The sequence below is a fragment of the Eutrigla gurnardus genome (genome assembly GCF_963514095.1).
Source record: "Eutrigla gurnardus genome assembly, chromosome: 20".
NCBI lineage: Eukaryota > Metazoa > Chordata > Actinopteri > Perciformes > Triglidae > Eutrigla > Eutrigla gurnardus.
Genome location: NC_139931.1, coordinates 908,770 through 971,340, shown reverse-complemented (window position 1 = coordinate 971,340; position 62,571 = coordinate 908,770). Strand labels below are relative to the sequence as shown.

General features: G+C 43.4%; 5 protein-coding genes across 9 annotated transcripts in view; 2 read left to right on the top strand and 3 right to left on the bottom strand.

The window, feature by feature from the left end:
- Window positions 1-2,538: 2,538 nt before the first annotated feature.
- eif3d (eukaryotic translation initiation factor 3, subunit D) lies at window positions 2,539-8,846 on the top strand. The gene is made up of 16 exons (XM_084038215.1): window positions 2,539-2,669; window positions 4,672-4,797; window positions 4,879-4,924; window positions 5,140-5,276; window positions 5,378-5,463; window positions 5,542-5,614; window positions 5,866-5,981; window positions 6,063-6,195; window positions 6,279-6,426; window positions 6,625-6,755; window positions 6,839-6,924; window positions 7,033-7,162; window positions 7,693-7,835; window positions 8,041-8,233; window positions 8,329-8,422; window positions 8,733-8,846. The coding sequence occupies exons 2-16, from the start codon at window positions 4,675-4,677 to the stop codon at window positions 8,744-8,746; spliced, it is 1,653 nt and encodes a 550-aa protein (XP_083894341.1). The 5' UTR covers window positions 2,539-2,669; window positions 4,672-4,674; the 3' UTR covers window positions 8,747-8,846.
- A 7,910-nt stretch (window positions 8,847-16,756) lies between these two features.
- On the bottom strand, window positions 16,757-32,705 carry LOC311031327 (uncharacterized protein). Of its 3 annotated transcripts, none has more exons than XM_084037577.1 (4): window positions 32,489-32,705; window positions 21,013-21,609; window positions 20,816-20,935; window positions 16,757-20,654 (listed from the first exon to the last, which is right to left on the bottom strand). In XM_084037577.1, the coding sequence occupies exons 1-4, from the start codon at window positions 32,500-32,502 to the stop codon at window positions 19,622-19,624; spliced, it is 1,764 nt and encodes a 587-aa protein (XP_083893703.1). In that variant the 5' UTR covers window positions 32,503-32,705; the 3' UTR covers window positions 16,757-19,621. The 3 variants fall into 3 exon arrangements, with proteins under 3 accessions (XP_083893703.1, XP_083893702.1, XP_083893704.1); XM_084037576.1 differs by lacking the exon at window positions 32,489-32,705 and adding an exon at window positions 25,777-26,024 and having other exon boundaries at window positions 16,758-20,654; XM_084037578.1 differs by lacking the exons at window positions 16,757-20,654; window positions 20,816-20,935; window positions 21,013-21,609 and adding exons at window positions 27,299-30,298; window positions 30,460-30,579; window positions 30,657-31,172.
- A 1,347-nt stretch (window positions 32,706-34,052) lies between these two features.
- On the bottom strand, window positions 34,053-40,375 carry apol (apolipoprotein L). Its single transcript, XM_084036882.1, has 4 exons — window positions 40,161-40,375; window positions 37,346-37,942; window positions 37,149-37,268; window positions 34,053-36,987 (listed from the first exon to the last, which is right to left on the bottom strand). The coding sequence occupies exons 1-4, from the start codon at window positions 40,172-40,174 to the stop codon at window positions 35,988-35,990; spliced, it is 1,731 nt and encodes a 576-aa protein (XP_083893008.1). The 5' UTR covers window positions 40,175-40,375; the 3' UTR covers window positions 34,053-35,987.
- A 10,407-nt stretch (window positions 40,376-50,782) lies between these two features.
- On the top strand, window positions 50,783-52,662 carry aanat2 (arylalkylamine N-acetyltransferase 2). Its single transcript, XM_084037610.1, has 3 exons — window positions 50,783-50,985; window positions 51,203-51,357; window positions 51,945-52,662. The coding sequence occupies exons 1-3, from the start codon at window positions 50,820-50,822 to the stop codon at window positions 52,248-52,250; spliced, it is 627 nt and encodes a 208-aa protein (XP_083893736.1). The 5' UTR covers window positions 50,783-50,819; the 3' UTR covers window positions 52,251-52,662.
- Window positions 52,663-52,811: 149 nt separating this feature from the next.
- The window catches only part of rhbdf1a (rhomboid 5 homolog 1a), a 21,569-nt gene continuing 11,809 nt past the window's right edge, over window positions 52,812-62,571 (bottom strand). Inside the window, exons 2-19 of one of the 3 annotated variants that reach the window (XM_084037607.1) lie at window positions 59,799-59,943; window positions 59,576-59,715; window positions 58,786-58,893; window positions 57,591-57,804; window positions 57,258-57,464; window positions 57,049-57,171; window positions 56,784-56,947; window positions 56,354-56,605; window positions 56,162-56,273; window positions 56,008-56,082; window positions 55,750-55,911; window positions 55,560-55,660; window positions 55,412-55,475; window positions 55,017-55,111; window positions 54,851-54,926; window positions 54,629-54,729; window positions 53,896-54,049; window positions 52,812-53,811 (exon numbers count right to left, since the gene is read on the bottom strand). In XM_084037607.1, coding sequence (XP_083893733.1) covers window positions 53,392-53,811; window positions 53,896-54,049; window positions 54,629-54,729; window positions 54,851-54,926; window positions 55,017-55,111; window positions 55,412-55,475; window positions 55,560-55,660; window positions 55,750-55,911; window positions 56,008-56,082; window positions 56,162-56,273; window positions 56,354-56,605; window positions 56,784-56,947; window positions 57,049-57,171; window positions 57,258-57,464; window positions 57,591-57,804; window positions 58,786-58,893; window positions 59,576-59,715; window positions 59,799-59,915 — 2,685 coding nt within the window. In that variant the 5' untranslated portion in view covers window positions 59,916-59,943 and the 3' untranslated portion in view covers window positions 52,812-53,391. The remainder of the gene's footprint in view (window positions 53,812-53,895; window positions 54,050-54,628; window positions 54,730-54,850; window positions 54,927-55,016; window positions 55,112-55,411; window positions 55,476-55,559; window positions 55,661-55,749; window positions 55,912-56,007; window positions 56,083-56,161; window positions 56,274-56,353; window positions 56,606-56,783; window positions 56,948-57,048; window positions 57,172-57,257; window positions 57,465-57,590; window positions 57,805-58,785; window positions 58,894-59,575; window positions 59,716-59,798; window positions 59,944-62,571) is intronic. The other 2 variants (XM_084037608.1, XM_084037609.1) reach the window with 2 other exon arrangements.

The following is a 62,571-nucleotide window of genomic DNA, read 5'->3' as shown; positions in this document are numbered from 1 at the left end:
TGTGGGAAAACCGGAGTTCCCGGAGAAAACCCTGATTGAACCCAGGGAGTGTGTACCAATTATAGGGATATCACACTTAAACTGGAGTCCTGCCCCACATGGTTATGGGGCAGAGCTTGAACTTTTTTTTTCTTCACATTTGAGTGAATGTGGGAAAACCGGAGTTCCCGGAGAAAACCCTGATTGAACCCAGGGAGTGTGTACCAATTACAGGGATATCACACTTAAACTCGAGTCCTGCCCCACATGGTTATGGGGCAGAGCTTGAACTTTTTTTTCTTCACATTTGAGTGAATGTGGGAAAACCGGAGTTCCCGGAGAAAACCCTGATTGAACCCAGGGAGTGTGTACCAATTACAGGGATATCACACTTAAACTCAAGTCCTGCCCCACATGGTTATGGGGCAGAGCTTGAACTTTTTTTTCTTCACATTTGAGTGAATGTGGGAAAACCGGAGTTCCCGGAGAAAACCCCTTATCGGCGCCCTTTTGTGCTTTTAAGGCATCGGGGAAACCTTTCTACCCCTCCTGAGCCTAGAGATACATTTTCCCACAGACGAGAAGAACCTGCAGATGCAGGACGGCTTCTTTTTAGGGAGCATCGTCAGGTGAACTTCGATGGCAGTTGCGATGAAGTTCTCAAGTGCTGGTTCCTCCATTTTCATGGAGAGCAGCACCAGGTGTGCACTTCCGCATCTCCTACAAAGTTCCTTGAAAAGGACCTTCTCGTAGTCTCTGAAGGACTCTTCTGTGATGTCAAAGTCGACGGCCTCAACTTTGGCCAACGTTCTTTCGAGCAGTCGCTTGATGATGACCTGGGCGATCCTAAGGGAGGGGTCCACATTTGCTTTCCTGAATATCCGGTAAACCAGATTCTCCACGAAAATCTGCAGGGACGCTTTCCTCCTCGCCTCCCTCTCTGCTGCGTCCTGCACGGTTTCCGAGGTTGCTGAAACGTCTGTCAAGACGCTTCGAAGCTGCTCGTTCTCGAACTCAGAGTTGGAGATGTCATCCAAGAATGGATCAACAAGCTCTTTTAACTCGTCCCTTATGATGTCTTCCACTGACTCTGTGTGTTTTTCCTCAGTCAGTTTTTCTGGTTCGTTCAATACCGTGTGGTCCGATACCGTGTGGTCAGATTCCCTGTGGTCCGATTCCCAGTGGTCCGATACCGTGTGGTCAGATTCCCTGTGGTCTGATTGCTTGTGGTCCGATTCCCAGTGGTCCAATTCCGTGTGGTCTGATTCTGTGTGGTCCGATTCCGTGTGGTCCAATTCCCAGTGGTAAGATTCCCAGTGGTCCGATTCCCAGTGGTCCAATTCCCAGTGGTCCGATTCCGTGTGGTCCGATTCCCTGTGGTCTGATACCGTGTGGTCCGATTCCATGTGGTACGATACCGTGTGGTCAGATTCCCTGTGGTCCGATTCCATGTGGTCCCATTCCATGTGGTCCCATTCCATGTGGTCAGAGTCTCTGTGGTCCGATTCCATGTCGTCCGATTCCATGTCGTCCGATTCTAGGATGGGTGGATACATGTCGTCCCAGTCCACTAAGTACCATTCCGCGTACTGCTCCCCATTCCTCAGTCCGAAACTGGGTGTCCCAAATGGATCCCCAGACCCTATCAGTTCGACTCCCCAGATAGGCGGCAACATAAAAACGATTGGGGAGATTCTGTCCCCAGCATCATATAGGGTGCCTATGAACCGTGGATGAAACTGTTCACCTTCCTCCGCTTCCATGTACTCCCCAAAATTGTAGTGTGCGGAATTCTCGCTCTCCAATTCCTCGCCCTCCACATTGCCATTGTGCTCCGTTTCGTAGTGATCGTAGTGCTCGTAGCGCTCGTACTTTCGCTCATATACCTGGTACTCCTCGAAATTGTAGTGTGCGGAATCCTCGCTATAACATTCCTCGCCCTCCGAATCCTCGTCCAATGAACTGACACTGAGCGAGGGGACGTTGTTTTGGACCACGGCATTACATTCGACTTCCTCTTGTTTGTCGTTGTCCGGTTCGACGGGGCCAGTCGGACTTTCTTCCTGCCTTGGTGTCGGTATGCAGATTTTTTTCATCTCGCCAGCGACTTTGTTCCTGTCTCGTTAGGGTGTCCACAGCACATTGACAAGTCTGACTTCTCAAAGAACCCAGGTTAAAAGAACCCTATATAGAGTTATTGAGTGACGTCACATAAACATCAAAGGCACGTTTATGTTTATGTGCCTTTGATGTTTATGTGACGTCACTCACTTTGATGCGAGTTGCATCAAAGCCCGTCGAACCCTCGCAGCCGGCGCAGCTCCCAACCGTTGCCATGGCGACACTGAGAAGCGGCTGATTTAAAAAAAAATTTTTTTTTACATTTTTTGTTTGTTTGTGGGGCTTCGCGTGTCTGACGTCAGAGATCTCTCCCACCTTCAAGAGACCGTTTTAATATGCAGACATGACATTTCTTGTATTTTTTGTTGTTGATCATTTAAGAGGTTTGGGATAACTGGCTTTAACCGTAATTACAGTCGTCATCGTAATACGGCAGGAACCAGTTTTCCCATCTTTACGGCAACTCGTCACTTCCTTTTCCCCCCACAGGCGCCCCGTCGGTGACTTGCGTCGTTTGAGGACCGGTTGGATTAACAATCGCGGAATAGGGCGTCACGTCATCGTCCACGGTAAGATTGCAAAGTAATATGTACATGTGTATGGAAAAGCCGTTTTCCAGTCCGCGTTTTAAAGATAAAATGCGAGTTCTGTTTTACGCGTCACGCTGCCTGCCAACCAAGTTAGCTTAGCATAGCTAGCGCGGCCACCTGGCAGGATGGGCTAGCGTTAGCCACGGGGAGGGGGGTCAGCTCGCCGAGTCAGAGCTGAGAAGAAACATAAAACATCCACCATCCACAAGAAAAACCTAGTTCTCATTCTGCGTCATCGTGTTATCACGATTCTCCGCTAAAAATCCGCTAATGTGTCCCCAAAACTCGAGATGTTAGCTCGTCCAACTAGCATGTGACCGTACAATTGAAAGGAAACGCTCAGCTAATTTAGCTAGCAGATGTTTTCTTGTTTTTTCTTTATTGAACATACCACAAACATACACAAGCTCATAGAGGCAAATACACACGATACAATATAACATCGCAATCCTTCAGAAGAAACAAACGAAAGAAAACAAAACAGAAAAGGGACATTCATGAGATAAACATGGTCAAAATAAATATTTTCCAATAAATACAATTAAAATACAAAGGGGAAAAGGAGGCAAGACCATAAAAAGGTCGAAACGACATATATCGACATCAATCATTCTCGCTATTTTGCCAGAATGTATCTAATTTACATGTAAAAGATAACGTAAACTGTATAAACCAAATAGAGGACTTACTGTTTCTGCAGTTGCTACAGTGAATATGATATTTACCCATGAGAATGATTGTTAATAACAACGGAAGTAGATTAATTAAGATTGTCCATATAAAAAAAAATATGAGAAATTTCAAAGGATGGAATGTCATTAGCCTTAAGGGATATCCTATATTTTTAATATCCAGTGGTGCCAGATGTTAACCGGTGCCCACTGATGGATAAAAGGTCCTCTTAAAATATATAGAAATATAACAATGCTTTTTTTAGTAGAGCTATAAAAAAAAAGTTGTTTGTTGATTGTTTTCATATTAATGTCAACTTTTATGGATGTATTGTTAATTTAGTCCGGGTTTAAAAATCCACCATATCCTCTCATTACAATGACAGCTCACTTTTAATAAGCATTGTCTTTTGTTTCCCTCTTTTACTCACTGTGGATGATGATATTAATAATATAGCATTGTGAGTCAGTGATTTTTAAAGATGTGCAGATTATCAACATCAACTAGTCAAGTTTTATTTGTTTAACACTTTCCAAACAGATCTCATGCAATAAAGTCAAGGAAATTACAATCAATACACATTTTTTCTGTATTTGTATATATTTTAATTCAATGTCACATTAACATTTTACTCTTCTACCATAATCGACTACGGTATTATAATATAATATATAATTAATCAACAACAATATTGAATGAATGAAACCTTCTTTCCCCCAGGGGAAGTTGCTTTGCACAGGAAGCATACAAGATCAAATAAACATCACGTAAGACAAGAGTATAAATAAAAATATCTTCAAATCAATAAATATCTTATCTGACAGTATATTGATGTAGTTTAAGTAGAAATAGTTTGAACAATTTATCAAGTAAACCTGTTGGATATTTGTGGAGATTGTCAGCGGTTCTCTGTTTGAAATGAGTGTAGAATGAATATCTGTTGGTTTTAATGTTAAAGTCTCCATGTTGCTGTCTGCCTGGGACCATGTACACACATTTTAACTATTTGCTGATATGAATCTGTTAAAGTTGGCAGCAGCTTCATGGGTGATAAAAGTGATGGTTAGTTGCAGCCCGAAGTCCCAGTTTAAGTTGTATTTTTTTCTAAGTTGTAGCAGCTTGTTGATGGAAGTCCAGGGGTCGATGATGACTAGCCCACTGCGCAAGCTGATCAGTGCCTATTTGTTTTAGTGCACTACTGGAGAAATCAGTGCTGCTCATTGCCTGAGACCCTGTGCACGGTTAGACTTTTACACCCGGCTCCCGACACAACTTCAGTTACAGACGCCTCCTCCTCTGACTTCTTCAGGTCATGGCGAAGTTCAACGCCCCTGTGATCCAGGACAATCCGTCAGGATGGGGTCCCTGTGCGGTCCCGGAGAAGTTTAAAGACATGCCCTACCAGCCTTTCAGCAAAGGAGACCGCCTGGGAAAGGTGAGGATTTCCTCACATTGGATATTAATACACTTATTAGACTGAAAAAGGTTTCCTCACGTTGTTCCTCCTCTCCGGCAGGTTGCTGACTGGACTGGAGCGACTTACCAGGACAAGAGATACACAAGTGAGTAAGACAGCCGGTCAAAATGCTCCCAGATGTGCTTCCTTCTTAATATATACACACTGTTAATACATTCTCCACATGTATGAAGCATTTCCACTATTTAAACATCTTCATTTAAACTTATATTTATTACTTTATCTTAGAAGCATTTGCTTGTTAAATAAAAGGAACACGTGGTTTCTGGTGGATTTCTAATGCATTCACTTGGCCTTCAGATAAGTATTCGTCTCAGTTTGGCGGCGGCAGTCAGTACGCCTACTTCCACGAGGAGGACGAGACGAGCTTCCAGCTGGTAGACACGACCAAGACGCAGAAGACGGCCTACCAGAGGAACCGCATGAGGTTTGCCCAGGTGAAACGGACATGGACGAACCCAACGTCACCCCGTCGTCGGTGTAAAAACATAACGCAGGTGTCCCATAACGCCAAACTTTGTTTTCTTGGATTGTGCAGAGGAACCTGCGCAGGGACAAGGACCGCAGGAACCTGACCCAGTTCAACATGCAGACGCTCCCTAAGAGCGCCAAGCAGAAGGAGAGGTGAGAACACCTCCTGTTGCTTCCTCTAGTTCGGCCGTGTCATTTCGACTTCACTTTAAACGCCTGTTTCCGTCTCAGGGACCGAATGCGGCTGCAGAAGAAGTTCCAGAAGCAGTTTGGTGTCCGTCAGAAGTGGGACCAGAAATCCCAGGTTTCTACGCGTTGTCCTTTTTGATTGAAGCATTAAACCGCAGTCTCACTCATTCAATCCTTTTTTTTAAGCAAAACAGATTTACATATTTGTTTAATTCAAAGTATGATTTAAAAAAAATACTTTTGGCTAAACAGATACAACTGGTAAATTATATTTCTGACATTTTATAGACCATGTGACTCTCATATGAAACTTCTCTCCACCTCTCCCTCCCCCCCTCCCCCATGTGATTGTACTTCACGGCCCAGCTGAAACCCAGAGACTCCTCCGTGGAGGTTCGGAGCGACTGGGAGGTGAAGGAGGAGATGGACTTCCCCAGACTGATGAAGATGAGATACATGGAGGTGGCTGATCCCGACGACATGTGAGTGAAACTCGGCCGTCGCTCATTCGACTTGGATCCTGATAGAATCAGAAGGTGATGAGCTCTGTTTTCCCCCTGCAGCGAGTGCTGCGGTGCTTTGGAGCACTACGACAAGGCCTTCGACCGGATCACCACCCGCAACGAAAAGCAGCTGAAGAGCATCAAGAGGATCTTCCACACCGTGACCACCACGGACGATCCCGTCATCCGCAAGGTAAACACACATCAACACCATGACGGTCACGACGTGGCGATGTTTTTTTGTTTTACAACATTAATGTTTTGTTCTTGTCCCAGCTGGCTAAGACTCAGGGAAACGTGTTCGCCACCGACGCCATCTTGGCCACCTTGATGTGCTGCACGCGCTCAGTCAACTCCTGGGACATCATCGTGCAGCGCGTGGGCAACAAGCTCTTCTTTGACAAGAGGGACAACTCTGACTTTGGTGAGCCTCAGACTCGTCCACTTCCTGTCCAGTGAAAACCACGCATATCCAGATGACATTTAGCAAAAAAAACCTTGAAAAAAACATGCTTTTTACTTCAGTCATGTTATGAATACAGGATTTTTACTGAAGTAAAGGATTGAACTACATTTTCCAGTTGTTTGCACGAGGTCTGTAACATCTGTCACGGCTCCTCAGATCTGCTCACCGTGAGCGAGACCGCCAACGAGCCGCCGCAGGATGAGGGCAACTCCTTCAACTCTCCCCGTAACCTGGCGATGGAGGCCACATACATCAACCACAACTTCAGCCAGCAGTGTTTACGCATGGTGAGAACGATTTTAAAGGCCCTCCTCCTCGGCCAGGCTGGCTGTCTTTTTCTGAACGTATGGTGTGTTTTTTTTCTCTTCAGGGTGGAGAGCGCTACAAGTTTCCCAACTCCAACCCGTTTGTGGAGGAGGATACGGACAAGAGCGAGGTGGCGTCTGTAGCCTACAGGTACGCCCTGAAACATTCTTTTTAAATCCTAAATTAAAACACTCTCACACGTCTGTGACGTCATACATGTTCCCTCCCAGGCTGACGGCTTATTTTTGTGTTGTTAAGGTACCGTCACTGGAAGCTCGGGGAAGACATTGATCTGATCGTCCGCTGCGAACACGATGGAGTGATGACCGGTGCCAACGGAGAAGTGTCCTTCATCAACGTCAAGACCCTCAACGAGTGGGACTCCAGGGTAAGAACTGCATTCAGGAGTGGGAGATGCTTTTTAATGTGCAGTCATGATCTACTTTTCATGTCGTTACCATGCCTCAAATTACATGTGTTTTATCTTGACTGAACATAAAATACATTTTGAGATCATTTTGTATTTAATGGATATATCCGGAGGTCCATTTTCTTGTCTGCTGTTCTGTTTGTTTCCACAAGAGGGAGTCGTGATCCCATTATAAGAAAACGAAACTCGAAAGTGACCAGCAGCAGCAGGTTTTGGGATTGATTTTAAACATTTTATCTAATTGATTCCTGGCTCCAGCCTTCATGTAATCTGTAATCCTCCTGCTGTGGTCGTCCGGCTTTTTCAGAGTCCGGGCTTTCATGATCCGGGCCCTGAGGCTCTAGAAAGACCTGCCTGGGGGAATAAAGCCTTTATCAGAAGACATATCCTGCTTTTATCTGATCTGCCTTTTACTTTGTTCTGATGTGTGCTCTTTAAATAAAGTTTTTAAATGCTCTCATGGTTTTGTCGTCCTGTTTCATCCTCAGCATTGTAACGGGGTGGACTGGCGTCAGAAGCTGGACTCCCAGAGAGGAGCCGTCCTGGCCACTGAGCTGAAGAACAACAGCTACAAACTGGCCCGCTGGACCTGCTGCGCCATGCTGGCCGGATCAGAGTACCTCAAACTGGGGTGAGGAACACAGCCAGGAGATTCTATCACTCTATCTGTATCTCTATTTACATTTACTTAAGCATTATAACCTCCATAAAGGCATGATTAATCGCAGGACTTCAGCCTCATAAACCTGCGACTAATAACATGTCTCATTGAGATTCATATACACACACTGATTGGTGGCATCGTTGGTGTGTACTGACCCCCGTGTGGCCTGCAGGTACGTGTCTCGGTACCACGCCAAGGACTCGGCCCGCCACGTCGTCCTTGGAACCCAGCAGTTCAAACCCAACGAGTTCGCCAGCCAGATCAACCTGAGCATGGAGAACGCCTGGGGAATCCTCCGCTGCGTCATCGACATCTGCCGCAAGCTGGACGAGGGCAAGTACCTCATCCTCAAGGACCCCAACAAGGTGAGCCGTCGCTGCTGCTCCTCCTCACGCGTGGAAGCTTTCAACGAGGTGTCAACTGTTGAGCTGACGGGTTTTGTTGGGGTTTTTGTCAACAGCAAGTGATTCGGGTGTACAGCCTGCCTGATGGGACCTTCAGCTCCGATGAAGAGGAGGAGGAGGAAGAAGATGAAGAGGACGAGGAGGAAGAAGGTGAGATTCAGTGGGTTTTTCCACTTCACATGTAGAATACTTGACTGTGATTCGGTAGTTTGTGGACACCATATTATTGTTTTTAAAGTTTTCCCATCCATCAGTCAAACTATACAATTCCTTTTTGAATTATTCTCAACACTATCTGTTCCTGCCCCCTTGGAATTATTTCATTTATTCTGAGTATAAAATCAGTGTCTCGTGTTTCTAGAAGCAGGTTTACTCACTTATCAGAACTGAATGAATCCATGAAACACAGCAGTTGTCTGTAGCAACATATGAACCCTGTTGTTTCTTCCTCTCCTTCTAGATGAAGAGAACTAAAGCGTGGAGTCTCCTCCAGAGATTAAAGCAAGCCTTCATCATCGTAAAGAAACCCAATTTAATTCCATTTGACATTCAATAAAGACAACAGATTGGCCAACTGTGTTTATTTGTGTTTTTTGTCCGGTTCTTCTACTCGCCAATCTAACCTGCAATGAAGGAAGAAAAAAAAAATTCATGGTAGGCCTATAGAGTGCCGAAGCGGAAGCAGGAAGTAACGGCGCCATGGGTCCTTTCGGAGCGAAAAAAATGAATGGTGTTCAATGGACGGATAATAATTATTATCTGATCCCCCGGTCGTTATGCCTTGGATTACACAAATGTTGTTTATAGGCTTAAATTATAATTTTCCATGTCAAGAGTTTGACCGTTTATTGTGCAATTCTTCAGTTAAAATTCATTGAGAAAACACAATGATAAAGACTACATGTTGTGTCGCGTATGTGACGTCACGTCATCGCCCTTTTCCCTCCCCATCGGCGAAGTTGAGGCTCTCCACATGACCCGACTTATAGTGGTTCTCCCCCCTTTCGATACTTTTATTCTGCCCTTGGAAAAAAGCGGTGAAGTGGAGCAGAGAAACAGCCATCTCGGCGGACTTCGGACTCGGCGGGTGGTGACGTATATCATTCGCGACGAGAACAGCGAGGAGCTGTAGTTCACAAAGCGGCTCACACAAAACCTAACTTTATCAAAACTCTTCACGCTTAATTGTCGTCTTCTTTGCGTGAAAATTTTTCTTTAAATATCACAAAGAACATATGTGAAATCCATGGCACAATTCAAACGGGACCAGAAAATAATTTGTATCTACCCATTGAATCGCATTGATATTTTTTTGCTTTTGAGGACCCATGTCCCGGAAATGGAGGGGCGGGACTTCACCACTCTATAGTATGTTGAAAAAAAAAACTAAAACAAACGTCTTCCCTGAACAGCTAGCAGGTAGCCATTTTGTGCAGGAGAACCTCCACACATGAAATAGGATTATTTTTTACCAGACGTTTGGGTTCTAACATCGGATTAAAACTATTTAAATATTATACAAACATAAATTATACCTCAACATTTTAAGGAATGAATGAATACATTTGTCATACATTAATACGTTATGATATTCATTTCTAAATTACTCTATTCTGTAAAACTGCATTTCCCCCCCAGGTGGCGCATTGCAGTCGCCTCTACCTCTGCACACCTGAGTTGTTTAGATGAACATTGTTTAAGATTGGGAGTATTTCGATTGCCTGCATACAAAATTGCAGCTCTGCAAAAATAACTTAAAACTTTTCAAAATTATCTTATTTATTAGTGCAAGAAAATATTACAGATTAAATTACATTTACATTTACATTTTGGTCATTTAGCAGACGCTTTTGTCCAAAGCGACTGACAATAAGTATACTCAACAAAAATATAAACGCACAAACTTGAAATGATGAACAAAAATAGAATGTCAAGACATTTGCTCAGATTCTTGATGCATTTGTTTATGGAATGATTGGTTTTGCTCAAACCCAGTAGTCCAGTGTCACTTGGCCACTCCTGTTGACTACAATCTCAGATTGAGTATTTCAACTCATGAAAGTCATGGCAGAGTGGTGGTCAATATGCGTGACCAGTACACAGACACTCCTTCTGGTCTGGTCAATAAAAGGGCACACCAAAATGTGGACTTTTGTCACTTGTCAATATGCCACAGATGTCACAAATCATGAGGGAGCGTGCTGTAGAAGAAATTGTGTTACCTTACAATTCTTATTTGGTTTTGGTATAATGTTCCTTTCTCTCTAAACATCAAATGTCCTGCTGAGCTGCATTCATTGTATGTAAGCCTTGTCATGTTGATGAAAAGACCCTCTGGTCTGTCCCCCTTCCTGGACCGTCCCCGAAACACCTTCACCTCACATACTTGATCAAGGCCTTCATGAATGGCCCCTGTTGTGACACTATGTAGAAAGAACCCAGCTGTTCCGAGGGAAGTCACACCTTTATGTTGTCTCAGGATGTCTCTTCCAAGTTGGGAGAGACGCGTATTGAATCTATGTAAATCCACTGTTTAGACCTGCCCCTTTGGTTCTGTATAAGTTGTCTCTTGCCTCACATCATTGCAGAATGGACTGTGTGGCAGCGCGACATTGTCTTTTCTCCACTGTCAGTGATTAAACCTCATTTGAACCAGCCACTGAATTGGACCTGAAGAGTTTTCTTCCACAATATGGCGTTGTCGGCAACTCGCTAACCCTGGGCTAGAGGATGTCTGGACTGGAGGGAGTGATTTTGAATATTAGCAATCGGCGCCAAATTCAAAGGGTAAAGGAAGCCTCTTGTAAAATTCCTAACTTTTGCTGATATTCACAATACCCTGTCTCAGGTCCGGATCTTCCATAGACCCAGGTAACGCGATTTAAATTTTCAAATAGCAGCAGTTGACTGCAGGCTGTTCTGGTGAGTTTTAAGCAAAAAAAAGGCCTTATGTAGTATAATAACAGATTGCATGGTGGAATTCTCCGTCACCTTATGGGTTTGAGTTTTTCTCGGTGTAACAGATTATTATATGAGGTTGATGATATTGAAGTTGGGGTAACCAGACCGCCGCTCGTATTATCCTAAATCCTATTGGTAGTATAATAACAGATTGCATGGTGGAATTCTCCGTCACCTTATGGGTTTGAGTTTTTCTCGGTGTAACAGATTATTATATGAGGTTGATGATATTGAAGTTGGGGTAACCAGACCGCCGCTCGTATTATCCTAAATCCTATTGGTAGTATAATGACAGTTTGCATAGTAGAATTCTCTGTAAATTAGGATTTTTCTGTGTGAGGGATTATTATATGAGGTTGATGATATTGAAGTTGGGGTAACCAGACCGCCGCTCGTATTATCCTAAATCCTATTGGTAGTATAATAACAGATTGCATGGTGGAATTCTCCGTCACCTTATGGGTTTGAGTTTTTCTCGGTGTAACAGATTATTATATGAGGTTGATGATATTGAAGTTGGGGTAACCAGACCGCCGCTCGTATTATCCTAAATCCTATTGATAGTATAATGACGGTTTATAAAGTGACATTCTCTGTGATTGAGGATTTTTCTATATGAAAGATTGTTATGCGAGGTGGATGACATTGAAGTTGGGGTAGCCAGACCGCCGCTCATGTCATTGTAATCCCTACTTGGAAATGTAATGACGATTTGCATGGTGAAACTCTCTGTGATCTTATAGATTTCAGTATTTCTCTTTGTAAAAGATTGTTATAATGAATGAATGGGATGTGTATAACCGGTTTGAAAGTTGTATGAGCTCATTGTAACGTCTTGTTTGTCAATGTTGTGTATTTGTGTTTTGCTGTGATTTAAGGCCCGCTGTGGCCATAAAAATGTTGTTTTCTTGCTGTGAGAAATTATTGCTGGAATTGAGTAGTTGTTCAGGAGGTTACAATTGATCACAACATTCCAGCTCTAATTCCTTATCCGTTAGTTAATAGCCTTTTGATCAATGTGATTCACGACTGCTGTTTTGCGATAAACCACGTGGCTAAGAGCACTTTATTTTCATGTAAATACACATTTTTCTTCCCTGTGTAGAATCACTTCTTTAGCTAGTTGGGTTGTAAGTCTGTTTTAATAAATTTTCCCCAACCTACTTTAGTTTTCTTTTTAAATACGTTATATTCTATTTTTTATTTTTTGTTACTCAAGACTGTTAGTAACTTGCCCTTTATCCCTTCTCTAACTAGTTGGTTTGTCTCTCTGATTTAATTAGTTTCCCCCACTCTGCCCTTTGTTATTAACTCTTTTGTTCCTTACTGTAGTTAAATTGTTGGTTTTTTTTAGTATTCTGGCTTCTCTTTAGCCTGTTGAATTGTTATTTTTTTTTAACTCACTTCACCCTACCTACATTCTATTATTTTAGTATTTTTTGTAAATAGTTCATTCTTTTTCAATTTTATGATTTCTTGTTTCTCATAACTAATACTGTACCTTATCCTTCTAGTATTATCACTTCGTTTGAGCTGGTTGTTTCTGTATCAATTAATTTGCCCCCTTTTATTTTTTGTCAAAATACTGATCTCAATATTTAGTACTATTATTTTTTTCTCGTTAATCATTTTATAATATTTTTGTTTCAATTGTATTTTTATTTTCACTGTATTTCATTTTTATCTTTATTATTATTTTTTTTCATTTTCGCCTGGTTTTTGCCTGGAATGCTCTATACAAATCTGGCACCCTATTGAACGGAGTTAAACTGAGAGAGTGTTCAGAGACACCAGGATGAACGCATTCACAGTAGTGTTCATCAGGCAGAAATACAGTACGTTCAGTTCACGTTCACCCAAAATATGAACGAGTTCAAGAACTATCGTTCAATGAACAGGTTCAGGCACAACACTGTTTAGCAGTATTGCTTCTGTAACTAGTTGGTTGTCTTTCTGTTTAATGCATTTTCAGCAACGTACCTGTTGCTATTTTAGTCTTTTTGTAAATACATTATTTTTCTATTTTATTACTTCAGGTTTCACATACTGTTAGTACCTTGTCCTTTAAGTGTTGTTGTTTATCTTAACTAGTTTGCTGTTTTTTATTTGTCTATATGAATTAATTTTTACCTTTTGTTAATATTAGTTTTTTAAAATTTTTTAAATGTATTATTTTCATTTTTAAATTTCTCGTTAATAATTATGTTGGTTTTATCTTTCATCTTATTTTTTATTACGGTTTCATTATTATTTTCGCTTGTACATTTCTATTTTATTTTTTCTCTCTTCTAAAAAAAAAAAAAAAAAAAAAAGAGGGATAAATTAACTGAATTATATGACTTGCCATCAATCCTAAAGACTTGAATTGTAACTTGAAACTTTGAATTGTCCTCTGAGGTTGTAAACACAGTAGGTGTCTCCGGCATCACTAAACAAAACCCAGTAAGTGCTCCAATGACAGTGGAATTAGGTCCCCTATCTAGAGAACATGCCTTTCAAATACTGATACCCCTCTGAACTTACTGGGTCGTGATTTATTATGTAAATTTGGCTGCACCATTAAATGCACCCCTGATGGGGTATATATTGATGTACCTGATGCTAATGTTAATACTGTGTTTTCTAGGCTACAACAGGTTTCCCGATCCGTGAGCTATGCTTGGCAGTTGCCCTCTCCTCAACTTTCTTTAAAACTTCAAACAATCTATAATCATATAACCAAACAACCCACTTCTCCTTTCCTTTCTTGGCTGATTTCTGAAATACCTGACTCTTTGCTCTGGTTTCCCTCACTCCATTGTCTAGCTCATCACGATGCAGTTCCAAATTCTGAGTATACTCAAAAAGCTGAGCAAGATGAAAGAGCAACCTCCCTCTTGCATGATAATGATATATATTTTGGTCATGAAGGGATTGCACTCAATGAAAAACTATCTCTCACTCAACAACCTATGTTTCAGAAGGATGACGGTGTTCCCCATATCGCAGTAGCTACCGCTAACAAATACGACACCTTGGAGCTGGGCAAGATGGTAAAGTTATTCCAATGTTGTAATGACAAAACATTTTGTGATACTGTAGCCAGTTACCCACTGTACAAGGTTGGCTCTTTGGGGTACATCCTGTGTGTCTCCTTTGACCCACAACCTGTTATCTTTTCAACTCTGTCACAGACAGAACCACACCTAGCCCCCCCAGCCTATTTCTCCATCTACGACCTCCTTCCATCTTCATCCCAGATCACTGTATTTTTTTTATTTCAGTCACGCTGTAGAAACTACTTCCTCCATGCTACTGAGATCTCCACTAAACACTATTTGCCCCCACTCTGTCTCCCATGTTGTCTTCCGCTCTGAAACGCAACATTTTTCCTCCTCTAGACAGACTTGTTATGAGTTCACCCTTCTTTCCAAACCTAACCTTACTATTGAATGCTGATCACCTCTTATCCCTGTTTCCCTCCTTCCTTCCCTAATTGATGGCAAGCCATATAGTTGTGAAAGTTGATCTTAGTTGATCATTATGCTCGCCCCATCCCGAACCACTAGACAAACCACTTGCAAGACCTGAGTTAATTTGTTTGTAGATGGTAGCTCATACCGCTCTCCCACTGGAGCACTTGACTAGACCCTATGAAATCCGTTTTAATTTTTAAGATTCCATTTATTTTTCTGGAATTTCGTGCTCTCCGTTTTATTTTTTAAATTCTGTTTTCCGTTTTCATTTATAGAAATTCAGTATTTTACAATTTTATAGCATTTTTTTTCATCAAATAGTGTCTAATCGTGTAGGTGATAGATCAAAATAAAGAAATTTCTAGCAGTCCCCTGCCCCTGACTTTCGCTGTGTCTAAAATCAGCGTACCTGTCAATCCACTCGCTGCTATTTATGTTTCACTTTTCAGACATGCTGGATGAGGCGGTGTTCCCGTTGATTACACAACGTTTAACCCCCCCCCCCCCTTTTCCCTTTTCTTTCAGCTTAGGTATGGTAACAAACTCTTATAATGTTCGAGAAAACATTGATTTTCAGATTTTGACAAATTCCACGAAATTCCACGTTTTACAGGTATTCTTGTCAGATTCTGCGTTTTAGTCTATGCGCATTGTGGGAATCAGAGAGCCCTACACTTGACTCAGGTTATGCAATTGGTCCCCTATTTGAGATCCTAGAATCTCACCCACCCCCTCCCACCCCCATGCTCAGCCCCGCAAGCTGAGCTCTTTGCTTTAACGTGGCTACGTTACAAGCTGCCCCCGACACCTCTGAGCGTTCTGCCTGGTTGTGTTGTTTTATGAATTGTGGAGCTCCTGCGACGGCCGCGCATTAGCCACACATTTCCTGCTTCCTCAACTTGTTTGTGTGACACATGGTGTGACTCACAGGAGCAAATGGGGAATGGTTGCTGCAATAAGCAGATTTACGTTGCTCCTGTTACGTCCCTAAATTCAAACAATTTTGTCGACACAAACCAAGAAGCGCATTCCCCCCGTGGGGACTCTTTTGTAAATATGCTGATTGACTTTGTACAAAGTCATATGTTCACATGTTATTGTTATTGTTTTTTTTAATCATATGTTTTCAACATAGACTGAAGTTTTTGCAAACAGAAAAGCAGACACCACAACAGTGATTACTCTGCTCCTCAGAGACATTGTCTGCCTGTTTGGGATCCCACGCTGGATTAACAGCGACGACGGCACCCATTTCAACTCCTCTATCACACGAGAACTCTGCAAGGAACTGTGTTCTTCTGTCTAAGCTCTGCACTAACAGGTGATCGCAGCGCACACACCTCCCACTGACGGGGACTATCACAACCTTCAGCCTGGTGATTTCAACCCTGAAGCAGTTCAAGCGAAGGAACGCTCTCCAGCCCAGGTGGACTGGTCCATCTCAAATACTGCTGACCAACAACACTGTAATGAAGTGTGTGACACCCCACATGGATCCACTCTTCACACCAGTGAAGATCAACAACCCAGCAGGATGCCAACATGGACCAGTGAAGATCAACAGCCCAGCAGGAGAACAACCCGGAACGGTGCTGTTCTGACCAGATGCTGATGAACGACACCAACATGGCTGCTGCTTGTGACCGGATTATCACTTCTGTGGCTCCTTTGCAGTACCAGTATTAAGCAATGGGGACAGAAGGTTGCTTTGGAAGATCTCCTTCTTAATACTGCAGCTATGGAGCCACCAGAAAGAAGCATATCAGGGATAGCTCATCCCTCCTCGAATGCAGTCTCCAGCCTTCGTCAGAAACGGGAAACTGGACCAAATACAATCTCCACACACGACCAAATGATTTCCACAAACACCTATATCAACCTGACTAGGATGGTAGCTTATCACAGCTCAAATTCTACCAATTGTTACGTATGTGGTTTCATCCCACATAGCACAAATGAGGGCCTCCCCCTGATGGCTCTGCCCATTTCTGACTGCGACACGTGCCATTTACTTCACCTAAATACACACACATCTTACACCCATGAACTGTGCCCAGTTGCACCTAAACTGAGACCTTTACCTTGCAAAACATCCACAAGCAAGTGTCAGACATGTACTGATGTCCCTGCTGCCATCCCTCTTAGGGTAGTTCCACGACCATTAAAGTGGTGTATTAAAGGTACCGGAGTTGGTCATGACATGGGACATTCGAACTGTGACTCGCTGTTTTATCCAATACCAAGAAGTTCTCCCAGAATATGGACTTCAGGCTTCAGCCCTTCACCTACAGCTTGTTCGACACTTGACATTAACTTTTCTAGGTTAGCCACAGCGGCTTCTTTTTGTTCCGTCCCAGCTGGAAAAGGGATGTACTGGATATGTGGACAAAAAGCATATGAATATCTTCCTAAGGGTTGGAGCGGAGTGTGTGGCCTGGGCTACGTAGTCCCAGCAATGCGAGTTGTGGATAAATTGCCTACAATTCCCTCAGGATTAAGGTCAACAAGATCTAAGCGAGATGTGTTAATCACCCACTCACAGACATATTGGAGCCGTCTATTCGGCATGCTTATTCCCAGTTATGGTGTATTGTCTTCCCTGAATCAGATAAGAGATCTTTCCAAACGTATAGAGGATTTAGCTAATACCACTTCCCTAGGTTTGTCTCTCTTATCAAAAGAGCTGGCTGCAACCCGTCTAGTTGCCTTACAGAATAGAGCAGCTTTAGACTATCTTTTAGCATCCCAGGGTGGTACTTGTGCAGTGATTGGTGTTGAATGTTGTACTTATGTGCCAGATTATAATGCTAGCCTTTCTGATGTCATTGCACATGTTAAACACATTGCTGATGAAGTGCACACCAGCGATATTAGTAGCCCGTTTGAATGGTTGGAAACACTCATTGGTCATTGGGGTACAAATATAGTTCAATATGTTTTTGTTGGTTTAATCTGTTTTATATTTTTGTTGTTATTTTTTCTTGTATCAGAGCAATGTGTAAAATGATTACAGCTAAGGTGACTACTAAAATGATCATTCAACGAACTACTCACAACGTACCTAAAGAATTATTTCATGATGTTTTCGACAATTTGTGTAGAATTGATGTATTGTAATTTTCTTACTTCACTTGATTACATTTTCTTGTGTATTTAGTGTTGTCCTATAGGACAAAATGGGGAATTGTAGAAGAAATTGTGTTACCTTACAATTCTTATTTGGTTTTGGTATAATGTTCCTTTCTCTCTAAACATCAAATGTCCTGCTGAGCTGCATTCATTGTATGTAAGCCTTGTCATGTTGATGAAAAGACCCTCTGGTCTGTCCCCCTTCCTGGACCGTCCCCGAAACACCTTCACCTCACATACTTGATCAAGGCCTTCATGAATGGCCCCTGTTGTGACACTATGTAGAAAGAACCCAGCTGTTCCGAGGGAAGTCACACCTTTATGTTGTCTCAGGATGTCTCTTCCAAGTTGGGAGAGACGCGTATTGAATCTATGTAAATCCACTGTTTAGACCTGCCCCTTTGGTTCTGTATAAGTTGTCTCTTGCCTCACATCATTGCAGAATGGACTGTGTGGCAGCGCGACATTGTCTTTTCTCCACTGTCAGTGATTAAACCTCATTTGAACCAGCCACTGAATTGGACCTGAAGAGTTTTCTTCCACAGTGCCATTGGCTTGCTGAGTGCTGGGTTGAGCGTTACAGCTGTGGCAACACAACTGAATGTGCATCATTCCACTGTCAGTGATGAGTCTCTGCTCCAGCTGTACCATGCTGATGGCAGACTCCGTGTTTGGCGCCGTGTTGGTGAGCGTTACGCAGGCATTTGGGCAGGCATTTGCTATGGACAGCGCGCACACGTCTGCATTTCATTGATGGCAACCTGAATGGGCAACGTTACCGAGATGAAATCCTGAGACCAATCGTCGTGCCCTTCGTTGAACTCCATCATCTGACCTTCCAACAAGATAATGCCCGCCCGCACATTGCCAGGATATGCAGGGACTTCCTTGAACAGGAGGGTATTCCTCTCTCAACTGGCCGCCGTATTCACCAGACATGTCACCTATCGAACGCCTTTGGGATGTCTGGATAGGCGTGTCTGCCAGCGGTTTCCAGTTCCCCAGAACGGCCGCCAACTTCAAGTTGCTCTGCAGGAGGAATGGGACAACATCCCCGAGGCCATCGACAACCATGATGTCCATGCGTCGCCGGTGTACCGCTCTGCGTGAGGCTAATGGTGGACACACACGTTATTGACGTTTGTGAACTTGGATCATCGACCCCCATTGTGTTCTTCCTGCCATTACTCCAGGACTTTTGTTTTGAAATTGATCCTAACGCTCGCAAATTAAAGCCACTGTATTGATAAAGTTGTGCTGTTATTTTTGGATAGTTACTCTGTTTTGTCACATAACAATAACTACAAGTTTTTTTTCGTGCGTTTATATTTTTGTTGAGTGTACATTTGTCAAAAGAAAGAAACAAAGAAACCACAACGTATCATTGCCGATAAAGTAAGAGCTAAAAATAGAACAAGTGTTAGGTCCTCATCTGAGTAAAGTAGTACGTGAAGAGCAACAGTGCTATGATCAGAGTGCTATAGGTAAGTTTTTTTTTTACACATTTACATAATGATTGTTACAGATTGTACAGAATATAATTTGCATGCCATCCAATTATATTTTTAGATGACAGAAATTGCAACCCAGAATTAAAATACTTAATACAGTTATCATCAGGTAAACTGCTTAATGACACACGTCAGGAAAAAAGGCCATGAATTCAAAAAATTGGTTATGAGAATTTCAGCTAATTAAGAATCCCTCAAACAATCATTGATGCTGAGCTGTAAGCAGAGTTTCAATGGAGCTCATATCTGATCGTAGTGTCAAAGTTCACTTGGTCATCTCCGTTCACGGAGAACTACTGCACTACACACATCTTGTCCTTCTTCATTTGTAGTTTCTTATCCACTTCATCAAGTGGAATTTCCATTTCGGCTTCTTTTTTGTGTTTCTTCATCTCCCTCTCTGGAAGGAACGGCTTCTCCAGGATGGCTTTCTTTTCCTCCAACATCGGCAGACCTTTGCACAGGAAGTCGTGGATCTTCTGCCACGAGTCGATCTCGGAGCGCCAAAGTTCAGATCTGGCTCTGATGAACTGTGACACTTCCGTCTCGCTGCCTTTGGCCAGACTGATGCTGTCTTTACAGATGAAGAAGATATCCATGCCGAGGAAGAGAGCATTGAGGCCGATGAGACCGGCCCTGGCTGACTTTGAGAGGGCGAGAGGCCCTTTGACTGCTGCCTGACCGATATCTGGGATATCTGCCGCCACCCTGGGAACGTTACGCAATGCCTTCCCTTCCTCCACTGCCAGTCTGCCAGCACTTACAGCCACTTCTTCGCTTTTCAACATCTTCACAGCCGAGACGGCATCAACAAGTGAATCAATACCACTTCCAATAGCCCCAGCTTTACAAAGCACCTTGCCTACTCCCAGAGCCACTTCGATCTGGGTTGTTACCCCTTTGGTGACCTCCTGCAGACAATCCTGGAGACTCTGCACATCCTTCATGAAGCTCTGGAAGACCTCACCGGCTTTCTTCTGCTGTGTACAGTTTACGCCAATCTCTGTGGCGGTGGTGACGGCACTGTTGACTCCGCTGGTTATTCCCATCCCCACGCCCATCATCGTGAGAACTAGAGACGCTCCAGCCGTCACAGGTATTAATGCCAAACCGATAATGGACAGCACACCTCCAGTTGCCCCCACTGAGCTTCCTACCACGCTGGAGATCTTTGCTCCTTTACACATCCTGTCCAACTGAACAGCGTTCTCCTCCAGGTCTGCCAGAGCCTGCAGCATCCTGGGATGTCGCTGGCTGAACTCATCAATGAACCCACTACACGGCTCCTCCTGGAACAAGAACACCGTCCGGAAGCTCTGGTTGTTCCTGGTGAAGAGAAAAGAGGAGCAAAATTATGAAAGACTAAATCATCATATTCTGACGGAGCATCAAACCTTTTACATTTACTTCACTGTCCTTCATAACACCTGCACATGTGTGTGGATCTCTTACACCAAATCAAGAACACATCCATGATTACTGCTTACCTGATATCATCAAGCTCATTAATACGATGAAGCATCATTTCCATGTCATCTTCAGATAAACCCACGTCGAGGTCGACCAGAGTTTCATCGTTCAACTGCAGGAAAAATTCTCTGAAGGAGCTGTGAAAAACAAATTCATTTATTATAGATGTTTATTTTTGCAAAATGTGCATTTTATTGAAGAAATGTCTCTTTACCATTTCTCCAGCTGCTTGCAGAGGGTCCGGGTGGTCTGAATGTATTTGTCCAGCTGATATGACAGCACTTCCACATTCTGCAGTTTGGGACGGAAGAAGACACTTGCATCTCTCTTAAACTCGAGGAGGAGAGGGCAGATGATCCGGGCAGCGGCGATGACGAGCCGAACTTCTTTGGGGCTGATCCCTTCTGGCAGATGTAACACCCGGTTCTCCTCCGTGAACACATGAAGGGAGGTGACCGCCAAATACTCCACTGCATCCAGGAAGCCGTGGAGCTTCTCCAGGCCTGACAGAGTGTCCTTCAGCACAGCAGCCAGCTCGTTCTCCAGCTCTTCACGCCTGTTGTCTGCAGTCACCTGGGTGACCTTGCTCTTCATGTACTCCAAGAAGGCCAGCCCTTTGTTCTTGGACTGGGTCACATGGCCGATGCTAAGGTCGATGCCGTCAGCCCTGTCTTTGATGTCCATCATCATCTGCAACTCTGTCTCCCTCTGAAGTTCCCATTTAGGCCTCCTCTCGCAGAATTCTCTCACTGTGTCGACGCAGATGAGGGTATCTGCGATGTAGCAGCACAAACCCTCCTGCAGGTCCTTTCTAGAAATCACAAAACACCAGCCAGTTTGTGAAACGTCCAAACACTGAAACTGAACACTGAAAAAGACACAAAACGACAACAAACAGACCCTACACAACTACAAAGACACAAAACGACTACAAAGAGACCCTACACAACTACAAAGACACAAAACGACTACAGAGAGACCCTACACAACTACAAAGACACAAAACGACTACAAAGAGACCCTACACAACTACAAAGAAGACACAAACCGACTACAGAGAGACCCTACACAACTACAAAGAAGACACAAAACAACTACAGAGAGACCCTACACAACTACAAAGACACTAAACGACTACAAAGAGACCCTACACAACTACAAAGAAGACACAAACCGACTACAGAGAGACCCTACACAACTACAAAGACACTAAACGACTACAAAGAGACCCTACACAACTACAAAGAAGACACAAACCGACTACAGAGAGACCCTACACAACTACAAAGAAGACACAAAACGACTACAAAGAGACCCTACACAACTACAAAGACACAAAACGACTAAAAAGAAACCCTACACAACTACAAAGACACAAAACGACTACAAAGAGACCCTACACAACTACAAAGACACAAAACGACTTCAAAGAAACCCTACACAACTACAAAGACACAAAACGACTACAAAGAAACCCTACACAACTACAAAGACACAAAACGACTTCAAAGAGACCCTACACAACTACAAAGAAGACACAAAACGACTACAAAGAGACCCTACACAACTACAAAGACACAAAACAACTACAGAGAGACCCTACACAACTACAAAGAAGACACAAAACGACTACAAAGAGACCCTACACAACTACAAAGACACAAAACGACTAAAAAGAAACCCTACACAACTACAAAGACACAAAATGACTTCAAAGAAACCCTACACAACTACAAAGACACAAAACGACTACAAAGAGACCCTACACAACTACAAAGACACAAAACGACTTCAAAGAAACCCTACACAACTACAAAGACACAAAACGACTACAAAGAAACTAGGGCTGGGTATTGTTTAGAATCTCACGATTCGATTCGATTTCGATTCGTTGGGTCACGATTCGATTCAATATCGATTCGATTCGATATTGATTGAAATGCTTTGATATCGATTCAGTTTCAAGTAGAAATACACAAGTAAGAGTACCAGATCATTTTTTCAAATAATTTATTTAGTTTCATGCCTTATGAACAGCCGTGGTATAACTCATAGCATGATAAAACAGGACACTACTTAAACACTGAACAACAGTGCATGTAACCGCCGCGGAAGCTATGGTAGTAGACAGTAGTAGTGCAGATATACCGTTGAAATGCACATATTTGTTTATCTACTCTTCACTCATTTATTAAATGTATTTTCTCTTCCTGTTTCCCAGTGCGAGTTGAGATACACAACTATGATCGCATTTGTCAATCGCGGTATTTTATTTTGAAAATTGCTTTTATTTTGAAAATTGGCCAGATTGTCTCGTGTTTCTTTAGCTGTGGCTGCAGACCCTGAATTGGGACACAGCTACTGTGTGATTTACTGCCAGAACTGACGCGTTCGCTCGCGGGACGCGCAAAAAATAGAGCAGACGCCGGAACGATCGCTTCACGGCGCGGGACGGCCGCGCCTATTCGTGGCGCTCCGTGTCTGGTGTGAACGACACCATAGCTTAACAGGGGCGCCGAAAGGAAGCGGGCTCCGCTACGCGCCTATTCGCGGCGCTTCCACGGCCGGTGTGTACTCACTCCGGTCGCCATATTGTAATGGTTTGGTCTAGTGCGGCCCCCGTCCGTACAGCGCGAATCACACGAGGGTGTCGGTCACAGCGCCCCCACTGGCCAGGGGCTTGAATCGATTCAGAAGATTGCTGAATCGATATTGAATTGCGGGGAAAAGAATCGCAATGCATTGCTGAATCGATATTTTTACCCACCCCTAAAAGAAACCCTACACAACTACAAAGACACAAAACGACTTCAAAGAGACCCTACACAACTACAAAGAAGACACAAAACGACTACAAAGAGACCCTACACAACTACAAAGACACAAAACAACTACAGAGAGACCCTACACAACTACAAAGAAGACACAAAACAACTACAGAGAGACCTTACACAACTACAAAGACACAAAACAACTACACAGAGACCCTACACAACTACAAAGACACAAAACAACTACAAAGAAACCCGACACAACTACAAAGACACAAAACAACTACAGAGAGACCCTACACAACTACAAAGACACAAAACGACTACAGAGAGACCCTACACAACTACAAAGACACAAAACGACTACAAAGAGACCCTACACAACTACAAAGACACAAAACGACTACAAAGAGACCCTACACAACTACGAAGACACAAAACGACTACAAAGAGACCCTACACAACTACAAAGACACAAAACGACTACAAAGAGACCCTACACAACTACAAAGACACAAAACGACTAGAAAGAGACCCTACACAACTACAAAGACACAAAACGACTACAGAGAGACCCTACACAACTACAAAGACACAAAACGACTACAAAGAGACCCTACACAACTACAAAGACACAAAACGACTACAAAGAGACCCTACACAACTACAAAGACACAAAACGACTACATAGAGACCCTACACAACTACGAAGACACAAAACGACTACAGAGAGACCCTACACAACTACAAAGACACAAAACAACTACAGAGAGACCCTACACAACTATAAAGAAGACACAAAACAACTACAGAGAGACCCTACACAACTACAAAGACACAAAACAACTACACAGAGACCCTACACAACTACAAAGACACAAAACAACTACAAAGAAACCCGACACAACTACAAAGACACAAAACGACTACAAAGAGACCCTACACAACTACAAAGACACAAAACGACTACAAAGAGACCCTACACAACTACGAAGACACAAAACGACTACAGAGAGACCCTACACAACTACAAAGACACAAAACAACTACAGAGAGACCCTACACAACTATAAAGAAGACACAAAACAACTACAGAGAGACCCTACACAACTACAAAGACACAAAACAACTACACAGAGACCCTACACAACTACAAAGACACAAAACAACTACAAAGAAACCCGACACAACTACAAAGACACAAAACAACTACAGAGAGACCCTACACAACTACAAAGACACAAAACGACTACAAAGAGACCCTACACAACTACGAAGACACAAAACGACTACAGAGAGACCCTACACAACTACAAAGACACAAAACGACTTCAGAGAGACCCTACACAACTACAAAGACACAAAACGACTTCAGAGAGACCCTACACAACTACAAAGAGACCCTACACAACTACAAAGACACAAAACGACTACAGAGAGACCCTACACAACTACAAAGACACAAAACAACTACAAAGAAACCCGACACAACTACAAAGACACAAAACAACTACAGAGAGACCCTACACAACTACAAAGACACAAAACGACTACAGAGAGACCCTACACAACTACAAAGACACAAAACGACTACAAAGAGACCCTACACAACTACAAAGACACAAAACGACTACACACACACACACACACACACACACACACACACACACACTTTGTGTCTGTCCACCATTTCCCTTTCAGTTATGAATGATAAGAATATGAGTTCCTTATAAGGAGTGAATACTGGTCCTCAGCAGGTTGTGTAATTAATTACAGGAAGTTGATTTCTGTCTCTTGAGAAAATTATCTCTAAATAGAAGCTCAGCTCACATTGTTAGGACTCGTTATTATTGTTATTATTATTATGGGAAATATTAAAAGGAATAATCCATAAATGTAGTTTATTGGAGAATCTGACTACAGTTGTTCTCTACACTTAACTGATTGATTTGATAACAGAAATTAATTTAACGGATGCGAGCATACATTTCCTATGTTTTTATTTTTTCAAATATTCGACAGGAGTCTTTACAGAATGAAGACGTGTTTCTGTCTCATGAAGTTTTTTTTGCTCCCGACGCTCATGCATGCGTCTAAAACTCAGATGTGTATTAAAACTATAATAACATTGTGTGGATTCATAGATCTAGCCTACTATTAAAACCTATTGTTTTTTCTCTCTTTCTGTGCAGATTAAAAGCCTTTACCTCTTAGCAGACATGTTTCTCCTCTTGGTGTCTTCACTTCCTCGTCGAGGTTCACCCAATTATCAGCCTAATTAAAATAATAGTTTAAACCAGAGGTTTTGGCATCCGTATCTGGTCGATTACTCGCACCACCAACTTCCAGTCATTCGCTAAAATCACGGACTCAGCGATGGTGGGGATTCTGGACAAACAAACACCAGCCGTCAGGTTTCGCTTTCCTTTCTCCACATCAGCAGGTGAAACCAGCACCACCGGTTGTTGTGCAGCCTGCCAACTTTACCTCGCAGATCACGCGAGATCACGCAGGATCACGCGGGATCAGCAACCAGCTGATTTCCTCATGTCGCAGATATAAACGTTTATAAAAGTTTATTTAATAATTTCACATATACAGCAGTTCAGACATGTAGTCCACATAAAACTGACTTTTGACAGTACATTGAGAAAAAAGAAAATAAATAAATCTGTGAATAAAAAAAGTTAAAGTATAACATTATATATATATATAATACTTTATATAATACTTTAGTCCAGTATTTCCATTTAATGCTGCTCTGAGGGAAAATACTTCCCGTTAACAGCAGGAAAACCTGGATATCTGGTAGCTCATCACTTCAGTGCTCCATTTAACCTCAAAATCACCCAGAGAAGTAAAAAATGGTTTCTTAATACTTTTTTTGTTAAAAATAATTTAAAAAAAAGTTAAATAAACAATGTGTCCAAATGCGAAAATAAACTGTAGTGGTGCCTTCACTGTTCAGGCCACATGTCATTAGTCTTGTGTAACAGCACCATCTAGTGGTGTGTGAAGGGAATCTTTGCATCAAAACTTTTTCCATTTTTTGTTTGAAATTTGAATATATAATTTAGTATTTCAGAACAAAGAAAAACATAATGGGATGGCCGATGTTAGATCAATTGAGCTGTTAAACCTGGATGGACAGAGGGCTGCAGAGCAGGGGCGTCAGCAGCGTTTCATATGTGGGGGGTCCTGTTTATACAAGGGGTCTGGAGGTAGAGACTCAGGAGTGGGTGGCCTGTACCCTAATTCGACCCTTCTGAACACGCCAGTCTTTGAACCGAGTCTCTACGACTTACCGTTCTGGAGATACAGCCAAAGTAAAAAAAAACACTAACCCCAAGATTCACATTTTTGCTTATATCTCGGGAAAGGAGGGTCGTACAGACTCGGGAGTGGGTGGAGTGTACCCTCGGGGCTCCAGGGTAAGAACTGCATTCAGGAGTGGGAGATGCTTTTAAATGTGCAGTCATGATCTACTTTTCATGTCGTTACCAGGCCTAAAATAACATGTGTTGTCTTTTATCTTGACTGAACATAAAATACATTTTGAGATCATTTTGTATTTAATGAATAGGTGGCGCATTGCAGTCGCCTCTACCTCTGCACACCTGAGTTGTCTTTAGATGTGCATTGTTTAAGATTGGGAGCATTTCAGTTGCCTGTGTACAAAATTGCAGCTCTGGAAAAAAATAACTTAAAACTTTTCAAAATTATCTTATTTATTAGTGCAAGAAAAACTACAGATTATATTACATATTTACATAATGATCGTTACAGATTGTACAGAATATAGTTTGCATAACATCCAATTATATTTGTATATGACAGAAATTGCAACCCAGATTTGAAATACTTAATACAGTTATCATCAGGTAAACTGCTTAATGACACACACGTCAGAAAAAAAGGCCAAGAATTCAAAAAATTGGTTATTATGAGAATTGCAGCTCATTAAGAATCCCTCAAACAATAATAATAATAATCAATTTTATTTATAATGCACTTTACATCAACTCAATGACCTCAAAGTGATACAATGCACAATAAAGAAGGATAGAAACATCATAAAATAATTTAATACTAGCACAATGAAATAATTAAAACCAACATATTAAAACAGATAAAGGTAGTTTAGCTGCAGGCCTTTCTAAAAAGATGTCTTTTCAGGCCCTTTTTAAAAGAATCCACAGTCTGTGGTGCCCTCAGATGTTTAGGGAGAGCATTCCACAGACTGGGTGTAGCAGAGCTGAAGGCTTGGTCGCCCATAGTCCTGAGCCTTGTCCTCTGGAGCTGGAGGAGGTTGGCTTGTTCAGACCGGAGATGACGTGAGGAGGAATGGGGGATGATGAGATCTTTGATGTATGGGGGGACAGTGCCATGGAGGCACTGGTGGGACAGAAGGGAAACTTTGAATTCAACCCTGAACTGAACCGGAAGCCAATGGACGGATTTGAGGATGGGTGTGATACGATGGTATTTTCGCACCCTCATCAGGATCCGAGCAGCGCAGTTTTGGATGTACTGGAGCTGCTGGATGTTCTTGCTGGGGATCCCGATGAGGAGTGCGTTGCAGTAGTCTAGCCTGGAGGAGACGAAGGCGTGGACAAGTTTTTCGGCGTCGGGTAGAGTGAGTGGGGGGGCGGAGTTTAGCAATGTTCCTGAGGTGGAAGAAGGATGTTTTGCACAGATGTTTGATGAGGGTCTCAAAGGTCAGGTGAGGGTCCATTTTGACACCGAGATTTGTGAATGAGGGTGAAAGGTGGATGTCGTGGCCGGAGAAAGGTGTGGAGTGCCGACAAGAATGGCTTCTGTTTTTGACTTGTTCAGTTGTAGGAAGTTCGCAGTCATCCACGCCTTTATCTCCTCCAGGCAGGTGGAAACTGTGGATAGGGCTGCAGAGGGGGTTAGGTTAGTTTTGATGTAGAGTTGGGTGTCATCAGCGTAGCAGTGGAAAGACATTCCATGCCGGCTGATGACACGACCAAGGGGGAGCATGTACAGTGTGAAGAGGCTGAGGACTGATCCTTGGGGGACCCCATAGGTGACGGAGTGCGTATCTGATTTAGCACCCCCCAGGGATACATATTCAGTTCTGTCAGTGAGATATGATGTGAACCAAGCGAGGGTGGTGCCAGAAAGTCCGATGGAAGAATGGAGGCAGTGTAGAAGGATGTGGTGGTCAAACGTGTCAAATGCTGCAGTGAGGTCCAGGAGGATGAGAAGTGATGGAGAGCCAGCATCAGCCGCCAACAGCAGGTCATTGGTGACCCTGACCAGAGCAGTTTCCGTGCTGTGGCCAGAGTGGAAACCAGACTTCAAACTTCTCATACAAACTGTTAGTGGTGAGGTGGTTGTGGAGTTTTTTGCGCTTTGTGGGGAGAGACAACTTTTTCCAACACTTTGACAGGAAGGAGAGGTTGGAGATGGGGCGGTAGTTAGCAGGTGCTTCTGGGTCAAGGGTGGGCTTTTTGAGTAGAGGCTTGATGACAGCAGTTTTCAGGGATGTGGGGACATGGCCGGACCAGAGGGACTGATTGATGATTTTGGTGATCAAGGGACTTATTGCAGAGAAGTGACCCTTTATGAGGGTTGTATCTCTGAGCACTGCAGAGTTTCAATGGAGCTCATATCTGATCGTAGTGTCACAGTTGGCAGAGTTGGTCATCTCCGTTCACGGAGAACTACTGCACTACACACATCTTGTCCTTCTTCATTTATTGTTTTTCATCCACTTCATCAAGTGGAATTTCCATTTCGGCTTCTTTTTTGTGTTTCTTCATCTCCCTCTCTGGAAGAAACGGCTTCTTCAGGATGGCTTTCTTTTCCTCCAACATCGGCAGACCTTTGCACAGGAAGTCGTGGATCTTCTGCCACGAGTCGATCTCGGAGCGCCAAAGTTCAGATCTGGCTCTGATGAACTGTGACACTTTCGTCTCGCTGCCTTTGGCCAGACTGATGCTGTCTTTACAGATGAAGAAGATATCCATGCCGAGGAAGAGAGCATTGAGGCAGATGAGACCGGCCCTGGCTGACTTGGAGAGGGCAAGAGGCCCTCTGACTGCTGCCTGACCGATATCTGGGATATCTGCCGCCACCCTGGGAACGTTACGCAATGCCTTCCCTTCCTGCACTGCCAGTCTGCCAGCACTTACAGCCACTTCTTCACTTTTCAACATCTTCCCAGCTGAGACAACATCAACAAGTGAAACAATACGTTTTCCAATAGCCCCAGCTTTACAAAGCACCTTGCCTACTCCCAGAGCCACTTCGATCTGGGTTGTTCCCCCTTTGGTGACCTCCTGCAGACAATCCTGGAGACTCTGCACATCCTCCATGAAGCTCTGGAAGACCTCACCGGCTTTCTTCTGCTGCGTACAGTTTACGCCAATCTCTGTGGCGGTGGTGACGGCACTGTTGACTCCGCTGGTTATTCCCATCCCAATCCCAACGCCCATCATCGTGAGAACTAGAGACGTTCCACCCGTTAAGGGCATTAATGCCAAACCGATAATGGAAAGCACACCTCCAGTTGCCCCCACTGAGCTTCCTGCCACGCTGGAGATCTTTGCTCCTTTACACATCCTGTCCAACTGAACAGCGTTCTGCTCCAGGTCTGCCAGAGCCTGCAGCATCCTGGGATGTCGCTGGCTGAACTCATCAATGAACCCACTACACGGCTCCTCCTGGAACAAGAACACCGTCCGGAAGCTCTGGTTGTTCCTGGTGAAGAGAAAAGATGAGCAAAATTATGAAAGACTAAATCATCATATTCTGACGGAGCTTCAAACCTTTCACATTTACTTCACTGTCCTTCATAACACCTGCACATGTGTGTGGATCTCTTACACCAAATCAACAACACATCTATGATTACTGCTTACCTGATATCATCAAGCTCGTTAATACGATGAAGCATCATTTCTATGTCATCTTCAGATAAACCCACATCGAGGTCGACCAGAGTTTCATCGTTCAACTGCAGGCAAAATTCTCTGAAGGAGCTGTGAAAAACAAATTCATTTATTATAGATGTTTATTTTTGTAAAATGTGCATTTTATTGAAGAAATGTCTCTTTACCATTTCTCCAGCTGCTTGCAGAGGATCCGGGTGGTCTGAATGTATTTGTCCAGCTGATATGACAGCACTTCCACATTCTGCAGTTTGGGACGGAAGAAGACACTTGCATCTCTCTTAAACTCGAGGAGGAGAGGGCAGATGATCCGGGCAGCGGCGATGACGAGCCAAACTTCTTTGGGGCTGATCCCTTCTGGCAGATGTAACACCCGGTTCTCCTCCGTGAACACATGAAGGGAGGTGACCGCCAAATACTCCACTGCATCCAGGAAGCCGTGGAGCTTCTCCAGGCCTCCCAGAGTGTCCTTCAGCACAGCAGCCAGCTCGTTTTCTGCAGTCACCTGGGTGACCTTGCTCTTCATGTACTGCAAGAAGTTCTTGGTGATGTCCCTCATCATCTGCAACTCTGTCTCCCTCTGAAGTTCCCATTTAGGTCTCTTCTCACAGAATTCTCTCACTGTGTCGACGCAGATGAGGGTATCTGCGATGTAGCAGCACAAACCCTTCTGTAGGTCCTTTCTAGAAATCACAAAACATCAGCCAGTTTGTGAAACATTCAAACACTGAAACTGAACACTGAAAAAGACACAAAACGACTACAAAGAGACCCTACACAACCACAAAGACACAAAACGACTTCAAAGAGACCCTACACAACTACAAAGACACAAAACGACTTCAAAGAGACCCTACACAACTACAAAGACACAAAACGACTTCAAAGAGACCCTACACAACTACAAAGACACAAAACGACTTCAAAGAGACCCTACACAACTACAAAGACACAAAACGACTTCAAAGAGACCCTACACAACCACAAAGACACAAAACGACTTCAAAGAGACCCTACACAACTACAAAGACACAAAACGACTTCAAAGAGACCCTACACAACCACAAAGACACAAAACGACTTCAAAGAGACCCTACACAACCACAAAGACACAAAACGACTACAAAGAGACCCTACACAACTACAAAGACACAAAACGACTACAAAGAGACCCTACACAACTACAAAGACACAAAACGACTTCAAAGAGACCCTACACAACCACAAAGACAGAAAACGACTACAAAGAGACCCTACACAACTACAAAGACACAAAACGACTACAAAGAGACCCTACACAACTACAAAGACACAAAACGACTTCAAAGAGACCCTACACAACTACAAAGACACAAAACGACTTCAAAGAGACCCGACACAACTACATAGACACAAACCAACAACACACACACACACACACACACACACACACACACACACACACACACACACACACACACAAACTTTGTGTCTGTCCACCATTTCCCTTTCAGTTATGAATGATAAGAATATGAGTTCCTTATAAGGAGTGAATACTGGTCCTCAGCAGGTTGTGTAATTAATTACAGGAAGTTGATTTCTGTCTCTTGAGAAAATTATCTCTAAATAGAAGCTCAGCTCACATTGTTAGGACTCGTTATTATTGTTATTATTATTATGGGAAATATTAAAAGGAATAATCCATAAATGTAGTTTATTGGAGAATCTGACTACAGTTGTTCTCTACACTTAACTGATTGATTTGATAACAGAAATTAATTTAACGGATGCGAGCATACATTTCCTATGTTTTTATTTTTTCAAATATTCGACAGGAGTCTTTACAGAATGAAGACGTGTTTCTGTCTCATGAAGTTTTTTTTGCTCCCGACGCTCATGCATGCGTCTAAAACTCAGATGTGTATTAAAACTATAATAACATTGTGTGGATTCATAGATCTAGCCTACTATTAAAACCTATTGTTTTTTCTCTCTTTCTGTGCAGATTAAAAGCCTTTACCTCTCAGCAGACATGTTTCTCCTCTTGGTGTCTTCACTTCCTCGTCGAGGTTCACCCAATTATCAGCCTAATTAAAATAATAGTTTAAACCAGAGGTTTTGGCATCCGTATCTGGTCGATTACTCGCACCACCAACTTCCAGTCATTCGCTAAAATCACGGACTCAGCGATGGTGGGGATTCTGGACAAACAAACACCAGCCGTCAGGTTTCGCTTTCCTTTCTCCACACAGCAGGTGAAACCAGCACCACCGGTTGTTGTGCAGCCTGCCAACTTTACCTCGCAGATCACGCGAGATCACGCAGGATCACGCGGGATCAGCAACCAGCTGATTTCCTCATGTCGCAGATATAAACGTTTATAAAAGTTTATTTAATAATTTCACATATACAGCAGTTCAGACATGTAGTCCACATAAAACTGACTTTTGACAGTACATTGAGAAAAAAGAAAATAAATAAATCTGTGAATAAAAAAAGTTAAAGTATAACATTATATATATATATAATACTTTATATAATACTTTAGTCCAGTATTTCCATTTAATGCTGCTCTGAGGGAAAATACTTCCCGTTAACAACAGGAAAACCTGGATATCTGGTAGCTCATCACTTCAGTGCTCCATTTAACCTCAAAATCACCCAGAGAAGTAAAAAATGGTTTCTTAATACTTTTTTTGTTAAAAATAATTTAAAAAAAAGTTAAATAAACAATGTGTCCAAATGCGAAAATAAACTGTAGTGGTGTCTTCACTGTTCAGGCCACATGTCATTAGTCTTGTGTAACAGCACCATCTAGTGGTGTGTGAAGGGAATCTTTGCATCAAAACTTTTTCCATTTTTTGTTTGAAATTTGAATATATAATTTAGTATTTCAGAACAAAGAAAAACATAATGGGATGGCCGATGTTAGATCAATTGAGCTGTTAAACCTGGATGGACAGAGGGCTGCAGAGCAGGGGCGTCAGCAGCGTTTGATATGTGGGGGGTCCTGTTTATACAAGGGGTCTGGAGGTAGAGACTCAGGAGTGGGTGGCCTGTACCCTAATTCGACCCTTCTGAACACGCCAGTCTTTGAACCGAGTCTCTACGACTTACCGTTCTGGAGATACAGCCAAAGTAAAAAACACTCACCCCAAGATTCACATTTTTGCTTATATCTCGGGAAAGGAGGGTCGTACAGACTCGGGAGTGGGTGGAGTGTACCCTCAGGGCTCCAGGGTGAGAACTGCATTCAGGAGTGGGAGATGCTTTTAAATGTGCTTTTCATGATCTACTTTTCATGTCGTTACCAGGCCTAAAATAACATGTGTTGTCTTTTATCTTGACTGAACATAAAATACATTTTGAGATCATTTTGTATTTAATGAATAGGTGGCGCATTGCAGTCGCCTCTACCTCTGCACACCCGAGTTGTCTTTACATGTGCATTGTTTAAGATTGGGAGCATTTCAGTTGCCTGTGTACAAAATTGCAGCTCTGGAAAAAATAACTTAAAACTTTTCAAAATTATCTTATTTATTAGTGCAAGAAAAACTACAGATTATATTACATATTTACATAATGATTGTTACAGATTGTACAGAATATAGTTTGCATAACATCCAATTATATTTGTATATGACAGAAATTGCAACCCAGATTTGAAATACTTAATACAGTTATCATCAGGTAAACTGCTTAATGACACACACGTCAGAAAAAAAGGCCAAGAATTCAAAAAATTGGTTATTATGAGAATTGCAGCTCATTAAGAATCCCTCAAACAATAATAATAATAATCAATTTTATTTATAATGCACTTTACATCAACTCAATGACCTCAAAGTAATACAATGCACAATAAAGAAGGATAGAAACATCATAAAATAATTTAATACTAGCAAAATGAAATGATTAAAACCAACATATTAAAACAGATAAAGGTAGTTTAGCTGCAGGCCTTTCTAAAAATATGTGTTTTCAGGCCCTTTTTAAAAGAATCCACAGTCTGTGGTGCCCTCAGATGTTTAGGGAGAGCATTCCACAGACTGGGTGTAGCAGAGCTGAAGGCTTGGTCGCCCATAGTCCTGAGCCTTGTCCTCTGGAGCTGGAGGAGGTTGGCTTGTTCAGACCGGAGATGACGTGAGGAGGAATGGGGGATGATGAGATCTTTGATGTATGGGGGGACAGTGCCATGGAGGCACTGGTGGGACAGAAGGGAAACTTTGAATTCAACCCTGAACTGAACCGGAAGCCAATGGACGGATTTGAGGATGGGTGTGATACGATGGTATTTTCGCACCCTCATCAGGATCCGAGCAGCGCAGCTTTGGATGTACTGGAGCTGCTGGATGTTCTTGCTGGGGATCCCGATGAGGAGTGCGTTGCAGTAGTCTAGCCTGGAGGAGACGAAGGCGTGGACAAGTTTTTCGGCATCGGGTAGAGTGAGTGGGGGGCAGAGTTTAGCAATGTTCCTGAGGTGGAAGAAGGATGTTTTCACAGATGTTTGATGTGGGTCTCAAAGGTCAGGTGAGGGTCCATTTTGACACCGAGATTTGTGACTGAGGGTGAAAGGTGGATGTCGTGGCCGGAGAAAGGTGTGGAGTGCCAACAAGAATGGCTTCTGTTTTTGACTTGTTCAGTTGTAGGAAGTTCGCAGTCATCCACGCCTTTATCTCCTCCAGGCAGGTGGAAACTGTGGATAGGGCTGCAGAGGGGGTTGGGTTAGTTTTGATGTAGAGTTGGGTGTCATCAGCGTAGCAGTGGAAAGACATTCCATGCCGGCTGATGACACGACCAAGGGGGAGCATGTACAGTGTGAAGAGACCGAGGACTGATCCTTGGGGGACCCCACAGGTGCGTATCTGATTTAGCACCCCCCAGGGATACATATTCAGTTCTGTCAGTGAGATATGATGTGAACCAAGCGAGGGTGGTGCCAGAAAGTCAGATGGAAGAATGGAGGCAGTGTAGAAGGATGTGGTGGTCAAGCGTGTCGAATGCTGCAGTGAGGTCCAGGAGGATGAGAAGTGATGGAGAGCCAGCATCAGCCGCCAACAGCAGGTCATTGGTGACCCTGACCAGAGCAGTTTCCGTGCTGTGGCCAGAGTGGAAACCAGACTTCAAACTTCTCATACAAACTGTTAGTGGTGAGGTGGTTGTGGAGTTTTTTGCGCTTTGTGGGCAGAGACAACTTTTTCCAACACTTTTGACAGGAAGGGGAGGTTGGAGATGGGGCGGTAGTTAGCAGGTGCTTCTGGTTCAAGGGTGGGCTTTTTGAGTAGAGGCTTGATGACAGCAGTTTTCAGGGATGTGGGGAAATGGCCGGACCAGAGGGACTGATTGATGATTTTGGTGATCAAGGGACTTATTGCAGAGGAGTGACCCTTTATGAGGGTTGTATCTCTGAACACTGCAGAGTTTCAATGGAGCTTATATCTGATCGTAGTGTCAAAGTTGACTTGGTCATCTCCGTTCACGGAGAACTACTGCACTACACACATCTTGTCCTTCTTCATTTATTGTTTTTTATCCACTTCATCAAGTGGAATTTCCATTTCGGTTTCTTTTTTGTGTTTCTTCATCTCCCTCTCTGGAAGAAACGGCTTCTCCAGGATGGCTTTCTTTTCCTCCAACATCGGCAGACCTTTGCACAGGAAGTCGTGGATCTTCTGCCACGAGTCGATCTCGGAGCACCAAAGTTCAGATCTGGCTCTGATGAACTGTGACACTTCCGTCTCGCTGCCTTTGGCCAGACTGATGCTGTCTTTACAGATGAAGAAGATGTCCATGCCGAGGAAGAGAGCATTCAGGCCGATGAAACCGGCCCTGGCTGACTTGGAGAGGGCGAGAGGCCCTTTGACTGCTGCCTGACCGATATCTGGGATATCTGCCGCCACCCTGGGAACGTTACGCAATGCCTTCCCTTCCTCCACTGCCAGTCTGCCAGCACTTACAGCCACTTCTTCACTTTTCAACATCTTCACAGCCGAGACGGCATCAACAAGTGAATCAATACCTTTTCCAATAGCCACAGCTTTACAAAGCACCTTGCCTACTCCCAGAGCCACTTCGCTCTGGGTTGTTACCCCTTTGGTGACCTCCTGCAGACAATCCTGGAGTTTCTGCACATCCTCCATGAAGCTCTGGAAGACCTCACCGGATTTCTTCTGATGTTTACGGTTTACTCCAATCTCTGTGGCGGTGGTGACGGCACTGTTGACTCCGCTGGTTATTCCCATCCCCACGCCCATCATCGTGAGAACTAGAGACGCTCCAGCCGTCACAGGTATTAATGCCAAACCGATAATGGACAGCACACCTCCAGTTGCCCCCACTGAGCTTCCTGCCACGCTGGAGATCTTTGCTCCTTTACACATCCTGTCCAACTGAACAGCGTTCTCCTCCAGGTCTGCCAGAGCCTGCAGCATCCTGGGATGTCGCTGGCTGAACTCATCAATGAACCCACTACGCGGCTCCTCCTGGAACAAGAACACCGTCCGGAAGCTCTGGTTGTTCCTGGTGACGAGAAAAGAGGAGCAAAATTATGAAAGACTAAATCATCATATTCTGACGGAGCATCAAACCTTTTACATTTACTTCACTGTCCTTCATAACACCTGCACATGTGTGTGGATCTCTTACACCAAATCAACAACACATCTATGATTACTGCTTACCTGATATCATCAAGCTCATTAATACGATGAAGCATCATTTCCATGTCATCTTCAGATAAACCCACGTCGAGGTCGACCAGAGTTTCATCGTTCAACTGCAGGCAAAATTCTCTGAAGGAGCTGTGAAAAACAAATTCATTTATTATAGATGTTTATTTTTGCAAAATGTGCATTTTATTGAAGAAATGTCTCTTTACCATTTCTCCAGCTGCTTGCAGAGGATCCGGGTGGTCTGAATGTATTTGTCCAGCTGATATGACAGCACTTCCACATTCTGCAGTTTGGGACGGAAGAAGACACTTGCATCTCTCTTAAACTCGAGGAGGAGAGGGCAGATGATCCGGGTAGTGGCGATGACGAGCTGAACTTCTTCAGGGCTGATCCCTTCTGGCAGATGTAACACCCGGTTCTCCTCCGTGAACACATGAAGGGAGGTGACCGCCAAATTCTCCACTGCATCCAGGAAGCCGTGGAGCTTCTCCAGGCCTCCCAGAGTGTCCTTCAGCACAGCAGCCAGCTCATTCTCCAGCTCTTCACGCCTGCTGTCTGCAGTCACCTGGGTGACCTTGCTCTTCATGTATTGCAAGAAGGCCGGCCCTTTGTTCTTGGACTGGGTCACATGGCCGATGCTAAGGTCGATGCCGTCAGCCCTGTCTTTGATGTCCATCATCATCTGCAACTCTGTCTCCCTCTGAAGTTCCCATTTAGGCCTCCTCTCGCAGAATTCTCTCACTGTGTCGACGCAGATGAGGGTATCTGCGATGTAGCAGCACAAACCCTCCTGCAGGTCCTTTCTAGAAATCACAAAACACCAGCCAGTTTGTGAAACGTCCAAACACTGAAACTGAACACTGAAAAAGACACAAAACGACTTCAAACAGACCCTACACAACTACAAAGACACAAAACGACTACAGAGAGACCCTACACAACTACAAAGACACAAAACGACTACAGAGAGACCCTACACAACTACAAAGACACAAAACGACTACAAAGAGACCCTACACAACTACAAAGACACAAAACAACTTCAAAGAAACCCTACACAACTACAAAGACACAAAACGACTACAAAGAGACCCTACACAACTACAAAGACACAAAACGACTACAAAGAGACCCTACACAACTACAAAGACACAAAACGACTTCAAAGAGACCCTACACAACTACAAGACACAAAACGACTACAAAGAGACCCTACACAACTACAAAGAAGACACAAAACGACTACAAAGAGACCCTACACAACTACAAAGACACAAAACGACAACAGAGAGACCCTACACAACTACAAAGAAGACACAAAACGACTACAGAGAGACCCTACACAACTACAAAGACACAAAACGACTACAAAGAGACCCTACACAACTACAAAGACACAAAACGACTACAAAGAGACCCTACACAACTACAAAGACACAAAACGACTACAGAGAGACCCTACACAACTACAAAGAAGACACAAAACGACTACACAACTACAAAGACACAAAACAACTACAAAGAGACCCTACACAACTACAAAGACACAAAACGACAACAGAGAGACCCTACACAACTACAAAGACACAAAACGACTACAAAGAGACCCTACACAACTACAAAGACACAAAACGACAACAGAGACCCTACACAACTACAAAGAAGACACAAAACGACTACAGAGAGACCCTACACAACTACAAAGACACAAAACGACTACAAAGAGACCCTACACAACTACAAAGACACAAAACGACTACAGAGAGACCCTACACAACTACAAAGAAGACACAAAACGACTACACAACTACAAAGACACAAAACAACTACAAAGAGACCCTACACAACTACAAAGACACAAAATGACTACAAAGAAACCCTACACAACTACAAAGACACAAAATGACTACAAAGAGACCCTACACAACTACAAAGACACAAAACGACTACAAAGAGACCCTACACAACTACAAAGACACAAAACGACTACAAAGAGACCCTACACAACTACAAAGACAAAACGACTTCAAAGAAACCCTACACAACCACAAAGACACAAAACGACTACAAAGAGACCCTACACAACTACAAAGACACAAAACGACTACAGAGAGAGACCCTACACAACTACAAAGACAAAACGACTTCAAAGAAACCCTACACAACTACAAAGACACAAAACGACTACAAAGAGACCCTACACAACTACAAAGACACAAAACGACTACAGAGAGAGACCCTACACAACTACAAAGACACAAAACGACTTCAAAGAGACCCTACACAACTACAAAGACACAAAACGACTACAAAGAGACCCTACACAACTACAAAGACAAAACGACTTCAAAGAAACCCTACACAACTACAAAGACACAAAACGACTACAAAGAGACCCTACACAACTACAAAGACACAAAACGACTTCAAAGAGACCCTACACAACTACAAAGACACAAAACAACAACACACACACACAAACTTTTTGTCTGTCCACCATTTCCCTTTCAGTTATGAATGATAAGAATATGAGTTCCTTAGAAGGAGTGAATACTGGTCCTCAGCAGGTTTTGTAATTAATTACAGGAAGTTGATTTCTGTCTCTTGAGAAAATTATCTCTAAATAGAAGCTCAGCTCACATTGTTAGGACTCGTTATTATTGTTATTATTATGGGAAATATTAAAAGGAATAATCCATAAATGTAGTTTATTGGAGAATCTGACTACAGTTGTTCTCTACACTTAACTGATTGATTTGATAACAGAAATTAATTTAACGGATGCGAGCATATATTTCCCACTATGTTTTTATTTTTTCAAATATTCGACAGGAGTCTTTACAGAATGAAGCCGTGTTTCTGTCTCATGATTAAGTTGTTTTTGCTCCCGACGCTCATGCATGCGTCTAAAACTCAGATGTGTATTTAAACCTATAATAACATTGTGTGGATTCATAGATCTAGCCTACTATTAAAACCTATTGTTTTTTCTCTTTTTCTGTGCAGATTAAAAGCCTTTACCTCTCAGCAGACATGTTTCTCCTCTTGGTGTCTTCACTTCCTCGTCGAGGTTCACCCAATTATCAGCCTAATTAAAATAATAGTTTAAACCAGAGGTTTTGGCATCCGTATCTGGTCGATTACTCGCACCACCAACTTCCAGTCATTCGCTAAAATCACGGACTCAGCGATGGTGGGGGATGCTGGACAAACACCAGCCGTCAGGTTTCGCTTTCCTTTCTCCACATCAGCAGGTGAAACCAGCACCACCGGTTGTTATGTGTGCAGCCAACTTTACCTCGCAGATCACGCGAGATCACGCGCGATCACGCGGGATCAGCAACCAGCTGATTTCCTCATGTCGCATATAAACGTGAACTTGGGGATTTTTCCCCCCCAAAGTTTATTTAATAATTTCACATATACAGCAGTTCAGACATGTAGTCCACATAAAACTGACTTTTGACAATACATTGAGAAAAAAGAAAATAAATAAATCTGTTAAAGGAGTCATCACCAGGAAATCGCAATTTCTCTTGTTAAAACATGCATATCTGTGTTTGACCTCAGTTGAAACTTGCCTGAAAGGCTGGAGTTTGAAAGTGGCGCCGTTTTTTCGCTTCTGCTCTTTTTCCAAACAGGAATAGCACACAAGGGTGTGCATTCCTAAAGCACGAGATTTTGATTCTGCGCCTACGGTGACGTCACCGTGGAGGCTACTTGCATAAGCCCACCCCTCTTTCACCACCCAACCCCCCCCCGTCCGCTACCTGACGTCCTGCTGTAAACGTGTCTCTTCAACCGTCTCTGGCTCTTCACTCTCCGGTTCGGGTTCCGACTCTGGTTCGTACATAAATGCCTGAATTCCGTAAGGTTCGTCATTTAGTGTGTGCGCCATGACAGGGGGCTGTTTATGTTTTGGAGTCTGCATGCAGGCAAGCCCCCCCGGCTCTGTCCTTCCTGCGGCGAATCAACGCGCGCCTCATTACATATTATACAATGCACATCCGGACCAGTCAAAACCTCGCGCGTAATCTCGCGTGATAAAATCGCGGTACGAAAAAGGGTCAGAACAAGCTCAATGTTTGATTAAATTTTTTTTTTTTTTTCTAATAAGTTTTACGAATTGAACCAAAGCGATCCAAGGGGGGCTGGATACGTATAAAACCAGGTTATGACTCCTTTAATAAAAAAAGTTAAAGTATAACATTATATATATATATATATACTTTAGTCCAGTATTTCCATTTAATGCTGCTCTGAGAGAAAATACTTCCCGTTAACAACAGGAAAACCTGGATATCTGGTAGCTCATCACTTCAGTGCTCCATTTAACCTTAAAAGAGGTTTAATCACCCAGAGAAGTAAACAAATTTTTTTGTTTTTTTGTTAAAAATAATTAAAAAAAAAGTTTGTGCAAGTAGTGCGAAAATATACTGTAGTGGTGCCTTCACTGTTCAGTCCACGTCATTAGTCTTGTCTAACAGCACCATCTAGTGGTGAGTGGAGGGAATCTTTGCATCGAAACTGTTTCCATTTTTTTTTTTAATTTGAATATATAATTTAGTATTTCAGAACAAAGAAAAACATAATGGGATGGCCGATGTTAGATCAATTGAGCTGTTCAACCTGGATGGACAGAGGGCTGCAGAGCAGGGGCGTCAGCAGCGTTTGATATGTGGGGGGGTCGAGGTCTTCCCCCCGAAGATTTTGGAATTAAGTAGATGCAATTTCCGACATTCTGGTGCATTCTACCATGTTGAAGATGTCTCTTCCGTATAGAATATCTCTTGTTCCTAGAAATGAAAATAAATAGGCCTATCATTGTTATACTGACATTTTTATAATGCCTTTGCAGTATTAGTTATACAACTGACTACAGAATCAAAACAAGCTTTTGCACAGTGTGTATCACATGGTGGCATACACTCATGATAGCCTAAATATGAATCTGAGAGTGCGTTGTTATTTTACACAAGCCTTTTATTCAGCTACTTAAATTATTCACCCATTTCTTTCTCATCTCCACCACCTTTTTTTTGTTTCAACAATTTTTCATTTTCTCAGTGACCCGTCCGAGGGTCAGGCTGAGCCAATCAGATTGAACTAAAGTGGATCAGTCCAAGTTGGGAGGGGCTGCATGATCTCCCACTCAATATATGGTGGTGATGCCCATGCATAACCCCAAGCCCTACCCAACCCCAACCATAACCCTAACACACCAGTCTTTAGCCCATGTCTCTACGACTTACCGTTCTGGAGATACAGCCAAAGTAAAAAAAACACCCTAATTTTCATGTTTTTGCTTGTATCTTGGGCAGTGGCGGCGCCAGAGTATTTTTTCTGGTTCAACTACGGTGGGGCTAACTCATACGACGGTGGGGCTCAAATCAATGTCAGAATTTCAATGTGAATATATAACAACACCCAGTGGCGCTGCCAGCCGGAATCCAGTACGCACTGGGAGGACTTTTTTTGAAGGTGGAAAAAAAAATTGATGCTGCTGAACCGGGCCGGATGCAGCCGCATTTGAGAGGACGATCGCGCGTGTGTGCGCAATTACGCATAGCGTGTGTTGGCCCCTCTCCACTACACAATACAGCTCGGCTCTAGTCTCGTCACCTCTCTGCTGCTGAGCACTGTGGGCCGAGCCGATGCATGTCTCTCTCCCCGGGCCGGCAGAGTTATCATACCGTACTGTGCGTGCGTGTCCAAGCGTGTGTGTGCGTGCGTGGAGTGCTCACAAGCGTGCGCTTGTGTTTAGGGCGGGGATGGAGGGCACAAAAAACTATTTGCACCGGGGCCTATCACCATGATATACACTACTGTTTCACTGATACTGAAAACATTAGATTTTGTCTTAAAAAAGTATTTTTCCATTTGTTGTTGTATTTGCCGTTTCTGTGCGTACATTGAAATTGAATCCTGGCGGCGGCGCTGACAACACCCTCCCGCAGCTATAATCACGCACACAGTGAGAGAGAGAGACAGAGACAGCGAAACGTGAATAGTTACGTTAACAGCCGGGACCCGAGTGGTCATCTTCCCCTGCAGGTGTCAACGGTGCGTCCGTAGTTTTATCCAACACGCCCGCCACCGCCATCTGTTGTTCCGTCCGACGACGTTTAAAAACAAATGTATCCATGATCAATTTTGACCAGCTTACTAACGTTAACTTAACGTGAGTGACTATAAGCCGCTAACGCGAACTGCTAGAGCCAGGTAGCTTACAAACTAGTAGCCTGCTGTCTCTGTGTCGAGCATACACTAAAAGCGGGCTCACATGAGTGACGTTTACGTACGGACAGTACAGTCTGTTAATGAACCCAGATCAGTGACAGTTGTCATCGCAGCTGCCTGAATGCCGTTACGACGTGACGTGGTGGTGCTGTTGAACTCCGCACTTCACATGGGAGAGAGAGGGGGATGTGACATGTATCAAAGGATCTCCAGCCGGGATTCGAACCTGAGGCTGCTGCATATGCAGACATGGGTAAATGGCATGCACTCTAACCACTCAACCACCTGCCTGCCATGAATAAGCCTTTTTATGACTGTTTTGGACTCACTACACTCAGATTTTGATTGACACGCGATATAGAAGCATATGTTAGGACTTTTACATCATTTTTACAACATTTTATGAATTTTGTTGATTTTTCACTTTTTTTCCGACATGCTATAGTATGACTTTTTTTTTCCCTGAAAAAGTTGACCATGGCTTTTTATGGCTGTTTTGGACTCACTACACTGAGACTAGGCGCGTCAAGCGAGATGAGCGGTTTTTATGCCTTTTTAACAATTTTAAATATTTTTTTATGAATATATCCTGACTGACTTTTTCATGAATTTTCGACGTGCTATAGTATGACTTTTTTTTGGGGGGGGGGGGGGGGGGGGGGGATATGACTAAGCCTTTTTATAACTATTTTGCACTCACTACACTCAGATTTTGATTGACACGCGATATAGAAGCATATGTTAGGACTTTTACATCATTTTTACAACATTTTATGAATTTTGTCGATTTTTCCCTTTTTTTCCGACATGCTATAGTATGACTTTTTTTTTCCCTGAAAAAGTTGACCATGGCTTTTTATGGCTGTTTTGGACTCACTACACTGAGACTAGGCGCGTCAAGCGATATGAGCGATTTTTATGCCTTTTTAACAATTTTAAATATTTTTTTATGAATATATCCTGACTGACTTTTTTATGAATTTTCGACGTGCTATAGTATGACTTTTTTTTGGGGGGGGGGATATGACTAAGCCTTTTTATAACTATTTTGCAATCACTACACTCAGATTTTGATTGACACGCGATATAGAAGCATATGTTAGGACTTTTACATAATTTTTACAACATTTTATGAATTTTGTCGATTTTTCACTTTTTTCCGACATGCTATAGTATGACTTTTTTTTTCCCTGAAAAAGTTGACCATGGCTTTTTATGGCTGTTTTGGACTCACTACACTGAGACTAGGCGTGTCAAGCGAGATGAGCGATTTTTATGCCTTTTTAACAATTTTAAATATTTTTTTATGAATACCGGTATATCCTGACTGACTTTTTCATGAATTTTCGACGTGCTATAGTATGACTTTTTTTGGGGGGGGGGGGGGGGGGGGATATGACTAAGCCTTTTTATAACTATTTTGCACTCACTACACTCAGATTTTGATTGACACGCGATATAGAAGCATATGTTAGGACTTTTACATCATTTTTACAACATTTTATGAATTTTGTCGATTTTTCACTTTTTTTTTCGACATGCTATAGTATGACTTTTTTTTTTCCTGATAAAATTGATCATGGCTTTTTATGGCTGTCTTGGACTCACTACACTGAGACTTGGTGCATCAAGCGATATGAGCGATTTTTATGACTCTTTAACAATTTTAAATATTTTTTTATGAATATATTCTGACTGACTCTTTCGTGAATTTTCGACATGCTATAGTATGACTTTTTTTTAACAATATGATCAAGGCTTTTTTTTTTAAAGATTATTTTCTTGCATAGACACCTTTGTATTTAGCCTTGGATAGAGAGGAAACATGGGAGAGAGAGGGGGATGTGACATGTATCAAAGGATCTCCAGCCGGGATTCGAACCTGAGGCTGCTGCATATATGCAGACATGGGTAAATGGCATGCACTCTAACCACTCAACCACCTGCCTGCCTGCCATGAATAAGCCTTTTTATGACTGTTTTGGACTCACTACACTCAGATTTTGATTGACACGTGATATAGAAGCATATGTTAGGACTCACTACACTGAGACTAAGCGCGTCAAGCGAGATGAGCGATTTTTATGCCTTTTTAACAATTTTAAATAATTTTTTATGAAAAATCCTGACTGACGTTTTCGTGAATTTTCGACGTGCTATAGTATGACTTTTTTTTGGGGGGGGGGGAATATGACTAAGCCTTTTTATGAATATTTTGCACTCACTACACTCAGATTTTGATTGACACGCGATATAGAAGCATATGTTAGGACTTTTACATCATTTTTACAACATTTTATGAATTTTGTCGATTTTTCACTTTTTTTTTCGACATGCTATAGTATGACTTTTTTTTTTCCTGATAAAATTGATCATGGCTTTTTATGGCTGTTTTGGACTCACTACACTGAGACTTGGTGCATCAAGCGATATGAGCGATTTTTATGACTCTTTAACAATTTTAAATATTTTTTTATTAATATATTCTGACTGACTCTTTCGTGAATTTTCGACATGCTATAGCATGACCTATTTTTAACAATATGATCAAGGCTTTTTTTTTTAAAGATTATTTTCTTGCATAGACACCTTTGTATTTAGCGTTGGATAGAGAGGAAACATGGGAGAGAGAGGGGGATGTGACATGTATCAAAGGATCTCCAGCCGGGATTCGAACCTGAGGCTGCTGCATATATGCAGACATGGGTAAATGGCATGCACTCTAACCACTCAACCACCTGCCTGCCTGCCATGAATAAGCCTTTTTATGACTGTTTTGGACTCACTACACTCAGATTTTGATTGACACGCGATATAGAAGCATATGTTAGGACTTTTACATCATTTTTACAACATTTTATGAATTTTGTCGATTTTTCACTTTTTTTCCGACATGCTATAGTATGACTTTTTTTTTTCCCTGAAAAAGTTGACCATGGCTTTTTATGGCTGTTTTGGACTCACTACACTGAGACTAGGCGCGTCAAGCGAGATGAGCGATTTTTATGCCTTTTTAACAATTTTTAATATTTTTTATGAATATATCCTGACTGACGTTTTCGTGAATTTTCGACATGCTATAGCATGACCTTTTTTTAACAATATGATCAAGGCATTTTTTTTTTAAAGATTATTTTCTTGCATAGACACCTTTGTATTTAGCGTTGGATAGAGAGGAAACATGGGAGAGAGAGGGGGATGTGACAAGTATCAAAGGATCTCCAGCCGGGATTCGAACCTGAGGCTGCTGCATATATGCAGACATGGGTAAATGGCATGCACTCTTTTAGGACTTTTACATCATTTTTACAACATTTTATGAATTTTGTTGATTTTTCACTTTTTTTCCGACATGCTATAGTATGACTTTTTTTTCCCCTGAAAAAGTTGACCATGGCTTTTTATGGCTGTTTTGGACTCACTACACTGAGACTAGGCGCGTCAAGCGAGATGAGCGATTTTTATGACTCTTTAACAATTTTAAATATTTTTTTATGAATATATTCTGACTGACTTTTTCGTGAATTTTCGACATGCTATAGCATGACCTTTTTTTAACAATATGATCAAGGCTTTTTTTTTTAAAGATTATTTTCTTGCATAGACACCTTTGTATTTAGCGGTGGATAGAGAGGAAACATGGGAGAGAGAGGGGGATGTGACATGTAACAAAGGATCTCCAGCCGGGATTCGAACCTGAGGCTGCTGCATATATGCAGACATGGGTAAATGGCATGCACTCTAACCACTCAACCACCTGCCTGCCTGCCATGAATAAGCCTTTTTATTACTGTTTTGGACTCACTACACTCAGATTTTGATTGACACGCGATATAGAAGCATATGTTAGGACTCACTACACTGAGACTAAGTGCGTCAAGCGAGATGAGCGATTTTTATGCCTTTTTAACAATTTTAAATATTTTTTTATGAATATATTCTGACTGACTTTTTCGTGAATTTTCGACATGCTATAGCATGACCTTTTTTTAACAATATGATCAAGGCTTTTTTTTTTAAAGATTATTTTCTTGCATAGACACCTTTGTATTTAGCGGTGGATAGAGAGGAAACATGGGAGAGAGAGGGGGATGTGACATGTAACAAAGGATCTCCAGCCGGGATTCGAACCTGAGGCTGCTGCATATATGCAGACATGGGTAAATGGCATGCACTCTAACCACTCAACCACCTGCCTGCCTGCCATGAATAAGCCTTTTTATGACTGTTTTGGACTCACTACACTCAGATTTTGATTGACACGCGATATAGAAGCATATGTTAGGACTCACTACACTGAGACTAAGCGCGTCAAGCGAGATGAGCGATTTTTATGCCTTTTTAACAATTTTAAATAATTTTTTATGAAAAATCCTGGATGACGTTTTCGTGAATTTTCGACGTGCTATAGTATGACTTTTTTTTGGGGGGGGGGAATATGACTAAGCCTTTTTATAAATATTTTGCACTCACTACACTCAGATTTTGATTGACACGCGATATAGAAGCATATGTTAGGACTTTTACATCATTTTTACAACATTTTATGAATTTTGTCGATTTTTCACTTTTTTTCCGACATGCTATAGTATGACTTTTTTTTTCCCTGAAAAAGTTGACCATGGCTTTTTATGGCTGTTTTGGACTCACTACACTGAGACTAGGCGCGTCAAGCGAGATGAGCGAATTTTATGCCTTTTTAACAATTTTAAATATTTTTTTATGAATATATCCTGACTGACGTTTTCGTGAATTTTCGACATGCTATAGCATGACCTTTTTTTAACAATATGATCAAGGCATTTTTTTTTTAAAGATTATTTTCTTGCATAGACACCTTTGTATTTAGCGTTGGATAGAGAGGAAACATGGGAGAGAGAGGGGGATGTGACATGTATCAAAGGATCTCCAGCCGGGATTCGAACCTGAGGCTGCTGCATATATGCAGACATGGGTAAATGGCATGCACTCTTTTAGGACTTTTACATCATTTTTACAACATTTTATGAATTTTGTTGATTTTTCACTTTTTTTCCGACATGCTATAGTATGACTTTTTTTTCCCCTGAAAAAGTTGACCATGGCTTTTTATGGCTGTTTTGGACTCACTACACTGAGACTAGGCGCGTCAAGCGAGATGAGCGATTTTTATGCCTTTTTAACAATTTTAAATATTTTTTTATGAATATATCCTGACTGACGTTTTCGAAAATTTTTTGACGTGCTATAGTATGACTTTTTTTACTGCCAATGTAAAAAAAAAATAACCCTAATTTTCACGTTTTTGCTTATATCTTGGGAAGGGAGGGTCGTAGAGACTCGGGAATGGGTGGCGTTTACCCCTATTCGACCCTTCTGAACACGTCAGTCTTTGAACCGAGTCTCTACGACTTACCGTTCTGGAGATACAGACAAAGTAAAAAAACACCCTAATTTTCATGTTTTTGCTTGTATCTTGGGAACGGAGGGTCGTAGAGACTCGGGAGTGGGTGGCGTGTACACTAGTTCGACCCTTTTGAACACGCCAGTCTTTGAACCGAGTCTCTACGACTTACCGTTCTGGAGATACAGCCAATGTAAAAAAAAAAAAAGAACCCTAATTTTTACGTTTTTGCTTGTATCTCGGGAACGGAGGGTCGTAGAAACTCGGGAGTGGGTGGCTTCTACCCCAATTCGATCCCTCTGAACACGTCAGTCTTCGAACCGAGTCTCTACGACTTACCATTCTGGAGATACAGCCAAAGTAAGGAAAACACTAACCCCAAAACCCAAACCCAACCCTAACTCTAACCCCAACACATAACCCTAACCAACCCCAACACTTACCCTAACCCTAACCCCAACACACAACCCTAACCAACCCCAACACTTACCCTAACCCCAAACCCAACCCTATCTATCAGGTCGAGAGCCAAAGTCCTGTCTCCTTTCCTAAGCTCTTAAATATATTAGCTTGTCTGAAAAGCTGAAACATGTTGCTGGGATCTACTTGGCTATGACTGACTGTTTTAACAGGGAATTGGGGAACATGGAGAATTCTTTCTGACTTACTATTTCCGTCCTGTTACAGGCACACACAGGTTGGCTCAGGTTGTTATTATTTAATATCTGGACCAGCGTGTACTTGCTCACCTCTAAACCGTCTCGTAGGCCGGGCTCTTCTTTAATTTGTGATTGGCCAGCTGTCCAGATGACGTGGGAGATTTCCCATTCATCACTGTAGAGAAGGCCAAAAACAGTGGGATGAAACAATAATCCTGAAAACAATTCTATTCTGGTCTCATCTCTTGAGGCTTCATTTAACAATATTAGGGCTAAGCCTCAAGTCAGGTGATTGTGGTGTGAAGCCTGTTTTTCTGTGGAGAAAAAAGTAAGCTAGACCACTTCAAATACACTCTGTTTACTTTTCATGATTTACTTGAGAAGGAAACACTTTTGGAAAAGTTAAATCAACAAAGAATGTTGTTTTAAACTATTAGACCCTTGCATAACCCTAATAAACTATAAACCAATAAATAAAATATTTAGATGAGAATGTATTATTAAGATTATCCTTCCATTAAAAAAAACAACTAATGTATGCCTCATCTGGTATATTATGTTCACAGTCAAACAAGTCTGTGTAAACAGGTTCACCTCAGGCCAATCAAAGCAAGTTCTCTCATTTAATTAGTCTGTGCTAAACCTCTTTGAGGCATGAAATCATCCCAACAGCAATCCACACAAATCTCTGGCCTCGCTCAGGACCGTTAAATTAGCCCACATGCCCTTGATCTCCTAGAAACATGCATAGAAACACATCTAGTCACACCACATCTCACACCTGAAAGTACAATAAGTGCATGTTCCAATACAAATGTGCCTGGTAAAAAATAATCCTAGTAATCCTTATAGTCATGTTTTTCTCCCCTGATGAAGGTGAATATAATTAATCTGCCTGAATTCTTCTCATCCAATCTGGCATAAAATATCACAAGATACCCATCACGGTGAATATCTAAAAAAACCCCCAAAGATTTTCATAATCAATGTTTGGTAAATCAAGTCTTCAATTGATTCATGTCGACACCTTTAAATGAAGTTAGTCAGAATAAGGTTCTCATTAAAACACGCACAGTGACAAAGCTGCAACTTTAAACTATATTTAAAATATAAAGCACAAAAGGAACATAATGTCTGTCGTCTGAAAGCAGGGGATTTAGAGACTTTGGAAACACGTGCACCGCCAGCTCTCCTACTTTGAGACGACCACTTTACAGTATGAGATCAGAGAGAGGGAAGAGGAGGAGCAGGGAGACACTAAGGTCAGCTGCTCGCCTTGGAGAGAGTATCATTACAGTCAGTGGCTGCAGGACAAACAGGCAGGGTTTCACTTACTTATCTTTATATCGTAAAAGAAAGGCTCGAAGAGAAGACAGCATCTTGTATTGTAGAAGCATCATGACGCAGCAGGTCAGTGGCTCACCGCTTCTCAAGCCCTTCTTCCTGAAGACGCCTGTCAGAGGGGTCAACCCTCTGCGACAGAGACGACACACGCTCCCCGCCAGCGAGTTCAGGAACCTCACGCCGCAGGACGCCATCAGTGTGTTCGAGATCGAGAGAGAAGGTACGTTTCTGCTCACCAAACAGTCCCATATAGGCGTTATTATGTATGATCAGGTGTGAAAGCTGACTTTCTATACTTTCATTAGACATATTTTGGGTGTTGAATATCACCTTTAAGGTGGAAAAAGTACATTTTTCTTACAACCTGTAGTCCTGATCTTCATCACCGTGACTAGGACTTGACCCACTGAATAAACAGGTTCTTTTCACCCCCTCAGCATTTGTGTCGGTGTCTGGAGAGTGTCCACTCACCCTGGATGAAGTGCTGAACTTCTTGGGTCAGTGCCCCGAGTTGTCGCTGGGTTGGTTTGAGGAGGGACAGCTGGTAGCTTTCATCATCGGCTCTGGCTGGGACCAGGAGAGGCTGTCGCAGGTATGAAAACACCTGAGACAAGCCTTGGCTTTCTATGCAAATGCATGAGTTTTACACAACTACACTGGTGCTAGGGCTGTTCCTGATTTTCTTCTCTCAAAATCCGATTTTCGATTAGGATTATTTTGTGAAATGACAAAAGGCAAAGAAATTATTTCAAATATGCTGTTTTTTATTTTTTTTTATTTTGCACATAATTTCCCCATTGGGATTTGAGAGCAAACCTTGCTCTTATTAAACAAACAATCCCTCAAGGGATTAATATGATGAACAATTAATGAACTTTTGCCATCTGGCTTTGCTCCATGTTATCTTCTTGTAGACCTCTTTAAACAAATAAAAAAACCAATCCCTTTGGGATGAAGAGAAAAACCTCACTTTCTCATGTATCTTAAGGTGTGTCCATTAAACAAACATGAATGAATAAATGCAGAACTTTAACTTTTTGAAAAATCGGTTCGACGATTTTCCCGTTTTTAACATCGTCCTAACTACATAATCGCGATAACGATTTAAAATCGACTAATGGAACAGGCCTAACTGGTGCATGTGAACTTTCTTTAACGTTCTCTATGTCTTTTCTCCAGGAGGCGATGACTCAGCACGTCCCGGACAGCCCCACTGTGCACATGCATGTGCTGTCAGTGCACCGTCACTGTCGCCAGCAAGGCAAGGGCTCCATCCTGTTGTGGCGCTACCTGCAGTACCTGCGCTGCGTGCCGGGCCTCCGCCGAGCTCTGCTGATTTGCGAGGACTTCCTGGTGCCCTTCTACCTTAAGGCCGGCTTCAAAGAGAAAGGACCATCAGCCATCTCCGTATCCAAAATGCAATTCCAAGAGATGGAGTACACGCTTGGTGGGCAAGCGTACGCACGGCGAAACAGCGGCTGCTAGTCCACGAGCCCCCCCCTCCCCAAATTAAATATAAATACACAGCCAACAGATGGACAGATAGAGGCAGGGCCAGAACGCCCCATTGGACTGGGTTCAGTATTGGTAACGAGGTCTTCCTGGACTTCCTCAGCATCTCACAGTATCTGTGAGGACAGAAGGGACCAGAATGGAGTCACGCTAAAGAGATCAGACCTCAAATTATACTCCCTCTGTCCTTTGTGAGCTTAATGTCGTTTCTCCACTTATTTATTCTTACTGTTTGTCAAATCACAAGTTTGTAATGTAACCGAGGCATTTCATTGTACATTTTCAGCATTACATCCTATTATGATGTAAATTCTGCTCTATTTTTGTAAACCATATAAATGAATAAAGGTGTGAATTCATAGTCATTATTGTAATAATGTTATTTAACGACTGGTTGGATTGTTGAATATTAAAGCAGATATTTGCTGTTTCTTTGTTGCACAATTTGAATAAAACATAAAAACAATCTTCAACAGGCATTTTCTGGTAATTGAGAGGAAGCCACAGACCATTTTAATTTGTAGTTTTTTACTGTTGTTTTCAGTTACACGTGAGTAGACAGGTAGCTAAAACACTACCGGGTTCAAAACAACCATCACTTCTTGAGAAGCAATAAACAAAGAAAAGAAAACATTCGAGTGCTCAGCATAATGTAACAAAAATATGGCAGTAGTTGGTACATTTATCAACAAGGCACCAACGGTATCAACATCTGATTTTTGTCCCTGCTGCTGTATGAGGTTGCCTGAATATTAAAACTGGAGTGTGAATGTAAAAAAAATATCCTTCTCTGTACCAGCGCTGGCTGCTCTAACTGCTGCCTGGCTGTAACGGGCAGCTGGTAATGTTGATGAGGTTCAGAAGTGCCATACCTTTGTTCCACTGGACAGTGAAGGAGTGATAATGACTGCCGGTGAACAGGGAGGTGATTAAAGGAAGTGTTTCAGATGAGTGGCATAGGTATTCATACTGACAGAGTAAAAAAACACAAGTATATTGTCATTGTTCACAGATTCCCCCCCCCCCCAGTCAGAGTGGAGTCACAGACTGGCTGATATCATCTGTTAGTCCACATCCTTCCACCCGATCCCGCCGCGCTCACGCCGACGGCCCTTCAGTGGAGGTGAGCGTTGAGGTCGTACTTCTCACAGAATTTGTCCGTGAAGGGGATGCAGGTGAGCAACTCGCACCAGTCGCACTTGATTGGGTAGACGTAGAAGAGCACCACGAGGCCCGAGAAGAGCCCGACGAACACCAGCAGGAACACGATGATCTGACAGCGTTTGCGGTACAGGTCCATGCGGCCGAAGCTGATGTAGGGCAAGAAGGCGAAGGACAGGAAGAAGCCAGAGATGAACCCGCAAATGTGTGCGAAGTTGTCGATCCACGGCAACAGCCCGAAGGCGAAGAGGAAGAGCACCACGCACAGCAGCTTGGTAAAGGCCCTCCAAGGCTGGGCGAGGATCTGCCAGCTCTGAAACAACTCCACAAACAGGCAGGCCAGGATCCCAAACTGAGAGCCTGCAGGACCCACCTGACAAGGACAGCAGAGAGACATGAGAACGGCTGCTGGGATGCTTCAGCACTGATATTTAGATGGTGTTAGACTGGTGGTCACCTCTGCTCTGTAGGGCAAAAAGATGGCCGAAGCCAAGTTGCCAGTGATGCCACTGAGAATGTAAATGATTGAGATGCGCAGCCAGCCCGCCAGCTTCTCCAGGTCCCTCAGGATGGTCATCTGGAAAGCCACCGACACGAAGCAGTGGAGGATCCTGGGAGGACGGAAAGGACAACGTGCTCATGTATGTGTGTGTGTGTGTGTGTGTGTGTGTGTGTGTGTGTGTGGGAGAAAAGCCACACGTGTTGGGAAGATAATTCCTTTGTGTAAAGCAGACCGATGACTCAGTCTCAACCAAATCAGTCTCTATCTCATTGAAGCTTAATGAGTTTGTGTAGCGAGGGCACTTTGCTTAATTACCCAGGAGACGGATAACAGACAGCGTAAAGATGAAGCACAGGTCAGCTCTGAGGGAGTGCTGTCCGCCAATTCATCCACATATGTTTAATATACAGACTGGAAGTAAATAAAGACGACGATTCACTGAATTGTACTTCTACTTTCTTCCTGTGCGTGAGTACAAGGTTAGCAAACTGTGCTTTTATTTGTACTACTGTGTACAATAAAGTACCTGTAAGGAAGTAGGTGTAAAGTGCTTTACATATGTAGGATTTTTCTTCTTTATACTACTTATGTTTGAAAATACCTGCATGAAGAAAACCATTAAAAAAACTCTCTGGATATAACTATAGTACTTTAACAAGAGTACAATAAAATATAACTGGCGACTCACCCAGCATGCAGGAAAAGTGAGAGCCAGAGCCGGTAAAACTGATCTGGGATCTCAGGGTTGAGGAAAGGCAACAGTCCACACACATCATCCATGCAGTGCACCTGAACAGGGACAGAGCACAGCATAGTAAGGATTAAGACTTTATCATCCATCCATCTCCAGCTCCTATAGCTTCTCTCCTTTTTCCAATAAAAAAGTCTATGATGGGAGAACGTTGCTTACTTGAGAGCAGAGAGTCGCCTCCTCGTGAAAGTAGCCGTACATGAAGTCACAATATTCCCGGGATGTGATCTCACATCTTCAAAAACAAACAAACAAGCAACGATAACTAAATCAACTAGTCATTCTAACATATATATATTCATTCTGGGTCATCAGTGCTCCTCACCTCCCTTTGGTTCCGATGCAGCATGGCCGGCCTGTGATGGTACAGTCTATGTGAGGCAGGTTGGTGTGGTTCCCTGTGTTGTACCTGGTACAAATCTGAAACCACAGCAGGTTTTCAGTCTTTTTGTAGCAGCCATTGAACGTTTTAAATCTTCATCAGCACCAACATGTGTTCAAAAGGAGCCATTTAACCATTAAAAAACGTGTTTTTATTCCATTAAAATCAAAATACACTTACTGCTGTTTTACTGAAAAAGAAGACTTTTCAGGAAACGATAACTAATACCCCCAACCATTTCATCAGGCTCAGATAACATGAGAGTGATCACCTTTCGGACAAGCCTAATCTCTAATCTCCATCTCGTATGCTGAGATAACACACAGGGTTTTACTCACTGGCCACTTGCTGATGTCGTCAGGCCATTCATGAGGTGGCACCGAGGCCGGCTCCAGACATATCCTGCAAACGAGGAAACACGCACACTGTTAGACTGAGCAGCCGGCATCGGTTCCTTCACGTCCCGGGACTGAACGAGTGTCTGACCTGGGATCCTGATGGCACACGGAGCCGTACTGCCTGTCTTTGCCGTGTAACTGAGGAGTGCTGGAATGCCTCGGCCACTTCACCCACACAGCGAGAGTACTCTAGAAACGAGGACACAAAGAGGTGGGTGAGAACCCCCGCGGCTCCTACATGTAGTGGATGATAGAGAAGAAGAGGCTTGTTTCCAGACCGAGCATTCCTCCTCTGAGGTTTGGACGCAGCCGGAGCGATCGTTGCGCACACAGCAGGCCGAGTTGCGTTCGATTGCTCTCTTTTCCCTGATAAGATCATGCACCTGCTTGTCTTGGCGCATGCACGGAGAGTATTTGGCCCCCAAGTGGATCAGAGCTTCCTAACAATGCATCCATGAAGAAAAGACAGAACATTATTTGAAGACCACACAGGATTATTGCTGGTATTTCCTTCAAACGAAGAGAAGAGTGCTCACCGACCCCGGCCCGATCCAAAAGTTCTCCTGCTGCACAAACTTGACATTCTCATACACACCTTTGTTTCTTAAAACCTAAAACAGAGAGTAGAATCAGTTTGAAAGGAGTCGTGATGACAATGTGTTTTATCACGACTGAGCTGCTTTTACTCACAGAATCAACCGTCTCATGCTGGGAAAAGCCCACCGGTGCAATCCCATAGATGCATACAGCCAGGATAGTGATGAGCAGGTGGACCACGGTGATCCAGTATGTAAAAAAAGGCCTGGGGGAGACAGAGAGTGTGGATTCGTATGTGTGCTCATCATCCATCAGTGTCCTCCAGTGAAAAGCACGAGGACGTACCTGTGGTCGTCCATGTCCTCGATCTGCCTCTTCACGTAGCTGTCGATGCGCTTGCGGTAGGTGCGGTTGGTGAGCTTCCCCACCATGCCCAACCCGTAAGGCCTCTTCTCTCGGGCAAAAAGCTTCTTGACGGGTACAACGATGCGCTGGCCACGCCGCTGCCCGGTAACACTCACCACTTCCTGCCGCAAGGGCACCTTCGGCGGGCCTGGAGTTCCTTCTTTGGCTTTACGCCACCCTCGCTCGAGAGGTCTGGGGGAGCAAAGAGAACATTTCTGTCACGTTTGATTGTTCAAATTCAACTTTATTCATCCCAGGAGGGGCGGTTGATTCTGAGCATCAGCAGGTTGTCTCATCAAACGAAGTGTTCATTATTAGTTTTAAAATGTTGGTATACGGAGCAACACTTTGACAGAGTACAGTCACTTACAGCATGAGGTGACTTCTCTCCAGCTCTGACTTATCAAGGGCGCTGCCTGTCAGCTCCATTTCATCCTTCGTGCTGTTAGGCTCTGCCTCTTTCATGGCCGCCTCAGACGGCGACTCAAACACCTCGTCCGCGTACGTGGACATCTCCTCCTGCATCAGAATATCCTACAGGGAAGGTGGTGGAGAGGAAGATAGTGAGCAGAGGTGCCAGAATGATTATTCAGTAAATAAACGTGGTGACGTAACAACACGGTTGGTTTTCTTACTCGAGCGAAGAAAGACGTGTCCAGCTCATCGGGGAAGTCCACCATGTCCTCCTCCATGAAGCTGGCGGGGGTGAAACTACGCCTTTGGGCCCGTCGGAGAGTGCTCTCCCGTATCGACCGGCCCTGACACAGATAAATAAAAATGGTATTTTTGCATGTATATATGTATTTAACGTGTTCTCGTGGATCTCCCCCTCTCTCTCGCTCACCTTGACCAGCGCTGCTGCAGCCCTGAAGCTCATCTTGGCCACGGACTCCCTCTTACGGCGGCGAGGCAGCCGGTTGAGACCTGAGCGGGAGCTGGTGAAGGAGCAGAGCGAGGCGGCTCCGGGGGTTATGGGGGTCTGAGGCACGCTGTAGCCGTCCACCTCCTCCACCATGCGGAAGGCTCGGCCTCGGGCCAACGGATCCACAATCTGGAGACCAACGGGTTCAACAAGCAGCAGTTAGAAAGACAGACATAATTAACCTGCAGTAAATAAGAGACAGTATCTTTATTTTAGGTTAAAGTACATGACATAAGAAAAGCATGTATTCTCTACCTTCTGCATGCCATACTGTGAAGAGGGCACATAGAGCGGTGGTGGGGTCTCCGTGCTGGTGAGGGAGATGTTGTCCTGGCTGGGTAGATCCATCTCCCGGATCACCTGTGGCTTCAGCTTCCCATAGCGCAGGCTGCAGTGGCGCAGGCTCTTCCTCTGCCATTTCTGGGTGGCGTCGCCGTCCTTGCTGACCCCGAACCAGTCCGCCGTACCCCTGACATCACAAACACTGACCTCTCAGCTCGGGCTCACCAAACGTTCAGCACACATGCTTCATTTCTCACAGAGATTAAACGCTATCTGGCACGGTGAAATCTGAATGGATGAGCCTCTGTGGATCAGGGCAGGAAACATGGTGGGACCGATAAGACTGAACTTCCTGGTGTCGAAAACGTAACAGACACACGCACGTTTATGTCCAGACACAACAAGAACACACACACACACACACACACACACTGAATGCATAGTGGGCAGTCTACAAGTTCAAAGAAAGAGGGAGCCAGAGAGCTTTTACTGGATCCTGATACTGCAAATAAAATCCAATTCATTCAGATTTTCCTAATCTTAATGACAACGGCAGACAGCAAATCCAATTAACAGAGAAGCAGGGATTTTCCTCCTCCACTCCCATTCCACCAAACCTTGGTGAATGCAATCAAGTTTGGAAGCCGAAGCCTAATAAGTACCAGAGCAAACAACGTTCCTGCAGCCCGAGGGCAGGAAGTGGAACTGGAAACAATCTTCAAAGGAATTCAGGCAAACGAGATGTTTCGACACTAATTACCAGCTGCAGATTGAACGCTCAAGTCCATTTCTCACTCGCTCAGCTCACTCTTTCCGTTAGTGAAGAACAGCCTATGTGTGCCGTTCTTTGCTCTCGAGGACGTGCCCCTGCAAACCTTTGCTTTCTACGAGTAGAGACGCATCGAGTCTTCAGATCTGGCGCCTTAAAATACAACTTAATGTGATGAATGCTGTTATCAGGTCGCCTTATGACTCATTTAAAAAGAAAACTTCAGGACTCTCAGCTGCAACAGCTGGTGACTGAGTGAGAAACTATTATTAACAATTATTGTGAACCTTCTGCTTAAAATCATGTCAGAATGATGATTGTAAGCTAAACATTCATACAGTACAATCAGGTATTTCTTCATTGAATAAGCCTACAGGTGTGAGGGACTTCCTGCCGTACCTGAGCAGGGTTCTGGAGAGTGAGTGGTGTTTCCTGATGCTGCGGCGAGCAGCCCGCTGCCCCTTAATGGGAACTGTGTTAATCCGCTCAAAGTGCACCCTCCTGCTGCTGTGACCAGGCAGAGCAGAGCCGGGAGGTGGCGAGAAGGGACAGGAAAGGACAAGGAAAGAGAAAAGACAACAGGCGGTGAGAAGGAAGAGTGCAGCTGGAAATCATGCAGAGAGAGCAAAGCAGACTGTTAGCTTTTCATTGAGATGTAGAACATCAGGGAAGTGATTACAGGCAGGTGCAGAAACAGTCATGCAGCAGAAATAGTCCAGTTAAATGGAAACGGGACACATCCTCCATTTAACTCATGAACGGTTTAAAAGCAGGTGCTGTGCTTACATCACATGCTGTAGCATTTTATTCTATTATCTGAAAACCCTGCATCATATTCCAATCCAGGAGTTCTCAACCTGGGGTTAGGGTTGGGACCCCAAGATAGTAAAAATAATATATTTTAAACTGAGGAGTGTTTTGTTGCATTGCATCACCTGTACCGGTGCTATCATTTGCCTCAGAAAAGGTTTTTATTGAGTGTTCCTGACGGGGGAGAGAAAAAGTCTTGGAAAGCATCAAAAATCCAGAGAAAATCGGATAATGTCTAACTGCTAGCTGCTCAAACTCAACACGATTATTCTGGGGGTTCAGGTGCAACACGTTGAGAAGCACTGTTCTAATCTTTAAGCATGCTAAACCCACTTCTATCAAGACGTTAATACACAAACACAGCGCTCGCTGCATTTACCTCTTTATGGTTTGGGTGATGGAGGACTGGCGTTGTAAGACCGGCCGCCGGGTGTCGAAGAGGTCGCGGGGAGGGGACTGGAGGTGAGAGGTCTCCACTGGCATGCTGATACTGCGTAGGAAGCCCTGCCTCTTCACCGGCTGCACAGGAAAGGAAGCATTAGAAGTCATGACAAACAAATGTCAAAAGGTGACAAACACAAGATTTTGGGGAGAAAGAAGACCTGAACAAACGTGGGAGGCTCATCTAGGGACATCTGAGCCGTGGGAATGTCCAGTCTGAGCCAGGGAGGCTTCTTCCTCTGCAGGCTGCTGGTGCTCTCCCGCTGTGGTTCAGCCATGTTCTCTGTCCCAGCCCAGGCCTGCCAGCTGCACACGGACAAGACAACGGCATGGTTACCACCTCAATCAACCACGTCAGCACATCATCAGGTGTAAGGGTTAGTTTGCAGTTAGAAACACAATGATCACAATGATTTATGCTCACAAGAGGGTGCTAAGGCCCCTTATCTGACTCCAGCATGGGCGTTCACATATTTCTGGTCATTAGATAGAAACCACGAACAACAGCCAGCAGCTGTTTACCCCTTAAAGCCTTACATATTTGTGCTGTAGAATGGGGAAGTTTGCAGTCTTAAAAAGAATCTCTTAATCCAACAGTTGAAACCAGATTGAAGCCGCTCTTTGTGGTTAAAAGTTGCTGTGCATCCAGCAGCCATCTGCCACAGACTAATGACTATGTATGCATTTAAAGGGGGTGCACAGTGGAGCTCACTATCTGACAGCTCGCCCGTCGCTGCAGCCTCGTTATCACCAAGCTCTCGTTTTATTGTCCCAGCATCTAACCTCACTTCTCTGGGCCTGCTGCTTCATTTCCTGTCATTTCCTCAAGTTTCCCCTCATTTACCAGCTAGCAGAACACAGGCATCCTTTACACTCCACAGAAAAGGGTGTATGCATGTGATGCTTTCATCCCTGATTAAAGCAGTCGTTCACTCAGTAGAAATGAGGAGATGTTGATGTTGTAGATGTTCAAAATACCGAAGAAGAGAGTATCTCTTCAAAAATGGAGCCGTTACAAAACCAAATTAATGTTTCCCTTCCTCAAATTAGTTTCATAAGATGTCATCGTTACACAGTCGGTCTGGATGTCGCATCGGGAGCTTTGAGCGGGTCACGTCCTCGCCTCTCCAGTTACAAATCCAGCTCCTTGAAAAAAGAAAGGTCCGTGGTTTCTAGTGGCCACATCTGCTTCCAATTGCCATTTCAAATGAACCACAGGCTTCTGTTTTAGCCCAAGTGATGATGGGAAGTGTTGTCAGTGGATCTCAGCAGAGACGGAAGGAAAACCTCAGACTGAGGGCAGCAGGGGTCATCGCCACTGTGTTAATATTTAAACATGGTCTCCATCTCGCCAACAGATATTTCTCAATCCAAGGACACGGGCGTTTACTATATCTCATCATATAAAATGTTATGGAGGAGTTTCAGGAGGGAAGGTTTGCCTTGTGCACCTATTTAGGTTGGGTTCTACTCTAAATGCTGTCTGACCTCCAGTGACATTGTCTGGACTGTGATACCAGATTAGCGAGGCGGAGGGGGGGGGGGGGGGGCGGAGCCTGCTGAGAGTGGGAAACAGAGAGTGATGATAGGTGGATGAGGAGCAGTAAACAAGAGTGCAAAGTGACAAATACTTCTCTGGGCTGTATATTTTTAAGTCATCTGCCTGTAATCCAGTCTCTGTATCAGGATCCAGCATGTGCACACAACAAGCCTCTTTCTTGCGCCCCAGGCTCCGACACGCGACATTTAATTACCCTCACTATGAGCTCAAAAACAGCGGGGCTTCTACAGAGCAGAGCAGTGGAGGGAGGGGCATCGGCTCCAGGGTTGCTGGGAAATGAAAGCAGACGGGGAACCTAATTATCCTCCATGCTAAACGTCGTTAGCTTGCTTCAGCTTGGGCTCCTCCTGCTTTGACTCCGTTCGGCCTGCATGCTGTGCCGATGCTGCGTTGCCTCCGGAGAATGAAGCAAACTGAACTCATTGTTCCTGCCTACTGTTTCCCATTCCTCTCGGCCGACATGCATGTGGTCGATGTGCGAGCGGTTACCATTTGCAGGCAGTTACAGCTTGATTGTTTCTTTATGCCTGCCGTCTACTTCCATGCCAGATTAAACCCACACAGACCGACTTTAAAAGCATTCAAACTATGTCGATGAAGTGAGAGGGACTGAAACATCTCACGGCTTTAGGACTAAACATCTGTTTCACACACAGCTACAAAAAAAACCTTTTTTCATCATAATGCACTTCAACACATACATGTCTTGCAGAAGATGCCAGCAAAACCTGAGACATTATTCAGCCATGCAGCCATGATGTTCCCATCAGCCCACTGGTCGCAGCTCAAGGTGAACCTCCAACATTGTAAAACAGCTAAGCGGCCCGGCAGTCTGTCACCCTCCTTCTCTCTCACCCTCCTCCAAAGCCAACATGGCAGCTGAACCAGCACGGCGTCTCAGGAGGCGTTTAGCAGGAACGTTGGCGTCATCGTTGCTCAGACGCCAGCGTGGCTACGACAGCCACCGACTCTCACTGTGAGCGAGGACTCAAACATGCCCGTCATCTCTCCCATGGAGTGATAAGAAATCACAGATAAAGGTAAGATTCACGGCTGATCCCAGGCAAGCAAAGCCGAGTTTTCACAGGCAGAAAGTCCTTCAGAAGGAAAACATCCTTGGGGGGAATGAGAGTTGATTGAATTTTGCGTTTGGCAATTATCCAGCCTGGAGGCTCAGACTTCCCTTGACGGCGCACGTTATCCGTTCATGGCCAAATTTGACGGTTAAAGAAAATCAGTTGCAAGGTAATGGCTTTCTGAGACAAGACTATTAAAGTCATTCAGCCCGATTAACTGCTTGAAGAATGCACCACGATGTCTCTCAAGGTGATTCGGCTGCTTTTTCTGGTTGAGATGGCAACAATTCAAAGCGG

What these genes read in the sequence shown, in the direction of transcription:
- eif3d (XM_084038215.1), top strand. Translation starts at nt 4,675, where the DNA reads ATGGCGAAGTTCAACGCCCCTGTGATCCAGGACAATCCGTCAGGATGG. An exon ending in AAGGAGACCGCCTGGGAAAG is followed by an intron (nt 4,798 to 4,878) that starts GTGAGGATTTCC and finishes CCTCTCCGGCAG; the next exon opens with GTTGCTGACTGGACTGGAGC. An exon ending in GTGGCTGATCCCGACGACAT is followed by an intron (nt 5,982 to 6,062) that starts GTGAGTGAAACT and finishes TTCCCCCTGCAG; the next exon opens with CGAGTGCTGCGGTGCTTTGG.
- LOC311031327 (XM_084037577.1), bottom strand. An exon ending in TGCAAGCAGCTGGAGAAATG is followed by an intron (nt 20,936 to 21,012) that starts GTAAAGAGACAT and finishes TGTTTTTCACAG; the next exon opens with CTCCTTCAGAGAATTTTTCC. An exon ending in AATGAGCTTGATGATATCAG is followed by an intron (nt 20,655 to 20,815) that starts GTAAGCAGTAAT and finishes TCTCTTCACCAG; the next exon opens with GAACAACCAGAGCTTCCGGA.
- apol (XM_084036882.1), bottom strand. An exon ending in TGCAAGCAGCTGGAGAAATG is followed by an intron (nt 37,269 to 37,345) that starts GTAAAGAGACAT and finishes TGTTTTTCACAG; the next exon opens with CTCCTTCAGAGAATTTTGCC. An exon ending in AATGAGCTTGATGATATCAG is followed by an intron (nt 36,988 to 37,148) that starts GTAAGCAGTAAT and finishes TCTCGTCACCAG; the next exon opens with GAACAACCAGAGCTTCCGGA.
- aanat2 (XM_084037610.1), top strand. Translation starts at nt 50,820, where the DNA reads ATGACGCAGCAGGTCAGTGGCTCACCGCTTCTCAAGCCCTTCTTCCTG. An exon ending in GTTCGAGATCGAGAGAGAAG is followed by an intron (nt 50,986 to 51,202) that starts GTACGTTTCTGC and finishes TCACCCCCTCAG; the next exon opens with CATTTGTGTCGGTGTCTGGA. An exon ending in ACCAGGAGAGGCTGTCGCAG is followed by an intron (nt 51,358 to 51,944) that starts GTATGAAAACAC and finishes TCTTTTCTCCAG; the next exon opens with GAGGCGATGACTCAGCACGT.